The 71,376-nt window shown below is 44.2% G+C and overlaps 2 protein-coding genes across 5 annotated transcripts in view; both read right to left on the reverse strand.

The window, feature by feature from the left end:
* Window positions 1-4,808, reverse strand: part of LOC117044162 (atypical kinase COQ8A, mitochondrial-like) — a 54,103-nt gene extending 49,295 nt beyond the window's left edge. Inside the window, exon 1 of the mRNA XM_033144644.1 lies at window positions 4,710-4,808. The gene's annotated coding sequence lies outside the window, so the exon portion shown is untranslated. The remainder of the gene's footprint in view (window positions 1-4,709) is intronic.
* A 15,146-nt stretch (window positions 4,809-19,954) lies between these two features.
* PSEN2 (presenilin 2) lies at window positions 19,955-44,889 on the reverse strand. Of its 4 annotated transcripts, none has more exons than XM_033144646.1 (11): window positions 44,747-44,889; window positions 39,093-39,268; window positions 37,796-38,028; window positions 37,303-37,444; window positions 34,043-34,110; window positions 32,679-32,899; window positions 30,470-30,568; window positions 29,072-29,149; window positions 27,348-27,458; window positions 23,358-23,476; window positions 19,955-22,450 (listed from the first exon to the last, which is right to left on the reverse strand). In XM_033144646.1, exons 2-11 carry the CDS (start codon window positions 39,234-39,236, stop codon window positions 22,295-22,297), a joined length of 1,371 nt encoding a protein of 456 aa, XP_033000537.1. In that variant the 5' UTR covers window positions 39,237-39,268; window positions 44,747-44,889; the 3' UTR covers window positions 19,955-22,294. The 4 variants fall into 4 exon arrangements, with proteins under 4 accessions (XP_033000537.1, XP_033000538.1, XP_033000539.1 ...); XM_033144647.1 differs by lacking the exon at window positions 44,747-44,889 and adding an exon at window positions 44,617-44,714; XM_033144648.1 differs by lacking the exon at window positions 44,747-44,889 and adding an exon at window positions 44,573-44,650 and having other exon boundaries at window positions 39,093-39,266.
* Between the last annotated feature and the right edge of the window lie 26,487 nt (window positions 44,890-71,376).

The following is a 71,376-nucleotide window of genomic DNA, read 5'->3' on the forward strand; positions in this document are numbered from 1 at the left end:
CTTCCTAAGTACAACAGAAAAGTTGTCCAAATATGAATGATTAACCTATTAAACTGGGGATAAAAAAACTAATATGAAAAGTTGTTATTCTAAAAATCTTCATCTACTTGCATATTAAAGTTATACCAGCAAGAATTAGTCTTTATGTAGAAAACTGTGATTTAAATCAAGCCTTAATGACTAGTGATTTAAATCGTGATTTAAATCAAATCCACCCTGGATGGGAGGTCTACTAAACCAGCATCCCAATTCCTATAGTGGCCAATCAGATGCATCTAAGAAGCTCACGTGCACAACATGAAGGCTATTATACCTCTCCTGTTGTTCCTTCCCAGCACTGCATCCTTTGATAATGGCCACTCCTTTTCATTCTGACAATTTCACAGCATTTTCCAGATTCAAGACATGAATCAGCAACACACATGAATGAAACAGCATCTCACAGGTCAATGAAGTGGAATGCAAACAAGACCAACGTAACAATGAGTGACAGGTCTTCTGACTTGGTAGAACAGATCTGATTGTCACACTAACATGAGGAGGAGGAAGTTTATCCTCTACAAGTCACTCAGGCCTTCTGAAGGCCATCAAGACACATTTATACCAGTGTCCTCAACATTTGCAGTGGCTTTCCAGAGTCTTCCCCAATACGGTACTCTCTGAATGTTGTTGGTTTGTAACTCCCATCATCCCCGACCATTGGCCATGCCAGCTGCGGCTGGTGGGAGTTGGAGTCCAACCTGGTGCCCTCATGTGTAGAAGGGAAAAAACAGTCCTGATGGCTAAGTTCACCTAGAAAGAAACCTACAGTTTCAGACCCAGCAATCATCATGCATGTCTTTGTATGTAAGCAAGGCTATTGTGACACATTCTGTGTGGGATGTTCCTCACTGAGGAAACATCAGCTGGTGTAAAAATGCCATGGTCCTTCTACTTCCTAGGAGGGGGGTGAGGTGCAAGGTCACAGGAAGCCCACTGGGATAACCTTGTAAATAAATCCACAAAGGTTACTAGCCCACAAAAAAATATTTGCTAACCTGTGATTCTATGTTGGCCGCAGAAGAGAAAAGCCCTAATCATCTCTTAGGCTGTTAAAAAAAAAAAAAAAACCACTGGCCACCAAGCAAGGTGGTAGATAATTGTTTCCCAAGCCCCATTTTATCTTAAGTACAGTATGTACTTTCCCCTCAAACAAGCCTGCCAGAGCTTTAAGATCAGCCTCAGAGACCCTGCCAGTGTGTCCAAGAATGTTTTTATGTCAGCAAGCTTCTACTGTTCAACTGTTTGCTGCTGTAAAGTAACTATATAGGATAATGCTATCATTATTGCTGTTGTTTTTGTATTGGAAGAAGGGATTTAAGAGTTGTTGCTTTGTTTCATTTTATTGTTTATAAACATGTCTTTATAGGGCAAGTTACTACTAAGGCTACCAAGTCAATAAAAAACACTCAGTCAGCCAACTAAATTCTCCCAGAGCCAAGTGTAGGTCTGTGACCAAAGTCTTTGAAGTACCTAGCAACACCCTTGCCTCCAGGTGATCATCAGACAGGCAGGGTTTTTCTTCGTTAGTATCTTTTTCCTCTATGCAGTCCATTTATGCCATAAACACATCTGAGAGAAGGTAGTAAGATGTTTGTGCAGTAGTCATTTCTGCACACTTATCTGAAAGGCTGGTCATAGTAGAGCCAAGGTCTGTGCACATGCAGTTAAGGGAAGTTTTCAATTCCTCTGGCAAATAAACTATATTCTGCTTGCAAGCTTCTCATGGGCAATCTGGCTGGCCATTGTGAAAACAGGATGGCTAGACTAGACGTGTCATTGGCCTGATCCAGCAGGACTCTTCCTAAGCTCTGAGTCAAATTAAGTCCCCTCCTTTTTCCCTTTCACTTGCTCAAGTGACAAAATACAGGATTTGCAAGAAGGGGAATACCGAGTATTAAGCAGAACAAGAGAGCATCTACAAGAGAGGTATATCCACAACAAACACAGAAAAATATGAATCACAGCCCTTTAGAAGTTCGCATTTACCCTAATCACTGGAAGGAACACCAATTCATCGGGTCTGGAATACAAGCAGGCACACTGTGTACATCAGGCAACCGGCAAGAGCTACAACCTACACAGCAGGTGCGTTAAACAAACACTGACATCACTCACTTAAATTGTTCAGTCACCATCTCATTGCCGCTAATACACAGCAGGTAAATTGTGCTTTTCTTCACTTCTTCTCAATGCAATGGGGAATTATGCTGTGTTCTCACTACATTTATTAAATATACTCTCAATATACATTTATTCAATACAGTGGTACCTCGCAAGACGAATACTCGCTAGACGAAAGGGTTTTGCGATTTTTAGGTGACTCACAAGATTAATTTTTCTATGGTCGTGCTTCGCAAGACGAAAATTTCAATGCATTCCTATGGGAATTAAATTCCAATGCATTCCTATGCATTCCTATGGTCGTGCTTCGCAAGACGAATTTTTCGCAATACGAAACGACTCACGGAACGAATTAATTTTGTCTTGCGAGGCACCACTGTATACCAAAAGAAACCTTTCATTTCTCTATCTGAGGCTTTTTGCAATGCAGCGTATTTAGGCTTGTGCCACCAAGTCATACAAGCAGTTCTGGGTCAATGGTACAGAGCTGGCTCACCTCAGGAACAAGGCAAGGTTAATCAGGCTGACTGGAAAGAGGATTGCCTTAGTGCATGTTATCTTTAGGCTCAAGATGGACATATTGCACAGAGACAGCTGGCAAATTCAAATCTGTAACACTCAAGTAATGGGGGTGGGGGAACAACCCAAATAAAAGTGTGGGAAGTTGGGGGCGTGGGAGAGTCCAGAAGTGAGTAAGGATGGCACTAGTAGAATGCACCCTGTTCTGGATGTATGTGGCCACACTCCCCTTGAAGAATCACAGAAGCAGGTGTGCAGGTTGGGGGTACTTCTGTATGCAGCACCATCAGTGGAGGCACAAGTGGGTTCAGTGGCACAGAATGCCTTCTAGCAACTTTGACCAATAGCACAGTTGCAACCCTACCTGGACAGGGATAACCTGGTTTCAGTTGTCTACACTCTGATTACGTCCTGGTTAGACTACTGCAATGCACTGTATGTGGGACTGCCTTTGAAGACAGGTCAAGAAGCTACAGCTAGTGCAGGGCTACTTAGCAGAGGTAAACTGTTAACCAAAACAAAGGTGGAAACATGTAACACTGGTTCTGACCCAACTGCATTGGCTGCCAATTTGTTTCCGGGACCAATTGCTGGTTTTGACCTTTAAAGCCTTGTACAATTCGGGACTGCGATATCTAAAAGACCGCCTTTCCCCATATGAACTTGCCAGGACCCAGAGGCTATTATCTGAGGCTCTTCTCTACATGCCACCTCCACGTCTGGAGGGTGACAAGAAAATGGGCCTTCTCTGAAGTAGCCCGATTATGGAAATATGGAAGTAGCCTCTGTTTAAGAAGGCCTTTGACAAATACATTTTTGTTTTCAAGGTCATGTGGACATCATCGGGACATTTGATATTATCATTACTACTATATTGTACAGTTAAATTTATTTACAGTAATGTTTATATAAGTTTACTATAGCATTTTTACTTTACAGTAGTTTCAAATCACTTTGTGGCCTTTTTGGTGGAAAGCAATGCATAAAAAATTAAGAAACCTAACCTAGCAAGGAAAAATGGTTCCATATGTTTATGGGGGGGAATTTAGCTACTTTTTGCATTCAGGATCGCCTGCCATATAGCATGTGGCTTCTGAAAACCAAACTAATAGTTTTCTGGAAGGGGACTTCAAAAGAGAATTTCCTCCTCTCTCCCCGCCCCTACTTACTGGCCTGCACAGCTTGAATCCTCCAGATCTAGCGGTTTTGCCTCCTTTGTTTCTATCGACGCTTTCTAAGCATTTCCTTGGCGGGCCTAAAATGGTTTCAGACCGAGCCGTTCCTTCTGACAAGCAGACAATTTGAAATACGCTACGTATATATTAACAGTGAAAAACGCCGTCCAATAAAAAAATAAAATAAAAGAGCAGGCCTGGGGAGATTTGGGGAAGGGCTGCATTTTGGGATGATGGCAGTTAACAAATACAAGGTATAGGGATGTGGGGGGGGGGGGGTTGCAGCAGCTGCTGCTGCCACCCCACGGACTAGAAAAGCAGGGAAGAGCGCCACGCCTCCCATTTTGGAGCTCCGGCACTGCAAAGACCGTGTCCGGCGCGAGGTGCGGCCCTTCCACTCGCCATTAGCGGCAGCCCGCCCCCCACTGCAGTCGGCACCGACGTGAAGCCCCGGGGTCGTACCGCTCGCTTCGCCCACCCGCAAGCACTTGAGAGGGCGACTCGGAACGCGGCAGCAAAGGGGAGCCGAAAACCTCCCCGCCGTTAACGGAGCGCATCTGGCCCGGTGCCACTTAGAAGTCTCCCCGCCGGGATCTGGCCCGACCTTGCGTGGGGGGGAGGTGTGCGCTCGCTTGGAGCGAGTGGTCGCCCACTGGAAACAGCTTCTCCCCACCCCCCCGCGCGCCCCTTTCGGGGCCTCGTGCATAGGGACGGGCGCCACCGCGTTGAGGAAAAGCTGGGTTTCCACCTTCCCCCGCTGGCGCAAGCGCGCCCTCCACAGCTCCCCCTCTCCCCCACCCGCCATGCAAAATGCAAGGGGGCCGCTCCCCGACGTACCCCTCGCTCGCTTACCTCCCCGGGCAGGAGAGCTTTGCAGCAGCACCAGCAGTGTCGTGCCCTCTTGGCGATTCCGCTCGCCTCCGCCCCGCGGCACCACGAGGTGCGCGAGCTTGTTTACCAACTCGCGTTTCTCTCCCCCCCCCCCTTCCCGCACCGCCCCGTCGACTGGAGACCCCCGCGGCCAGGCTCCGCCCCTGGCGCGCCTATTGGCTCTGCTGAAACCGCCGCCCTCCCCTGCCCGGGGATTAGCGCGAGAGCCGAGGTTGCCAAGCCGCCGGGAGCGTGTTCGGCTCGTGGGGCCCGCGCTCTGGCCAATGGGAAGCCGGGGCGGACGGAGCTTCCGCCAATCCCGAGGCGGCGTGTCCGCTGGTGCGTTTCCCTCCGCCCTCCCTCCCCAGCACAGCCCGTCCTTATTGCGCTGCTCACTCCGACGCGATGGCGGGAGGGCTGGGCATGGACGCGGAGGGGAGGAGGAGGAGGAGGAGGAGGAGGGTCGGTGCATGTGCAGCGGGGCACGTTGCTGTTGCCGCCGTGCGCGTCTTTCCTCCCCCCCCCGGGGTTGTGCTGCGTTGTCTCCGCCCTCGGTCAAAGCTGGGGTTCCCGGACTCCCTGCCTAACAAAGGCCGCCTTCCCAATAGCTCCTGTCTGCCACCCTGAAGTTACGTGTCTCCCTGCACGTATCTGCACAGGGCATTTCAGTGCAATGCTTGTTGGTACACGGAAGGGGGGAGACGCTTGGAAGTTTGCTGTGTTAGTGGGGTTTGGGCCTGTCCTTCGTTGTTGCCCGAAGCGTGACTGTAGGGCGGGTAATTTGGAAGAGAAATGGTGTGGTGCGAAAAGGCAAAGAGAAAAGGTTGCTGGGCTTTTTTTTTTTAAGGATACTCCTTTTGCTACTTGAAAAAGGGTTAAAAATATATGTTGCAACTAATCACTTAAAAGTATACAAAGTGACTTGGCAGTCCCTTCGTTTTCATAGCCTTATATTCATAGCTGTCAACTTTTCCCTTTTCTTGCGAGGAATCCTATTCGGAATAAGGGAATTTCCCTTTAAAAAAGGGAAAAGTTGACAGCTATGCTTATATTTCGCAGAGAAGTGTAAACAAATAGCCACCCAGAAAGGAGCAAACAATTTCCCTGAGTGACATCCCGCGTGCTGGCCACCAAACTATGCAGCCCCCGACCTAGAATTCCCAGTTCTCTGCCACACTTGCCAATTATTTACTCATCGCAGAGCAGACAGCCAATAAAATAAGGCTTACCTGGGAGCAAGACCCACTGAATTCAGTGGGACTTGCTTCTGAGTAAACATTAAGTCAAGATTGCATTGTTCGTTTGGGTCTCTACTATTGGAGCTATCAAATACTGTACCCTGCTTCTGAATTCATGTTTAAAACAGAAAGCATGTTGACAATTCAGATTGCAACAGCTAAATAAAAGTCGACACTTTAATTTTACTTGTTACATTTGTGTATCAGTCCTATTCCCAAAGGGAAGCTCAAAGGGATGTTTTGATCATTGGCCTTCTTCTCTGAAATACTGTAAAACAGTCTTGTGGCACCTTAAATAATTGTATAATAGCATGTGCTTTTGTGGACCAGAATCCACTTCATTAGATGCTTGGAAGTGTAATCCTTAGTTGCATGTACACACGCACACGCGTAGGCAGTGGCATAGCAAGGGAGGGGCGATGGCGGGGCGCCCCAGGATCCAGGGGAGGGAGGGGTGACACTCAGCGGCCCCTCCCGCCACTCCCAAAGCCAAGCCAAGCCCTGCCGCCCGGCACCCCGTCCGTGCTGCTTTACGGATGGCCAGGGCAGCCCCACAAGCCGCCGCTCGCTTGGTCGCCACCGGAGCAGCAGCACCGGCCTGGATGGGCTGCGCATGCGCGGCATTTCCACGCATGCACAGTCCAGCACGATGCACACGTCGGGACGCCTCGCCCCCAGGGGGGTGCCTCCGTGCAGCGTTTGCCGCCCCGGGCAGCCAAGAGGCTTCCTCCGCCCCTGGGCGTAGGCAGGTGGGGGTAGAATTGTAAGCCACCCAGAGTGGCTGGGTTAACCCAGTCAGATGGGCAGTTAGCTAGCTAAATAAATTAGAAAATATAAAATAAAATTAAAAGACTAATCAGCAAAGCCTGTAAGGAACTACTAACTTTCCTCTTGGTTGCTGCCAGGCTTAAAGTGGTGTGATGTTGGTGAGCACTTGAAAGACTCACAGCTGATGCACAGTATAGTCATGTTTGGGCCATTGAATTGCACAGGCATAGGCAAACTTGGCCATCCAGATGTTTTGGGACTACAACTCCCATCATCCCTAGCTAACAGGACCAGTGGTCAGGGGTGATGGGAGTTGTAGTCCCAAAACATCTGGCAGGCCGAGTTTGCCTATGCCTGCATTAGCAGATAAATTGATATGTATTTGTGTATTTGCTCTTTTATTATAGAATATCTGTAGACACAAGTTACAGGTAGGTAGCCGTGTTGGTCTGCCATAGTCAAAACAAAATAAAAAATAAAAAAATTCCTTCCAGTAGCACTTTAGAGACCAACTAAGTTTGTTCTTGGTATGAGCTTTCGTGTGCATGCACAAAAACAAAAAAGCTCATACCAAGAACAAACTTAGTTGGTCTCTAAGGTGCTACTGGAAGGAATTTTTTTTTTGACTGTAGACACAAGGAATTTGCTTATTACCTCAGAGCAGTTGTGTCTTCTGGCTACCGTTATATCAGTTTGTATTACTTTGTGAATGAATATAAATCTATATCCAAGAAGCCATTATATCTCAAACTGTTTGTATTTAATAATATTCAAACATTAACATTTTGGCAGTACAATGTTATACATGTCTACTCGTAAGGAAGCCCCTTTGAACTCAGCAGGGCTTACACCCAAGTAAGTTGGTTTAGGATTGCAGCCTAGAAATAACAACAAACCATAGAGAGTTGTCATGCACATCTGTCAATCTTTCTGTGTATGTGTGATATGCATGTGTTAAGTGGAATATTTGTAGAGTAATAGGTTAGACATACTTCAAAAATAACTTTCATTCAGAAACATCAACTTTAAATACTAAGTTTCCCCATCTGTCTCTGTATCCACAGAGCTGCATGTCAGGGTTTTTGAAGTTAATTTCCAGTACATGTATTTTATATAGCTGAATGGTTTTCTTTCCTCCCAGCTGGAATAAGTATTATTCAGACATCTTGTTTTAACTGGATATCTTAACCTTTTGGTGTGTTGAATTTGGACTTTAGCTTTGTATTGTCTTTGTTCATAAGATCATTTACCCTGACGGCTGAGTTTCAACAGCTGGATCTTCATTTCCACAAATAATAATAATATAATAATATTTATTATTTGTACCCCGCCCATCTGGCTGGATTTCCCCAGCCACTCTGGGCGGCTTCCAACAGAAACCAAATACAACAATATCAAACATTAAAAACTTCCCTAAAAAGGGCTGCCTTCAGGTTTTTTCTGAATGTCAGGTAGTTGTTTATTTCCCTGACCTGTGATGGGAGGGCGTTCCACAGGGCGGGCGCCACTACCGAGAAGGCCCTCTGCCTGGTTCCCTGTAGTTTTGCTTCTCGCAGTGAGGGAACAGACAGAAGGCCCTCGGCGCTGGATCTCAGTGTCCGGGCTGAATGATGGGGGTGGAGACGCTCCTTCAGGTATACAGGACCGAGGCCGTTTAGGGCTTTAAAGGTCAGCACCAACACTTTGAATTGTGCTCGGAAACGTACTGGGAGCCAATGCAGATCTCTCAGGACCGGTGTTATGTGGTCTCGGCGGCCACTCCCAGTCACCAGTCTAGCTGCCGCATTTTGGATTAATTGCAGTTTCCGGGTCACCTTCAAAGGCAGCCCCACATAGAGCGCATTGCAGTAGTCCAAGCGGGAGATAACCAGAGCATGCACCACTTTGGTGAGACAGTCCGCAGGCAGGTAGGGTCTCAGCCTGCGTACCAGGTGGAGCTGGTAGACAGCTGCCCTGGATACAGAATTAACCTGCGCTTCCATGGACAGCTGTGAGTCCAAAATGACTCCCAGGCTGCGCACCTGGTCCTTCAGGGGCACAGTTACCCCATTCAGGACCAGGGAATCCTCCACACCTGCCCTCCTCCTGTCCCCCAAGAACAGTACTTCTGTCTTGTCAGGATTCAACCTCAATCTGTTAGCCGCCATCCATCCTCCAACCGCCTCCAGGCACTCACACAGGACCTTCACAAAGAGTAGTCCCACATATCTTTGGGGAATATACTATCCAATCTTATTTGAGGATTGCAGTGTTTTAATTGGTCCATCTCACATACTAAAGCCTTGGTTCGTTTTTCCATAAAGTTATTGTTTTACATATGTCATACTTGAAAAATCAAGCTTGGTACAAACTTGATACCAGAAATAATTCCCAGCAGGTCCCAAGCAAATCAGGGAAATTGTTTCTGAGATGGAACATTACTTATACAAATTCAAGACTGAAAAACGAAAAAAAAAGCTTTTCTCCCTTTCTCATGACACCAGAACTCATGGACATCCAAGGAAGCTGGAAGCTGGAAGATTCAGGACAGGGGGAAAAACACAATAATTTATTTACACAGTGCATAGTTAAACTACAAAACTTGCTCTCATAGGAGGCAGTGATGGTCACCAATTTGGGTAGCTTTAAATTTAAGATTAGACAATTTCACGGATGAGAAGGCTATCAAAGGGCCCTATCCATACCTTGGCTCTTATTGTGGATAGTGAACCCCTTGTATATATTTTAATTCCCCCTTATCCATAAGGCCCCCCTCCTCCAACTACTGCTGTCCCTAAATCCAACAATTCCCAATTCAATTGATGCAGCTCTCCTATTAGGATATTCATACCATTTGTTTGTTTGTTTGCTTGCTTGCTTGCTTGCTTGCTTGCTTGCCTGCTTTTTTCACAAAGGTGAACTCAAAGTGACTTCAGCCAGCCCCAGGTGCCTGACTTCTTCCAAAGAACCAGCCCAGTGGGTGGCACTGGCTGTGAGCATCTTCTTTGTCTCAGCGTAACCACTTGAAGACCTCAACAGAGAGCCAGCGTGATATAGTGGTTAAGAGCGGTGGACTCATAATCTGGTGAACCGGGTTCACTTTCCCGCTCCTCCTCATGCAGCTGCTGGGTGACCTTGGGCTAGTCACACTTCTCTGAAGTCTCTCAGCCTCACTCACCTCCCAGAGTGTTTGTTGTATGGGAGGACGGGAAAAGGAGATTGTTAGCCGCTTTGAGACTCCTTAAGGGGAGTGAAAGGCAGGGTATCAAGTCCAAACTCTTCTTCTTCTTCTTCCTCTTCAACAACAACAGGAAGGAGGATGGAGATGAAACTAGGATTTATTGGCTTTGCCAGTTATGGGCTTTGGCTCTGCCTACTGTAGGCCTCCTGGTCTTCTGCCCTACCAGTGCCAATAGGCACCAGCCATCACTGATGTGTTGCCTGTGTATGCATTCTCCTTCCAAACTGGGTGCACCCATGTATTTGCAATATTCTTGGCACCTGATGATTTACCCCAAGATAATACAAACTGAATGACACAAGAGAGACCACAAGTGATTCTAGATGAAGTAGGCAACAAGCCACAGCAAGTCTGGGGCAGAAACAGATCTCCTGCTGACAAAGGAAGCAAACAAGGAGGTTCCACATAGCATTTTGCAACAAAGTCTGTTGAAATGTGTACCGTCAACATTTGTTGTCCTATAATGTTACACGCATTGTTGAATTCTGGGGGTTTATATTGGTGGGGTTTTGTTTTGTTTTGTTTTGTTTAAAGGGTGGTTGGAACTAGATTATTTTCTGGAGTGAAAGAAGAGCCTTTTGTAAGTGCTTTATTTAAATCCATAAATAAGAACACAACAGCAAGATGTTGGGGTCAGCCAATATATCTGGATAGCACAGTTGGTTAGAGTGTGGTGCTGATGATGCCAAGGTTGCAGGTTCGGTCCCTGTACGGGGGAAGCTGCATATTCCTGAATTGCAGGGGGTTGGACTAGATGATCCTTGGGGTCCTTTTACAATTCTATGATCCTACTGAAGTACATTCATCATGTGACCAATACATTAAAAAAAAGCCTTAGGGATTTAGGAAGTTGCCTTATATTGTGTCAGGCCTTTGGGTCCAGCAAACTCATAAGTCCTACCCTGACTGACAGATATGTTCCAAACCTCCTGTGGTTGTGGTGGTGGTGGTGGTTGTTAAGCACAGGGAAAGATCCAGGCATTGTACCTCAAGAAATAGCCACTTAAGCTGGTGGGAGGAGGAAGAGTTTCTTTCATCATAGCTCACACATCATGAGATCCAAATTTGAAGACCAGCTGGCGATGGAGAGTAGGGGAAGGCATTCTGATGAAAGAAAAGTGGTAACAAACAGCCAAATTAGCTGTGATCCTATATATGTTTTGCTTGAAGTTACATTTTTAGTTGTTTTTAAAAAATAACTATTAAATATAGGCACTTCTAATGAGGACCCCAATGCAAAGTGAGGGTTTTAAACTGCCCCCCATACATATTTCAGGGGCTGTTATTAGCCCTGAGGGGAAGCTTCATTTGTCAGTAGGATCTACTTCCATGGGGCTAATGACAGTTACTGAGGAGGCAATTTTCATCAGAACTGCAGAGCAAAATGAAATGCTTAAATCCAGGGGCAACCCAACCTGTTTCACCACCTGAGGCAAAACAGAACATCTTCAGGCCTACGTCTTCAGTGGCAGGCACAGCAGCAGAATATGCCACCTTAGGATACCAGTAGGATCCTGCTGCCTGAGGCAGTCTCTTCAGGCTGCCTCGTGGTAAGGCCGGTCCTGCTTAAACCCCCTTCCACATGTCCCACGAACATAAGAAAAGCCCTGCTGGATCAGGCCAAAGGCCCATCTAGTCCAACATTCTGTTGAGGATATATTCTATTAGATTAGATGCCTGTGGGTTTTGCTTTTAAATTTTAGACTGGACAGACCCAGATATAGACAAAGAAAACCTCAATAACGACATAGGTCAGGCATGGCCAAACTTGGCCCTCCAGCTGTTTTGGGACTACAATTCTCATCATCCCTGACCACTGGTCCTGTTAGGGATGATGGGAGTTGTAGTCCCAAAACAGCTGGAGGACCCAAGTTTGGCCACGCCTGACATAAGTCATCCGTGTAGTGTCTTGGTTCCAGTAATATCCTTTTTTGTTTTGCATTCCTGCGTTCTATTTCTCTCTGAACACGTGCAACTCAGAGCAGGCTCCAAAGCCACCTCTGTTTTGTATGTGCACCTAATGTACGCAGTGGCACAGTGGCGCTAAGGAGTTAGCACCAGCATTGCTAAATTCATTAAAAAATCTGCCAAACAGCATTGACAACTTCCTGTCAGGGAGGTAATCAGAGAAGCCTTTAGCAATTGCATGGTGCAGTTTGGGGTTCTTGGAAAGGTAGTCAGACCATATCAATCAACTCTCATCTTGGAGTTGGAATACCATCTAGCTTTCCTAAATAGCTGGGATATACATGGATGCATGGTGCCTCTGCAAAACAGGTGGGGAAAGAAGGGAACCTCTCTTTTTATTCTATTAAGTATTTATTTATTTCCTTATCATGAGTGGTTTCTGGAACATAAAGGAGGGAGGAAGTGCCATATTGTTCTTATGCATGCAAGGAAGAGATGTTGTATTAACGCTTATGAAAGCGCCCACCCTGAGTCCTAAGTCCACCTGCACTTGGAGTGGATGCTAAATCTTGCCCTGTAATTCTAGGCCATGAAACCCATCTCCTATCATAACAAAACAGCTTCCTTCCCTGGTCTATCATCAACATGAATCTAAAGCAGCAATTGTGTGGCTGGTTGTGGGCTGAGAGAAGCAGTAAGCGGATGGGATGAGCTGAATCAGAGGTTTTGCATTACAAAGCTTGTTCTATTGAGAAAGAAAGCCTGTTGGGTTTTATGATGATTTGGCCACAAACTGATTTGATCAAGGTCAAAGGTTCTTAAGTATGCTGGCAGCTGAATAAAAGAGAAAGGGGAACTCTAATTACTGGACTGCATAGTGGTATTTAGACTAGTCCTAAATTTATCTGATGATGAGAAACATTCCACAACTATGGCATTAGGCAGCTAATTAATTAAGAGCAGAAACTTCCAAATGGTTGGAATGTTGGGGTGAATTGCTGGCCGAATGATGGTGAGAAGTAATAACAATGTTGTTATGATTTGGCTCTCTTGAGCATGAATTGGCATGGTTTGATGGGAGACCATTGAGTCATGAGCAGTTCCAAATATCTGAAATAAGTCATACATTCTGCCAAGGAGGTCTGGTCTGGTATAGCAGACAAGGAGTGTGCAAAAAACCTGAATAGGAAAGTGAGTTTGATGTAGGCTTGCAGTGTGTGTGTGTGTGTGTGTGTGTTTAAAGTTTTCTGGCTGCAGCTATTCCACTGTGATTTCATCTGTGCACCTGCGATTTCTGTAGTTTGCATCAAACAAAAGCAACAACAAAGGAGGGAACCTCTCGTTTAAAACTGCAACTGCAGCATAGATTGGCTGCAGAGGTAAAATCAGCACACGCATAAACTTAAAGCACAGTTTAAGACTATGTGGAAGGGAATTTAGTAAATCTGAGCAAAGTGTTCTGTCCTTTGAAGCCACATCTGACAGAATATGACAAAATATGTCATTAATAGGTTCTGGTCACCCCTACGAAGATTTGGGAAGCAGAACTGAAACTGTAGTTGCTTTTGCATGTTGAAGAATATTGTCCACTTCCCTGTTTTTTTCTGTTTTTTTTAAAGCACAAGTCAGTCTTCTTGGAGGGAGAAGACACAAAGCCAACAGCTGCTGCTTCCAGAGATAACCTTTGCAAATCCAATCTAAGTCCTAAATCTTGGCAGGTGTTTCTCCCCTCCCCTTTTACCTTGAACTTTCCCCCCTGAGGGAATCAAAGGTCGAAAAAGAGTTCACAGCTCTAATCTTCTGTCCGGCTACAACTTTTCTGCTGAGCTCTAGATCTGTATGCTCCAAAATAATTCCAGCTTGACCTGGTTGGCTCTGAGGAGGCTTCTAGACAAGGACTTTGTATTGTAAAGGGCCATTCAGAGATCACAGATGGGGTGCTGGTAACAAGTTGTGGTTGTTGTTTTGATTTTATTGGGTACCCCATAAGGAGGAAGGAGCAGGTTTTTTTTCTTGTAACGCTGGATCTCTCCCCCCCCTCCCCCGGGCATTGTAAATCTGGATTTAAAGTGGAGGGAGGGAGGATACAGGCTGGCATTTTAATACCAACAGTGTCATGTAGATGCTGCAAAACAGGTAAATGCATAGAATCATAGAACTGAAGAGTTGAAAGGGACCCTGGGGATCATCTAGTCCAACCTCCTGCAGCTGTCCCATATAGGGATTGAATCTGCAACCTTGGTGTTATCAGCACCATACTCTAACCGAATGAGCTATCCAGCTGTGAAGAGAAACCTGCCCCAAAATAAACTCCTGCCTGAAAACAGCTTTAACAGAAAAGGAATTTTTTCCAGATTCTCCCCACTCCTGCTCATTGCCAGTTGTGTTGTAGTTTTTTGCACCCACAAACTTTGTTTTTAAATACTAATTTGGTTATTAACATGCTAAGTAAATCTTCTCACCACCCCCGGTTTGGACTTGGTATGAACTTTGAACAAAGTGCTGCAGAAGTCTTGTGAAACATTTTATACATGCCTGTGTCCAGAAGCCACACACAGATACAAAACATTCTGCTGTAATTGGTTTTTCGATCCCAAAGATCCACTCATTGTGATCAATTCCTGCATTGCAAAGGGTTGGACTACTAAATGACCCTATGATTGTACGGTTTTTTAAAATATCAAAGAAATCAGAGGAGTTGGTCATTCGGGCATTTAAATCCCTGGCTTGCCACTACTATTTCTGGCAGATTTTGCATTTCAAGCTGGTGTAAGTTACGTTTAGCTTATTGTGACCTGGAAGTTAATAAGACCTTCTTTTTAAATAAAGAAGATATACGGTATATATATTGGGCATAATGGAATCTATGAATCTGCATTGTGTGTGTGACATGAATCAGCAGGGGTGTGAGACAGTTGCCCTTTTGCCTGCAGCTGACTGACACATCATTTATATGAATTAGGATGCTGGGAAGTTCTGAATGTGCAAATCTACTTGCATACATGCTGGGAAAACCTTGCACGTTTCAATACAGTAAACCTTGTTCAACCCGATGACAAACTAAGAACATTCACACCCGAACTTCCAGATCATCAGAAATTCATGTGCGCCACAGTGACTCAAGGCAGCTTTACAGATAAAATAGAAACGGCTAAAAACTGGGTTAGCCTACAGTTTGTGTTACTGCAAGGCTAAGGAACATGTAGCCCTCCAGGCGTTGTTGAACTACATTTCCTATCATTCCTGACTATTGGTTGTGCTGGCTGGGGCTGATGGGACATGTAGTTCAAAAGCATTTAGGCTACACCCACTCGACACACATTTAAAACACCCCACTTTAACAGTACAGTGGTACCTTGAGTTACAAACACCTCAGGTTACAAACACTTCAGGTTACAAACTCCGCTAACTTGGAAGAGTTGCCTCGAGTTGAGAACTTTGCCCCAGGATGAGAACAGAAATTGTGTGCCGGCGGCGCAGCGGCAGCAAGAGGCCCCATTAGAAGAGAAGAGAAGAGTTTGGATTTGATATCCCGCTTTATCACTACCCGAAGGAGTCTCAAAGCGGCTAACGTTCTCCTTTCCCTTCCTCCCCCACTACAAACACTCTGTGAGGTGAGTGGGGCTGAGAGACTTCATAGAAGTGTGACTAGCCCAAGGTCACCCAGCAGCTGCATGTGGAGGAGTGCAGACACGAACCCGGTTCCACAGATTACGAGTCTACCGCTCTCAACCACTACACCAGTGTTTTTCAAGCTTTTTTGGGCAAAGGCACACTTGTTTCATGAAAAAAATTATGAGGCACACCACCATTAGAAAATGTTAAAAAAATTAACTGTGCCTATATTGACTATATATAAAGTAATTTTTCAATTTCTCCCACGGCACACCAGGCAACATCTAGTGTGCCGCGGAACAGTGGTTGAAAAACACTGCACTACACCACACTGGCACGCCTTTAGTTAAGAACAGTTTCAGGTTAAGAACAGACCTCCAGAACGAATTAAGTTCGTAACTAGAGGTACCACTGTAATGGAGATTCCTGGGAACTGTAGCTTGCTAAGGTTGCTAGAAATGATATAATATGTAATATAGGAATTATAGCTATGTGAGGTCAACACCTTTAACAAACTATGGTTCCCAGGATTCTTCGTGACTTAAAGTGGTATGAGAGTGCTGTAAAATCAGAGAATCATAAGATTGGAAGGTACCCTAAGGGTCATCTAGTCCAATCCTCTGCAGTGTAGGAATCACAGCTAATGCATGCTGATGCATGTGACTCAACAATGTCTGCAGAACCACAGGTTTTCCATTCCTTGGGAATGGGTCAGCTCATTTGCCCCAGGCTGACGTGTCCCTTATCCCGAGATGTCCTTCTGTGTTGCCAATCCACCCACACTGACTGCTTCAAGCCTTGCTAAGTCTGAGGAAAGTTCCAGCCCAGTTGTCCCAATACTTTACCTGACTCAGAGAGGCCTGCATATAAATGCCTCCAGCTGCCATCACTTCAGAGGCTGTTTATTTATATCTCTCTTTATATCATACCATAAATAGCGTGGGGCATTGATACCTTCAGAGAGGCAGGCACACTGTGCCCGCATTTGTACAGGCTGTAATTGTTGTTATCTCCCCTGCTGGTATGTGGCAGGAAGATAAACAGCCCCCTGGTACTCAGTTGTCTTCAGTTCCAACCACCTCCTCTCATTCCTTGGAGAGGACGCAGACCTGTACCAGAATAACATTTGAGGGCTTCAGAAAGCCCAAGGGGGAGGGAAGAGATTATGTGTGAGGAGAGGAAGCAGGAATTACTGGTACATTCCCTAGGGGAGGATACTCAATGGATTAAAGCAGATGTAAATTCCTCTTGTATGGAGGTAGGCAAGCAAGCCAAAGAAAAATGTGTGCAGGTGTAGGCTGATGGAGAGAGCCCAACCACCTGCAATGTAGGAATCTTTTGCCCAACATGGGGCTCGAACCCACAACCTTGAGATTCAGAGTCTCATATTCTACCCAAGGAGCTGTTTCTTATGGACTTGCAGTTCTTCAGCATTTGTCCTTTCCTTCTACAATGCTTCCCCTTTTCTAGTCCAGTTGTAAGTGTGCATGTACCATACATACCTTGGCCATCATCTTTGTTACTTTCGTCATGCTATGTGTGGTTATTTAGCTTTAAGGTATCGGCAGTGCAGGGTTCTCTTAGAAACGTTTGTTTCATCAACTCTCCATGCTTTCCACCCATCTCTGTGACACTCTGCATTGGATTGTTACTCATGGTGGGTTGGTTTAACTTGAAACAAACGCGATCACTCTTGCCCCAGCCTTTTCTTGATGTTCATTCCTATCCAAGTGAAATAGGAGTCTAGCACCAATCTGCTTGTCGCAAGATGGGGTCACCAACTTGGTGGTGCCCTTCCAGATGTTGTTGGGCTACAACTCCAATCTGCCCCAACCAGCATCTCCAACCGTTAATAATGATGGGAGATGAAGCCCAACATCTAGAGGGCACCGTGTTGGCTACCCTTAAGGGTTTCATGTGAAATGTTTTCAAGCTCAAAATGTACTACACAAATCTGACATATTACATATCGAGCACCGAGAAGAAACATCCACTATTGTTACAATGCCCTCTGGCGGCCAACTACAAAAATCTCATTCTACTGATCTTGTGGAATGGAGAACAACAACTGTCTTACTTTATTCAAAAGAGGGGGAATTTATTGCTGGCCACAGATTCAGTTTGTTGCTAGAGGCTCAATGAGAGAGAGAAACTTTTGGCAGATGATCAGAGAATTCCTACACCTTCTTCACAACTTTTATTCAGATAACATGAGAGATGTATTTCAGAAAGTAAATCACTTTTTAAAAAAGTAGTGCTTCCTCGTATCATTTTTATTGTATACATTGCATTTGCAGTAATTACACAGGGTTGTTGTTGTTGTTTTCCTAATGTAGCTACAAGCATTTCCTGTATATATGCATTATATTTGTTCCCCTTTCACCAAATACACAGACATCCAGCCACACAAACATCCCATGATGAGAATTAACCTGCCAGAATTACCGGTACATTCAAAGAGATTTCAGGTGGAATTCTTTCCTGTTGGCCCACCCCCTGATCGATCATCCATGCTAAACTGTATTAAAATTTAATGAAGAAAATCAGAACCATTACAAAAGGGAAAGAGATCTGCCACGCAATCGCTATTCATTTCAATTCCAGTTCCAAGAATAATCAGAGAAATCCTATTGAAGTCAATAAATCATTGCAGGATAAATCAGTCCACATTTTGAAAGTTAATAGTTCTGGCTTGTGCATACCATATATGTGATTAAGATTTCTCTAGTCCACAAAATATTTGCTACCTTGCTACAGTGGACAGGTGCATTAATGAGTATTTCAAAAAGCACCTAAAAGTGCAGTACATGCTAGACAGCAAGCTTACAGTCTAGAAAAAGGGAGTAGGGGGTGGGGTGGGGGAGAGATCTAGACCAATTAAGCAAACATCAGCTGAATACCTTTGCACATGGCAAAGCTCAAAAGTAGCCCCGTGAATATACTTTATAATCTTGAAATCAATACACAAAACAACAGTGGAAATATTTTCATGACCAACTTCCTGTTCTTCCTTCATGTTTGCAGCACCAGAGTATTGAGAAGCAGCTCATTTAATAAACAGAAAAAGTAGATCAATTTTTTTAAACATAAACCCCTACAAAGTTCCTTGAAACAGCTTATATATGAATGGAATAGCAAATACCGTATGGATTTGCAAGCGGTCTTAAAAAGGTAACATTCATCAATATATTACTATGTAATTGTCAGGGAACTGTCCCCGATGCAGCGCAAGGTGGGACAGAAGAAGAAGAAGAAGAAGAAGAAGAAGAGGAAGAAGAAGAGTTTGGATTTGATATCCCGCTTTATCACTACCCGAAGGAGTCTCAAAGCGGCTAACATTCTCCTTTCCCTTCCTCCCCCACAACAAACACTCTGTGAGGTGAGTGGGGCTGAGAGACTTCAGAGAAGTGTGACTAGCCCAAGGTCACCCAGCAGCTGCATGTGGAGGAGCGGAGACACGAACCCGGTTCCCCAGATTACGAGTCTACCGCTCTTAACCACTACACCACACTGGCTCCCGGATGCTACAGAGAGCCCCAGTCCCACTTTGCCAGCAGCTCCTCCTCTGGTAGTGAAGGGAGTGGCGAGACGTCCGGCAAGGAGGGGCAGAGTTCACAGGGGAAAGGGAGTAGCGGCTCTGGGGATGCAAGAGAGACCCAGCACTCCCACAGCCCCGAGGGCGATACAGGGGGAACGTAATTTCCGTCGCCCCAAAGACGTCGTGGGGTGAAAAGAAAGGATGGAAGGCGGGGTTTTCGTATACCGAAACTCTTCTGTTGGGGTCAGAACCGGAAGGGGCCATTCCCGGATTCTGACACCGCTTGATACAGACATGAACATTTTGGCTCTTCACTGTATATAGTTTGCACAATAAAATCATTAAAGAAAACAGCGGAGTCCTGGTTGCTTACTCATGAGCAACTAACCGAGAACCTTACAGTAATTAATAGCCTTTTTGAAGGTAAGCAATTTAAAATATGTTTTGGAAATAAATATAGTTGAAACTTAAATCTTGATATAGTTTTTAGAGTGTTCACAGAAGGAGACTTCAGGCACAACCTATAAAGCAATCCTGTTGCTCAAGCCCACTGAAGCTAGGGATGAACAGCCTGTGTCACTTTTACACATATTCATTCCGACGTCTGCTTGGTGTCCCATTTCTGCATTAATGTAGACCTATTCTGCCCAAATGTATGCATTTCATACTAAAATACATTTTTTAAAAAACAAACCACACATTTGGGTAAGCTTTTTGAGCTATGAACTGCATTGCAAAAATCTGAGAATAAAAAAATCACATTCTAAATCCCAAAGGAAGGTTCAGATCAGCTCAATTTGAATTGAATCCACACAAATCAAATTCATCAAGCACCCAGAATCGAAATCAATGGGAGCTGCTGCACTTCCATGTCTCTTACATTGGATCATCCCCCTGACCTGTCTCAGTCCATTTTGCTTCATTAGACTATTTCTTTTGCTTAGGCAGATAAATCACATAATTAGCGTTGTTCTTAGAAGGGGGTATTTGGAAGCAAAGCAGATCAGATTTAAAATAAAAACCAAAACCTTAAAACAACCAATGTCCCTGGCAGGAAGTCCAAGTCAGAAGTAAAGTATTTGCGGGGCAAAAGCCTTGAATATTTTGAGCATCAACTGTTTCTCACTTAGATTAATGTGCACACCAGATTCAAATCTCACCCCTGTGTTTTGATACAAACATTATTCCCCAAATAGTTCACTCTTACATTAAACAGTTTCATAGCATTTCCAAGTTTGTCATTTAACACACACCCCACACAGCCGAAAGAAGTTTGATTGGCCTCAATCAATGGCTTCTCCCCCAAATCATTCCTGAACAGTGCAAAGCAAGAGGCTGCATGTGGGCTGCTTTTTGGCTCGATTGTCAATTCAAGTACGAGGGAGGCAACAGGGCAACTAACCCCCTGTTATTTACAACTTGCCTCCACTTAAAAGTTGGGCCCTCTGCTAGAGGATCTAAAAGTATGGGTTTGGAAGGGCTTTGGTGCCAAAGCTGAAGAAGCCCTGCACTCTTGCTTCATTCCTGTGGCTAAACTACACATTACACTGAATGGAGTCTCTGGCTTTTCTTTAGTGACAGGCGTGCGGGAGTCCCAACAATTATTGTGGTGGTAGCATGAGGAGTGGGGCTATTAGATTTCTCCTTTTCCTCCCCAGCAATGACTTTCACCAGGCCAAGTTGAAGGTTTAACTACTGGTATATGAAGCCCTTAATGGCTTGGGGCCAGTTTACTCATGCAACCACTTCAGTCTATGGACTCTGCACTACTACAGGCATCACAGCTGTAAAAAACTGCTATTTGAGTATCACACAACAACTTTGGAACTCCCTGCCTGTTGACACCAGGCAGGTGCATTTGCTGCACTCTTTTTCATGCTTAAAACTTTTTTGTTTTTGTTTGGGCAAGTCTATCTAGACATGTAGATGTTGATTTGTTTTAATCTATTTTTATGGTTCATTTTAATTATTTCTAAATGCTTTTCACTGATCATCTTAATATTTCTTGTAAACCACTCAGAGGTTTTATTACAATCAAGTGGCACATACATTTTTGCTAACAAATCCATGAAATACCCCTGGCATGGCTGGGAGGGTTAGCATAAAACAGGAGGAGGAAGAGGAGGTCCCATTGGTGCCAATGGGATTCTTTTCTTAACTCTTACAGCCGCATGGAGCCCTCGAATTTTGCCATGATAATGGCTGGGGAGGGAAAGGATAAACCTTCCCTCCCCACCTCCCTCTCTCGCAACTCCAGTTGGGCCTCCAACCCCCACGGCTGCAATTAAAGAAAAAACAAGAGATTTGGAAACCTGCTACATATTAATCATGTGCAGTTTTGCCTCCACCGAACCCCTGCACTTTAGCTGTATGCCTATTTTAAAGGAGCATTTTCACAGACTTAAAAAAGTGTGCTGCACAACTACCACCATTATAATTACTCTTTTTTGCAAGTTACTAGTGTAAACAGGAATCTTAAATTCGCCAACTACTCACCTCCCAGCCGAGGAATTATTTTTCTCACCGTGGGCTAATATAACCAATACCCTTTCAGAAAAAAATATCCTCTCATTTATTCCATTTAGATGCTTTATAGTATTTTTTTAAGCATACTGTACTATTATTATGGGGCTGCAGCTCTGTAGGGGCATGGGGACTTCAGCATATGAAACTGAACTTCCTGTTCCATCCAGACCACCCCCTGCTCACCCTCAAAATCAGCTGTGGAGGGCTAGCGCAGATTTTGGAGATACCTGGTGGGGGGAGAGGAAACAGAAGCCCTGTTACGCCAGTGGAAGCATGCTGGCGCAGCAGTACATCGAAACCATGATTATTCTTCGCTACGATTGCAACATCTCTGGCAAACTGGAATTTCACATTCATCATCTGCTCACCTCCTGGGAGAGGAATTTTGTTTCACCTTGGGCTAATATAACCAATGCATTTTCACATTCATTTACACACTAAACTAAAGCAGGAGGCCAGGCGTCTCAGGGTTATCGGGGCTGCAATGCTATGCAAGCTTACTTGGGAGCAAGCCTAACTGAGATCAGTAGTAAACACAGATAGAATCAGGCTGCGTGTCCTGCTCCCAGTCAAATTGTTCACATCAGAAATCGAAGGGCCTGGCTACTGAGTCTCAGGGGAGACTCGCACACGTGTTATTACTGGGATTCCTGAAAAATATATGGCACTAAGTGTAAAAACCATATCTATTGGAAAATGTCCTGTTGCACAGCAAAGACTCCAGAGAAGATCACCGCTGGTTTGTTTGCTTTTTTCAAATATATAGCTGATGGGCTGCAAGGGTGTCCATGAAAGGCTGCACAAGGTAATCTGTTGAGAAGTAGAAGATCAAGCCAAAGGTGATGGAGATGGGAAGGGCAGGTAACGCTTTCTTGAATACTGCCAGCAGCAAAAGAGTTAAACACAGGCCCTGAGGAGGAGGAGAAAAACGTTACTCGGAAGAAGGCCGGGTTATCCCCCCCCCCCCAAGAGATAAAAAAAATAATAGATAAAATACTGGAAGTGTCTTGCAGCATCTTAAGAGACTTAATAATAAAATATGTGTGTTGGGATTCCGACCTTATTTCATTATTTATTCAATTTGTACACCGCCCTATACCCGGAGGTCTATGCTATGCTTAAGCCTACTAGGCCTAACAGATTTATAACGGCATAAACTTTTGTGGACTGCAGAGTACCTCCTCAAGAGATCAACAGCTCCCCCTCTTACCTTGCTTAATGTGCAAATTTCTAGGTAGAATGTATTTTGATGCATTGAATAGAATGAAAGTTTATGAGTCATGGTGGAGCACATGTACAAATTCAACCGTCTGTTTTGTTGCTATTTTGTTGATGTTGTTAATATTGTTTTATAGGTATGAATGCTGTTGCATTTTGCGAATCCTATAATATGATTTTTGGTGTAACTGTGATGTTTAGCTTTTTCATAGAATCATAGAGTTGGAAGAGAGAGACCACAAGGGCCATCCAGTCCAACCCCCTGCCAAGCAGGAAACACCATCAAATCATTCCTGACTTTTGGCTGTCAAGCCTCCGCTTAAAGGCCTCCTTTTTTAGTTGTTTTGCTAATAGTGTTACATAGATGGGAATTGTTTTAATTTGGATTTGTGATTGTTCCACTGATGATTTGTTAAGTATTTTATACGGACTCCAAACTCCCATCAACCCCAGCCAACATGGCCGAGTTCATGTGGGGCGAGTTCTCACCTTTCAGGGGGTGGGCCCCGTGTGGGCAGGCATCTTCTGCAGCTGAAATCGATTCAGCTAGCCTGGCTTTATGACATAACATCAAGACATAACTTATCGATTTCACTTACTATGAGGATGGCTACAAAACAAGCCAGAGTTGTATTCCAGTCACCGCTAGCAGTGGCGGCTGCTTTGCCCACAAGTACACTGTAGAATATGAAGTCCCCAAGGCCCAATTTGACGCCTCCTGTTTAGAAGGGAGGGAAAGAAAGGATTCCGTCAGCTCTACGGAATTGCTATTCTGACAAGAAACGCAGTGCCGCTATCACCAACCATTCTCAGCTGTTATTGGGGCCAAAATCATCACGGCATTTGCAGTTCTCTAGTGGGTGGCGCTGTGAGTTAAACCACTAAGCCTGGGCTTGCCGATCAGAAGGTCGGCGGTTCGAAATCCCCCAAGATGGGATGAGCTCCTGTTGCTCGGTCCCTGCTCCTGCCAACCTAGCAGTTCGAAGGCATGTCAAAGTGCAAGTAGATAAATAGGTACCGCTTCGGCGGGAAGGTAAACGGCGTTTCCGTGCACTGCTCTGGTTCGCCAGAAGCGGCTTATTCATGCTGGCCACATGACCCGGAAGCTGTCTGCCGGCTCCCTCGGCCAGTAAAGCGAGATGAGCGCCGCAACCCCAGAGTCATCCGCGACTGGACCTAACGGTCAGGAGTCCCTTTACATTTACCTTTTAGTGGGTAGGGAAAGAGAACACTGATCTAGAGAAACTGGATCAAGTCTCCTATACTTTACATCCATTTCATTATCAAGGGTAATTTTTTTTAAAAGAGGGGTGCATTTTTCTGCTTGTCGGTAGGACATTGCTCTTTAGCTTTTGCCAGCAGGAAACTGGATGCCACGAGGGAGAGTTCATAGCAAGCAATGCAAGATTGTTTAACAGAACTTCAATCCTAAAAAAATTTACACTGGAGTAAGTCTTGCTAAACTCAGTAGGGCTTCCTTCTGAGAAGACATACAAAGAAATGCAGTTACTGGCCATGCAAGAGAGATACATCTCAAGAGAAAGGGTATTTTCCTACAAGATAATCTGGCTAAAACATCCGAGATGCGGAGAACTCCTTCTGCTTTAAAGGTGTTTCTGGAGACAGAAAGCCCTTACTCTGAGATGCACTCAACTTTTTTGCGGTGTGTGTGTGTGGGAAGTGTGGATTTTAATTCTCCAAAGTTTTGAATCTGTATCTGATCCAGTTCATGGTCAGGCATACATAATGTCCACACAAATCATTAGGGGAAGCCTTGGGGTCATAGCCTCGTGTGAGTCCTAACTGAACATCACCATCTGTACTGACAAAGCAAATGATCTGTAACCGTAGCATTTCCAGGACACAGCACTATTGTGGAAAAAGCATTGGAATGCACTGGAATGCAGATGCATTCCAAGACTCCTCCCAGGAATAATTTTTAATTTAATTTCCTAGACACTTTTCACAAACTCTCAAAGTCATTTCTAAAAGTGCACAATACAAAAATCCTTTAAAGCACACACACACACACACACACAGTGGCAGAGGAAGCCTTTTGGCTGCCCGGGACGGTAGCACAGAGGCACCCCCCTGGGGGCGGGGGTGTCGTGACGTCATGACGTCAGACGGAAATGCCGCGCATGCCCAGTCCATCCGGGCTGGTGCTGCTGCTCCTGCAGTGACCGAACAAGTCGCCGAGCGAGCGGTGGGTCATGGGGCTGCCCCGTCCGTCTGTATTTTTTTTTTAACAAAATTTTATTAGCATTTTCATAATATAACACAAACCCAACCCCACACCTACAAATACAAAAACAAATACAAATACACATAAAGTCAGGATTCTTCTTCTTGTTTATATACCTTACACAAAAAAAAAAATCTAGTTCTGAATCTTGACGTTTGACTTCCCCCGCCTTTTCACCTTCGGTTTTAATTCAATATACTATTTCCTTAACAACTTTTCTCTATAAAAATTTTTAACTTTACTTAAAAAAAACCATACTTATCTCCGTCTTTGCATTATAACCTAAATCATAACCAAATATTCTTATAGCTAAACTTATTTCTTCTGTCCTTTATCATGCTGCTTTTAACTTAAAATTCAATATCTCCTTGCTTATTTAAAATAATCCTGTAATTAACAGACTTCACACTCGGATTTCGGATACCATGGCAGACCATTTAGATTATACATTTAATACTTCAACCCACTCCCCCTCTATCCATTGTCTTTTCCTGTCTTTCTCCACAGCCAAATCTCCCATTGTCTTCCTCTGAGTGTCCACAGATCCAGGCAGCGTCCACAACAAACCCAGCATCGAGCCTCAGGGCGTTCCTCATCTCCATTCTGGGCTCCTCCGATTCTTTTGCTCCTTCTTCTTGTAAAAATCTTAATTCCATGTCCCTTGCCCCCGAGCTGCCACCTCGGGGTCTGGATATTGTAAATTTTCCCATTTCAAGTTCCTTTTCCCGGGTTCGCCCAGCCATTTCCGACCATCCTCCAAGCGCCCCTCCCAGCTCTTTGCCAAGGCTTGATTCCATTGTGTAGAACTTTTGAAAAGCCTCCTCTGTGGAAAGTACATCCTTTTTATGAATAATTCCACTCAAGACCTGTAATTTCCGATTAAGCAATTCCATCTGCAAGATAGTGAGCATTTCCTCATCCCTTAAATCAGAGTTCGATGCCAGTGCGATCACAAAGTCCAGCATTTTGAGAGAGAGGGTGAGTATCAGATTTCAGTTCCTGTCTCTTCCTTCCTTTGTCTCCATTTTTCCCACGACATACCAAGTCGCCGCCATTTCTCCGAAGCCGGAGTATAAAGACCAAAACTTCAAACGGAGATATTTTTTCCCCAGTTAACCCCCGAAGGGAGATCTCAACAGACTCAGTTTTCAAATTCCAAGTACTTTCTATGATTGTTGTAGCAGCAGTCACTTAAAGGGTTAATCTCTTTCACCACTCGAAGGGAGGGAGGCGGGCTGCCTTTCTTCTTTCCCCCAGAGCGTTCCAGGAATACAAAGAGTCAATCAATTACTCACAGCCTCTGGGTTCTTATCAGCTCCTTAATGACAGGTAGAACTTAGACGCTCATCACAGGCTTTGCCGCCGCATTTCCATCCCGGTTGGGGCATGTCCCCTATAGCCCGGCTCCGTAGTCCCTTCACCTCCACTCCCCCTTTACAGGGGGCGCGGGGGAAGGGTTCGGAGCCACAACGGGCACAGCCGGGGAGCCCAGGGCACGGGACGCTCTTCCCGCACCCCAACCGGAGCCCCGCTATGCGGCTGCAGGGCTCCTAACCCCCGGGATGAGCTGGGTGCTTCGCAGCCGAAGCAACCCACGACCACCCATAATGGCGTCAGCCGCCGGAAGCCTCCCCGTCCGTCTGTAAAGTGGTACAGACAGGTGCTGGGCGGCAGGGCTCAGTTTGGGGAGGGGCCGCCGAGTGTCACCCCCCCTCCCCTGGAACCCAGGGCATCCCGCCCCCCTACGTCCTGCCCTTCCTACGCCACTGCGCGCACACACACTTGTTATAAAAGCAAACCCCTCCATCCCCCAGATATAAGCTTCACCACCAAAATGATCCCCTCCCCAAAATACTATCAGCTGCTGGAGAAACTGACACTCAAAAATGCCAGGGGGTGTTAAGAACTCTGCCATAGCCCCAAACCTTTCCATTCCAATTCATGGCATGTAGTTTGGCATAAATTAGTACAAAAAGACCAAAGAGAGCAGAGCTGCTTTGGGTACAAGATTCTCATGTTCAGTAGCTGGTATCTCCATTTGAAAAGCTTTCACATAATATAAGCTAGTAAAGACCTCTAACCTGAAGCCTTTGGAAGCTGCTTCTAGCCAGAGGGTGGCATTTGGCTATAGGGACCAATGGACTCAATCTGAAAGGAGCTTCCTGCATTTTAAAGATACTAGAGCAGGCTTCACCAACCTTGTGCCCTCCAGATGTTTCTAACTACAACTCCCATCAGCGCCAGCCAGACACATGTGGAAGACACCAAGCTGGTGAACAGAATGTCCAAATTTGTATTTTGTATAAATACCAGCAAAGTGGCCATAAAAAGGATCTCAACTTACTTTCCTCCTCCTCTAAGGGAGGATCGATTGGATGGTCTGTCCTTGAATTTCTCATGTCAGGAACGGCTGGCTCAGCGTAACAACCATCATCATGGTTCTGTGCTCCCTCTGCTGAGAAGACCAAAAGCCACCCGCAACAATTTAGTACATACAATTATTGGATATATGCGCACACAAGCACATATAAGCTGCAGTGTTCTACAGACTTGCCTACAAGTCAGTTGTAAGAAAGAGTCAGTATATGTCAAAACATCTCACTGTTTTCCAAGCAAGAATTTCCATACAATATTTATATAACACTTTTTTCATCTTAATTTGATGAAGCAGTTCACAGCTGTCAGGAGTTCTCTTCCCTTTGATGTTGCTCATGAGAAAAGACCAGCTCCAGCGGTGAGCTATAAAGCTATTTATTGTTCATTAAGAGTTACAGAGTCTTGAAACATGACTGCTTAATAGTTTCAGTTTCCCGGACTGCTATGCTCCCGCGCGCGCCAACAGAGCCAATTTCTCGGCCCTCTGATATGACGTGGTCGCCTCCTCCTCCCCCTCTGCTCACTCACTTGTCTGCTACTGACAATGTTTGAAATCTCTCCCTCCTCCGGAGACATTTCCTGATGGGGGTTGGCAGAGGAAGATGAATCTGTTGAGATTATAGGCAACTGCTCTCGGTATCCCAGCAACCCCCCTTTACTGGATGAATCGCTATCTTTTCTCTCCGCTGCAGCTTGCCCCTTTCTCTCCCCCTGCTCCTCCTGAGCAATCCCTCTTTCCCTGACAACAGCACAAAGTGAAACCCAGAATAAGTAAAGTATCATAAACACACACACCAGAACTATATCGATGAAAGCAAATCGATGAAGGCTGAAAGAAGCAGCAGCCTTAATACCATATTGTCCTGAATACAAGCCGCACCCAAATATAAGCCGCAGCTTTAAAATTGGGGGGGGGGAAGAAAAATTTAAAAATACCCAAATATAAGCCGCTCCGTTCCTCACTGCACCTGGCTGCATACTTGGGGGGGGGCTGTGCTACGTTGCCAATGGCCTTTCCCTTTCCTTGCTCTCTCTCTTCCTGGCCTTGGGGGAGAGGACGGGGAACTACGCGTCGGACGGGCGCAGCTTCACCACGTTCCTGGCGCTGTTTGCCCCACGCTCCTGGCTGCATACCGTAAGGGCATGAATATAAGCTGTACTTTAACTTGTCACAGTCAGAATTTGGGGGGAAAGTGCGGCTTATATTCAGGCCAGTACAGTACATCAACTCCACAAAGACTTGATGAAATAGCATTTGAAAAGAAAAAGGGACTACAGTTAAAAAAAAAAAAAGAAAACAAGCAAACAACAACAGCAAACCTTGCTCCTAGTGGAAAGCATCCTAGCATCCAGAACATTTGGAATAGAATCAGGGATTCATCCGCAGATCTCAGTACTTGAGCCCACTGCCAAATAGATGTGGGTCCGAGAAAAATCTTGGGAGATTCTCATTCACACACAAGGTGCCAGAATTGGCCCTCCTTTCATGGCCAATGTTAACTATTTCACTGAAGTTTAGAACGTCTAATTTCAAAAGTAGCCCCGCTGTGTGTCGTTGGGAGTCTCAGTCAGCAAAGTACACCCACCGTTTTTGCCAACTAACAAGATGTTTCAGAATGAATTCACATGCTATTTATAAGCAAAGGAAGACTTAAAAACAAAACAAAACAAAACAGAGAATGCATAGGTCACCTTGATCCCTTGTCTCTTCAGAAGACCTCCTTCGTGCATTGTCTTGTTTTGCCATTCCCACAGTCCACATCATAGTAGCTACAGAGTGGAAAGGAAAATAATACATGACGAAGCTCCATATTCCATATTATATAATGCATTGCAGGTAGTTACACTTACCCATCTGTACAGTGGTACCTTGGTTCTTGAACTTAATCAGTTCCAGGAGTCCATTTGACTCCCGAAACCATTCGTAAACCAAGGCATGGCTTCTGATTGGCTGCAGGAGCTTCCTGCATTCAAGCGGAAGCCACATCAGACGTTTGGCTTCCAAAAACGTTTGCAAACCAGAACACTTACTTCCAGGTTTGCAGTGTTTGGGAGCCGTTCAGGAACCAAAGTGCCACTGTACATAGACTGGGTGCAGTGGGAACTATTTTGCCCAATCCATCAGTTTGCTATTTAAAAAATTCTCCAAACTGAAGAAAAACTCTGATTCCAAAGTTTTGTTAAGCCAAAACAGATTTTTCATTTTGAAGTAGAACTTCTGCTGGCTGTGTTTGGACAACTATCCAGAGATTCAAAAGTTGAGAAATTCCATTTATGAAGCTTTTTAGCAAAACAAACCATGGTTTATAAAGCTATGGGTGACAACCAGGACCATTTTGGAACAGCTGAAGCCCAAAGACCACAGTAGTTCAGTAATATCTGGAGGATCAAAGGTTTCCTGTAGTAGTAGGAGTAGTTGTTTGAATTTATACAGGGTGGTTCACAGAAAAGATCAACATAAAAACCACAATATATATACAGTGGACACTCGGGTTGCGAACATGATCCATGCGGGAGGCACATTCGCAACCCGCAGTGCCGCTTCTGCGCACGCGCGGATCGTGATCCGGTGCTTCTGCGCATGCACCGAAACCCGGAAGTAACCCGTTCCGGTACTTCAGGGTTCGGCGCGTCCGTAACCCAAAAAAGCGCAACCCACATCAAGCGCAACCCGAGGTATGACTGTAATCAAAATAAAAACAACAACCCAGTAACACCTCTCCCCCCCCCCAAGAGCCACATTTTAAAAGGGCATAGGATGTCAAACAGGTTAACCAAAGGCCTGGTTAAAAAAGAACGTTTTTGCCTGACGCCGAAAGGTGTATAATGAAGGCGCCAGGCAAACTTCCCTGGGGAGAGCATTCCATAGATGGGGAGCCAATGCAGAGAAGGCCCGTTCTTGTGTTGCCACTCTCTGGACCTCTCAAGGAGGCGGCACATGAAGAAGGGCCTCAGAAGTTGATCTCAGGGTCCGGGTAGGCTCATATGGAAAGAGGCAGTCCTTGAGGTATTGCGGTCCTGAGTCAATGTTGCCACACTGCAGGGTATATTCTGCAATGGACGCCCCTACACCCCCTCTGTTTTACTCACATGAATAAATAAGTGCCGGAAATATGGGTTCATTTCTCTCTTGCGCTGTTTCCACTAACATCCTGAGCGGCCCCTTTGGACATAAGACAGCCACCAAGTCTGGAGAGAGAGAGAGAAATCCATTGGATCCCAAATCACTTTGTAAGTATTTCATTTTCCTGCCATTTAGCAGCAGGTCATTTTTTCCTACTTTCATTAAAAAAAAAAAGTATGCATGGCAGACGTATTTCAGTCACTGCAGTGTAAGGGGTTATTCTATTTATAGATATGCCCTCTTGGCAGCTTACAAGATAAAGTAATCAAAAATCAAATCATGAGCAGCAAATTAAAAACACACAGCTACCAAGTCAAAAAGACCACTTTGAAAAATTGAAAGCAGAGGAACGCAGCTCCATGGCATTGAATCAGAACAGAGAAATAAAAATTATCAGAGCTACCGCAGTGCTACTCCACCAAATCAACTGTAAGTCCTGGGAAAACAAAAGAGGTCTTTACCTAGTGCCAAACAGACACTTAAGGTAGATATGAAGCGGGCCTCTCTAGGAAGACCATTGCAGACACAGGGCCAATGCTGAAGGGGTGCTTACATACAAGGCCACTGTCCAAACCTCATTGGGTGGGAGAATTTGAAAAAGGGACCTTGGGCAGCAACCTCAAGGCATGGGAAGAAGCCAGGGGGTGAGGAGCTAGCATTTGGTTGAGATGAATCTGAAACTGGGTCAGTTCAGAGAGTCAACCCTTGTTCAGGGAGAAGTGGGTCTTCTCCAAAACAGCCTAAAGCAACTTGAATCCTTCTCAAACCTTTGGGACCGATTCAGAGAGACACAGACTATGTGTAGATGAAAAACAGGGAGGGGAGAGGGAGAGAAGGGGAAGTAGTTTTGTCACTGACAAACCTACACTTAAAAAGTAGGTGCAGGGTGGCCACATGAACCATGGTTGTTGGGTTCAGATGTAACTCTAAACCAGAGGTCAGCAACCTAAGGCGCATGGGCCAGTTCCGCCCCATGAGCCTCCCAGAACCGGCCCATGGCCGTTTCCGTGGATTGGCGTGGGGATTCCACCATGGGTTTTTTTCCCACAGTGCAGGCACCTTCCCCCCCCCTCACCACAGAGGAACCTCCTCCCTCCCTCCTCCTGGTGCAGCAAATTGCCAGCCAATCGCCTGCTAAGGTTTGAGGCCCTGGCTAATGGACAAATGGCGGCTGCACGTGGCCGAGAGGAGGAAGGGGGCTGGGCTGAGCTGGCCGAGCGCATTTCCAACAGCCCCTCGTCAGAGCAAGCTGTTTGCAGCTGCCGCTCGTGCTGCTGCAGCCATTCAGCCAAGCGTGGCTCCTGTGCCTGCCCTTGCGAGCGGTAGAGGCTGCCGTTGCCGTCGTCGAACGAGCAGCCCGAAAGCAGCCCTTTTGGGTTGCTCGTTCCTCCGCTGCTGCCAGCCTCTGCCTCTCAGCAGCACCCTAGGTAGGCAGGGGGAGGGGAGGGGCTGAGGGAGAGAGAAGCCCCCTTTGCCGTGCACGCACACACACACACTCGCACTCTGGCCCACCAGGAGGTTTGTGGTGCAGTGAACTGGCAACCCCCCAAAAAGCTTGCCGACCCCTGCTCTAAACTATACTTGGTTCAAACCACGGTTCACAAGACAACTCTTTACGTCCATTCACAGAACATTACAGGGAAGGAATGTATCAGTTGACAGTTCATTTCAAAAACACAAACAGAGCTTCTCAACTTGTTCCATTCATCATGATTCCCTAATCCCTGCACCAATCTTTCTGATATTTTTTCCAGCTTTCTTTCTAGGAAGCCTTCTACAATGCTTGCAGAGGAAGCTGATGTGTCAAGGAGGAGATCTCGGGCCCATTAAAAGGGCAAAAACAAATTGTCAATTATTTTATTGTCATCCAGGTGCAAATTCGCTGTGCATGCAAAAGCAAACGTCCCCTGTTGAACCCTGGAAAGCCACTGCTAATCAGTGTGGACAGGACTATGCCACTCGATACAAGGCAGGTTCCCGAGGGTTCCTCTCTCAGCCATCCCCCTGAAAAACACTGTAATGGAAAACTGGCCATTAGCTGACTATGAAATATTGCTGGTACAAACACCAATATAGGCTAGCTCCTGTGAGTTTCCCTTTTCCTAGCTAAAGAATGTGATGAAGAATAGAAAACGGAAAAAGATCACCCTGAAATCTCTTCCATTACAGACGTACCATAAACTGATATGCCTCCCAGAATGACCCAGGCTGACCACTCAGGCAGGTACTTAATGAAGACTAAAGCCATCAAGGCACTGATCATTATGAGATAGGCTTGCTGGAGGTGCAAGGGCCCCTTCCAGTGGATGCAAATCATCCCAACAGCTCCAAAATTCCAAATGAAGAAGAACAGGGTAGGATAATCCATGGCCACATTGTAGGTTTTTAGCACTTCACTGCAGAACAAAACAAAAAAGAAGTTTAGTCAAGGAAACAAATAATAATAAGAAGAAGAAGTGTGCATGCACACGAAAGCTCATACCAAGAACAAACTTAGCTGGTCTCTAAGGTGCTACTGGAAAGAATTTTTTATTTTGTTTTGACTATGGCAGACCAACACAGCTACCCACCTGTAACAAGAAGAATGATGTTGTTATTTGTACCCTGCCCATCTGACTGGGTTACCCCAGCCACTCTGGGTGGCTCGCAAAGTACCATATTTTTCGCTCCATAAGATGCACTTTTTCCCTCCTGAAAAGTAAGTGGAAATACCTGTGCGTCTTATGGAGCAAATGGTGGTCCCTGGAGCTGAATTGCCCAGGGGCCAAAAGCAGATTGTGCTTTTTATTTTACAAAGAGAAAAGGGAGCGTTGAAAGGACCCCGCTCAGCAGCTGATCAGCAAGAGATCGGGAGAGAGATAAGAGTCACGGCTCCCTTTCAGCCCTGCCCTCCTTTGTTGAATGTGCTGCAGAGGGAGGTTGTTTGCTTCCCCAGGACATGTGACTGGCTGATTAGATTATCTGTATGGAAACTGTAGAAATGGCTCCCTTTACTTAAGATTTTTCAGAAATGTGAGTTAAACCCCATAAAAATGGGGCTTTCCCCCTTGGCTTTTCCCCCTTTGCAAAAGGAGCTTTGCATTTCCCCCTATGCAAAAAAAGCTGCAAAACCTTTAGCTGATCCTCAGAAAAGACCAAAAAAACAACAACAACAACAACAACAACCCAGGGCTTTTCCCTTTGCAAAAAAGCTGCAAAACCTTTAGCTGATCCTCAAAAAAAAAAAAAGGCTTTTAGAGGAGGAAAACCAGAAAAATATTTTTTTTCTTGTTTCCTCCTCTAAAAATGAGGCGCGCCCTATGGTCCGGTGCGTCCTATGGCGCGAAAAATGCGGTAACCACTAGAAGACAACATTACAAACAATGTAATAAGGATTTTGCCCTGATGTAAAACAGATCAGGGATTCTAATCTTTTTGTTATTATCAAACACTCGGAAGTCAGAAACTCATGCTAATCTACTAACAGTCATTCACTGGTCTCTACCTTCTGTCTAGCCCTGCTAAGTTGCTAAGGATCAACAGCACTTACTCACACTTACCCAAGGTAGATGTAGGTGAAGAGGAACAGCAGCATCAGAGATGAGAGAATGAGCCAGCCATGAATGAACTGTTAAAACAGAAGACAGTGGTACACGTGGTTGCTTTGCACAGATGTATCAAAGAAGTGCTCCTCTCCTCAACCAGTTTCTTAACCATACTGCTTGTTTTTCAGGCTATGGTTTGGTTTGCATATAACATGAAGCCATGGTTTGTTTTGGCAAAGTGTGGTTTGTCTGGATTTCTGAATCCAACCCAAAACGTTTTGTTTTTTAGCATCAAACTATGATGCAAAGCCATTGCTTTTTTTGGTGTCCATTGAACCATGGCTTGAGCGAAGTATAGCCTGAACCCAACAACCATGGTTCATTTGGCCACCCTAACCCAAACACTTGCCACACCACAGAAACACCAAGCCAAGAGCAGCTGGAAAACAAAACAGGCTTTGGACAAACCATGGTTAAAGCACACCTATGTGCCAGACTTTGAACATGCGGCTTCCCTCTTGAGGCGTTTTGTTCCTTCTCTTTCCAGGGCTTCCTTGACATCAGATTTCAAATGCTGCTACGGTTAACAACAAGAGCAATGAAACAGATGCACCTACCATCCATCAGGCTTTAAGGCACATTTGTTTTATGGAAACATTTCTGATGCAGCAATCGGGAAGTGCAAGAAACAGAAAGATGAAACAAGAAATCCCTGGATTGTGTGGGAATAGTAACCTTTTGGGTCAGAGTCAGAGCTGTCAACCTTCCTTTTTTTGCATTGGGAAACGGCGCTGGAATAAGGGAATTTCCTGCAAAAAAAGGGAAAGTTGACAGCTATGGTCAGAGTGACTGAGCAAAAACGTGAAAGGTCAGTGTATATCCGTGAGTTTTTTCAGTGTCTTGCTCAGGGATAGGGAACCTGTGGCTCTCCAAGTGTTGTTCAACTGTAAGTCCCATCATGCCTGAGCACTGGCCGGGGCTGATGGGAGCTGGAGTCCAACAACATCTGGAAGGACCACAGGGACAAAAGGTTCCCCACCTTTCTGCTCCAAAGCATAGCTGTCAACGTTCCCTTTTTTTTGCGGGAAATTCCTCCAGCGCTGTTTCCCATTGCAAAAAAAGGGAAAGCTGACAGCTATGGCTGTTTCCCAAATGCAAAAAAAAGAAGGAAGGTTCACAGCTCTGCTCCAAAGTACTTGTCAGAGACCTCCTTATTACAGGTCCCAAGAATCTTTGGCACACCACATTCTCTTCAGCTCAGAGGCACCCTGGTGTGCTCCTTGCTTGGGTGCCAGTGTCATCATTTTATACTTTGGTGCACTTTCCTCCCACACACTCCACTGGTTTCTTCTCTCCACTGGAGTTAACGGTCCCAAACCCTTCCCTGTCTTCTTCCTTGCCTTCTCAGCGTGTGGCCCAAAATTGACATGCGCTATTTGGTTTATCGGTTCAGGGGACACAGAACAAACAAACCTGATAAACAGAAACTAGGTGGCAACCTCTCTTGGTGATCTGATCCCTTCTCTTTCGAAATTTGCCAATTTGGATGGCCGCAGGTTCCCCATGCCTGTACTGGCCTATGTCAACCTCCTATTATATGAATTTACTGCATAGCCCCTTAGGAAGCCTGCAGGGATCACCCAGATACTGTTCAAACACAGCTCTTTGCAAAGGGATGCATTTGCTATGTATTACCTAACAAGGCCTTTGTGCTTTCTCCAAGTGTTTCTTCTTGATCTTTCATTAAATCCTTACAACATTCAATTACCATTTCTTTAATAAAGTGCCTAAGCTTTATTAAGTTCTCGGGAGGTCATCCAAAATAACTAATAAACCAGATGAGCAACTGGTCACAGTCTCCTTTTAGAGAGAGAGAAAAAGCTGTTGCGTAAGTACTCTTTGGTGTCTTCTGAAGGTCTGTACAATTTCTGACCTCCCCGCTGGACAGAGCCCACCAGATATGTACTGTAGCTTGCCAAGCTCTGTTTTCGTAATCCCAGGCAGACAGCAAGGACAGGCAGTTTAATCAAGTCCCTTGCGGACCACCATATATGGCAGGTGGGCCGCTCTTTGCTCGGTGTGTTACAAAATGTGCAGGCCTGTTTTAAAAATACCAATTTCACGCTTCAACACAATCAAGTTTCTTGACCTATTTTGGAATGAAGTGATCTTTCATTTTGTCTTTAAAAAAAATTGATTCCTGTGGCATGAAGAAACTCTTTCGAAGCTCCATGTCAGTCTAATCCCATGGAAATGGCTTGTTTACCCAAACCCATTTGAAATATTGTGGGCAGGCACAAAATGATGTCTCCTGCAACCTTCTTAATATCTGTAGGGTTGCCAACAAAAACCACACTATTACCAGTTATTAGATGGCCATACATTCCATGTTGCTGAATATAAAATCCGGATTCCCTTCCTGCCTATGCCCAAGTTATCAGTCCTTTCATTTAAGGAATGAAAAGCCCCAAATTTTTGGAAGGGGAGTTTTGGGAGCTGCATGATCACCATTGTACCATGCCAGGTGCAGTATCAGTCCAACCCTCCTCATTCAGAACTATGGCCAAACAGGGAAATAAAAAGATATATTTATAGAAGTAAGTCTGGTTCAGAAAAGGCAATTAGCATATTAATTCTGAGCCTAAGCACAGAACGTGCCCAGCAATATCTTAGCAAAATTTTGGAAATAGCACAATGCATCTTTGGCTCTTAAAATAACATTATAAAAGCTAAGGTTGAAGTCTGAAAGGGCTCTCACCAAAGAGAGAGCCTGAAGTGAGTGCCTAAATCAAATTATTCTGCAGGTTTTCAATGTTCTTCTGTTTGTAGTGAAGAGAAGCTGGTTGTGGAAGGCATCTATTGGCTAGTGCTTATTATACCAAATAGCCCATGTGGTGTTGGTGACATGCTATTGGACTACAACTCCCATCATCCTCAATCACCGTCCATCCTGGCTGGAGCTAATGCAAGTTGAAATCCTACATCTATTAGGCACCAGGTTGGTACACTTCCCTCCCTGGAAAAGTTTTGAAATAGTTTGTAAGTTGTTCATGGATGATACCTCTAGAAATATATCTAAACTGCTTTTAAAAATATATCTGAGCCTATTTAAAAAAAATAAAAATGTGAGCAATGCACTTGAATGGAGGAACAAAAACACATGACCGGTTTCTGACTTACAGGTATACAAGGCAAACTGAGAAGATCCATTGTGAGGACTGCTAAAATGGTTATGTCTGTTTTCATCGCTTGCAAATCTTAGGCCATCGCCTTACCTTGTAACAACGGTACTTGTATAACAGAACCAAGAAGATCGTCATTACTACTATGACACTGATCATGATTATGGTATTCAGCACAGAGTTCAAGAGACGCTGGCCAACATTGGGCGTGTCTTCCGTAAATGGGGTATAAATCCTGCAAGAAAAGCATAGCATGTCTTTTTTTTTTTTTAAGTGGTTTTGCCCTGGCACAAATCAATCATCGACACAAACTCAGCCCTCCAAGTTGTGTTGTGGATCAGCAACATACTTAAGCCAATGCAAATCCCCAACTCTAATTGACAAAAAGGTGGCAGAAACAAGGCGCATCAACTAGACTCAGAGCTGACCCTTCCAGTAAGTAGGGACTGAGATTCGTACTGGAATAGCAAAGGGTCAATTGCAGAGAAAGGAGGACAGCAAAAGATCAAATGAAAATAAAGGAGGCTTGTTTTGATGTAGCCTTCAAGGCAATCGCATTACCCAGGGTCAGACAAGGACTACTTACAGCTGTCCGTTCTTCTCGGTGTAAAACCGCACCGACTTTATGGTTGCAACGACCACAACCATGCACAACGTGACAGGCACAAACAGCATGATCACATGTTTTGCTCCGTATTTCAAGGTCAGCTCTTCCTCCTCGCTATCCACGGCAGCGAGCACTCTGGCTATTCTTTCCGTGTCGGCCGCGTTTCCATCAGCAGTTTTGTTGGCGCTCCCGCTGCTGCCAGGGCGTCCTTTCTACAAGGAAGAGCATGCAACACGGGGTTAGCAGCTGGCAGGTCCTGCCCTCCCGAGAGGGTCTTATACCTGGATCACCAGTTGTCCGCCCAAGTTACCCTGCCTCCATCCCACTCTGCTCATCTGCTCAATTGCCAACCTACCCAAGTTCATTTAACCCGCAAAAATGCAAAATAAAATAAAATAAAATAAGCATGTTCTACAGCAGGCATAGGCAACTCCGGCCCTCCAGATGTTTGGGACTATAATTCCCACCATCCCTGACCACTGGTCCTGTTAGCTAGGAACGATGGGAATTGTAGTCCCAAACATCTGGAGGGCTGGAGTTTGCCTATGCCTGTTCTACAGGGTACAACTTGGAAAACGGAAGGAGCAGGCAGTGCTCCTTGCCCTCAGCAATCCCTCCATTCAATAACCCACCCAAATGATTGGAGGTTGATGAGAATTTGGTGTGCACAGGGCTTGCCTATGTTCTGCCACAGGGATGAGGAACCTTCTTTCAGACAAAGGTCCATATTCCCTAGTGGGCTATCTTTTGAGGAGGATGTGTGTGTCACATGACAGCGGTGGGCCGAAGCATAGGCAAAACACAGATGGGACTTTTACCTTTGGACTGTAAGCTACATTCCAGCCATACAACGGCCAGAGGTTCTCTCTCTCTCTCGCGCGCACACACACACACACACACACATTTTGATGCTCCAGGTAAGCAAGATGCTTTTGCTCAGTTTAATTACACATTCGGAATGTGACATTCCAGCCAGAAAAAAAGCACCTGAGGAAGGTGCAGTGCTAGTGAAGGCTGTGGCCTGGGGAGAGTCCAGAAGGCGACATTTGGTCACCAGACCATCTCTGTTCTAGAGAATTTGAGCATCACCAGTTCCTCTTAACAGGAATATCGTCTCCACCTTAAGTCACTCATTCTAAGGCTTAAAAACAAACAAAAAAACCCCATACAGATAAGTGACTCAGGAAGGCATATGAAGGAAGAACCCACAGAGAGGACAAGATTAGTGTTTTACAAAGTGTTCCTTCTTCCCAGAAGTGGAATATACACCTACCCCCCTGTGCGTGAGTGTTTCTCCAGCTTCTGGTGTTTGTGTGTCATCTTGGTAAGAAGGCAGAAGGGGGCTCTCAGCCGACATCAAGGACGTTCTCTCGTTGCAGGGTTCCTCCTCACTGTCTGAGTTGTTCATGAAGGTGATCATGCTTCCTCCTTCACAGAGAACCTTGCAGTGCTATATTAGAGACCCACAAAAGGTTGAGCCGTGGGAGAATGGCAAGAAAAAGTCAAGATCATGACACCTACGAACTTATTTTGAGCACAGCCCACATAAGGCTACTTACACATAACCAAAGCACAATACAATTTAAAATGAAGAAAAACTAGGCAATTTATCGGCACAAAACTTCAGGGGAATCCCCACTTACACAGGGGTTCCATTCCAGATGTGTACAAGTGGGGGTTCCCCTGTTCCGCCCGCCCCCCTGCACAGTTTTCAGTGCACATGTCAGCGAAGTTGGAGGGCGCCTGTGTAAGTTTCAGCAGAGTAAAACATATTAAAACACCCTATGGGTGATATTCAATGTTAGTCCTACTCAAAGTAGACCCATTGAAGTTCATGAATGCGATTAACTTAGACCCACCAAAATTAATGAACCTGTTCTTAGGACTTAGTTGAATACAAAAACATTCTAAATTTAAGCTCATCAATTACAAGTCTAAAATAGGAGGTCAGCCTAAATAAAAAGGATTTTAAAACTCTTTTAGATATAGTGAGAACTAGCAATGCCAAATTGCATTTTCCATTGTCAGAGACACCGTGACAGGGAAGCATCCACGTATCTTGTGAATCTTATGCTAAACTAATCCACACTCTGGAACTGTATTTTGTGCCACTTAAAAATTCATATATGCATATACTGTAAATATAAGACACACAGAGAGAAGTGTCCATTTTTTGGCAGAAGTAGTGGAACACAATTTGGAAAAGCCTTGAGGCAAAGGAATATAGGAATTCTGAGTTCCACAGTTCCAAAGATAGACCGACTGGTTTGGAAAAGGATTAATGGCACTTCTGCACTGAAAGAAGCACAATACTGCACCAATGTATTTAGATCCAGCTTCTGAGTGGCCTATGAGCCTAAGGTAGGGTGGAAGCAAGTGGGTAAACAACATACATGCTCCCCACCCCATTGCTGGGTTCAGCTGCCACCAAGTTTGAGTCCCAAAATGATTTGTGGTTATATCTTCTGAAAACACTTTGGAACATAATAATCGCCACACACAGAGGGAAGGGAAAATCACCTGTGCTGGAACTGGTTCTGAATCTCTGGATGCCATCCTTCAATACGGATTTTGTTCAGCCTAATTGTAACATTGAGCAGGGCCTCCCAAGGTTGAAATCCAGGCCTCAGAGGTTGAAATCTACTGAGAATCAGGAAACCTAGATTCTATTCTAAGTTCTACCTGTTATCTTGCTTCATGTTGTAATCTAGACCGAGCAAAATGAAATATTTACACTTGTTCCCTGTTATCTGATAAGCCCAACTCACACTCAGCTTCCTCTAAGGAAGAGATGGGGAGACACTGGGGTGATTTGCAGTTGATCGGCAAGAGTTTCCAACTTTGAATACTTCAATAGCAGCAAATAAAAATAAACAAATCTCTTCCATGACTGGCCTTGTGCTAGTTGCTTCTCTTTCAGCCTGAAGAGTTCCTCTGCTGTAGAAGAGTATGTACTGGCTGCTCTTGACTACTGGCCAGTATTAGAATTTGATATATACAAATTCGATCTGTATTAAACCCTATGCAAATTTGTACTTTTATGTGTATGAAAATGTATGGCTTAGGGCAGTCTTTGCCAATGAGTGCCCTCAAGATGTTTTGGACTACAACTCCCATCAGCCATAGCCAGCACATGTTGGGTTATATATGGGATATGTAGTCCAAAACCATGGGAAGGCACCCAGCTGGCAAAGTCTGGTTTCTGGGTTGTGAAGCTTGACATTTAATTCACAAATGGAGTCAGTTTTGCCTTCCCAGGTCCAGACGCATTTGCTTTTGTTCCACTGTTGGCTCCAGTTGGACTGTGGAAAGTTGGACAAGGGCACCCCTCTAGTTCAAAATATCTTACGATCAACAAGGCTCTGGAAATGGTTGTGGGAGTTCAGCCTGGATAAGAGGAGAATGAGAGGAGATATGATGGCGATCGTCAAATATTTAAATGGGCTGTCACATGGAAGATGGAGCAAACTTATTTTCTCCTGCTCCGGTGGGTAGGAACCAAACTAATGGCTTCAAGTTACAAGAAAGGAGATTCTGACTAAACCTCAAGAATAATTTTCTGACAGCAAGGGCTCTTCGACAGTGGAACGGACTCCCTCAGAAGGTGCCAGACTCTCCTTTCATGGAGATTTCTAAGTAGAGGTTGAATGGCCATCTGCCATGGATGCTTTAGTTGAGATTCCTGCATTACAGGGGGTGGACTTGATGAGCCTTGGGGTCCCTTCCAACTCTACCATTCTGTAATTCTATCACTGTGTCTTCTTCAGCTTTGGAAAACAAAAATGAGAACATATGCTTAGAGAGCTCAAGTGTGTTGTGTCGCACTGCTGATGATGCGCGTTTGTTTGGACTAGCAGCAATTGGCAAGGGGACTAACAGGCTCCCATGTGGCTTGTGATTATCAGGCGCACTGGAGTCAGGTTGACTGAAACAAACATGACAAGATTTGATGCACTAGCACAGAAGTGGAGCAAGAAAAGGGCTCATCTACAGAGTGGTTATTTTAGAAGTAGACACAATCTGCTCCTGTTGTGCACTTACACGGTCCTTTAAATTCACAGGCTATGGGGCTTTCTTCCAGCACTTGTGCTTCTCTAATCACATGGCAAACAGGTCTAACTGTGAGACAAGCATGGAATGTACAGTTAGGCACTCTACTTCCAACTTTCTTTATAGGCCTTTTTGAGGGCCAGTCCTCACATTTCTTACCGGTACAGTCGTACCTCGGGTTACGTACGCTCCGTACTTTTCGGATTATGAACTCCACTAACCCAGAAGCGCAACCCGACATGCACATGCGATTTGCACATGCGCAGAGCGTTTTTCACTGTTTCTTCGGTCTGCGCATGCGCAGAACGAATTGTTCGGGTTACGTCCTTTTCGGGTTATGTACTGTAACCCAGAATGGGGTACCACTGTACTTTTAACAGAAAAATTTCTATTGTAGTTCTCCCCACTGCTCCTTTAATATTACCCTCTCTCATCTTTGACTATGCATCCTTAAAAAAGCAAAAACGCGTAACACTAAACGAGTACCTCTGAGCATGAATGGAGTGCCTTTCCTCCCCACTGAGCTCCAGCAATCTGATCCCACACAATTAAGGAACAGGGCTTCCTCCTAGGGCAGGTGACAAGGCTCCCAGGAAAGCCTCAACAGTAGCACCTTTCAACAGAATCCCAACGACAGAATCTGTTCTGGGTAACCTTTGCATAACTTGCAATTTCTGCTGTTCTCGCACACCATTGCTAAACTTTTATATCTACATACTTTTAGCCCTACTTCGTGCTATGTCCCCAGCTGGGATTGTGAGCTCCTAATTTACCCACAACACCGGCTGGCATATCATTACAAAACCAAAAAAAGGCATCTTGTTTACAATGTGCCAGGTTAGAACAATGCAATCTTTAGAGAGTCGGGAGCAAGGTTACTGTTCTAAAAGGTACTTTGCTTTCCCTGAAATGGTTAGGATTGACACCCAAACAAACATTCTCAAGGTTAGGTGGAAAATGAGAGCATGAAGGTCAAGCAAGCAAAACCATTGGTTGATCCAGCTCATCACTGTCAACACTAGGGCTGGGTGATATATTGATATATCGCCGGAAACCAGTTTGAAGTCCATAATGTGATATTGGTTTGAGAAGTTTTGACCTGCCAATATACAGTTGTACCTTGGATCCCAAACACCTTGGTACTCGGGACGTTTTGGCTCCCGAACACCGCAAACCCAGAAGTGAGTGTTCTGGTTTGCTAACGTTCTTTGGAACCTGAACGTCCGACAGGGCTTCCATGGCTTCCAATTGGCTGCACTGACTACCAAGTTTAAAGAGTATGCATTGCAGGGCATGAAAAAGGCACATAGGTTTATGCTCAGGACTCTCTTTTGTACACCATTTTATTTGTCTTTCATGTTATTCCTATTAACATAACTTTGATCATGCAGATTCTCAATTGGTAATCCCATTTGCTCAAGCTTGCCCAATAAGAGTTTCTGTCATAAAGGCATTTGTAGTTTCCTTTAGTGGAAAAAAATCCCAAGAAATGTTCTCTTATGATAACTTCAGGCTCAGGCATCTTATTATCTGGCTACATCCACGTAACATGCTGTCATGATCATTTGTTCAAAATGATTAACAGTCCAGAATAATTTAGTAGTATTTGGTTGTGTTTGCAGGTGCTAAGGTTCCCTCCTGCTTTATAGCACCTACTTGAATATGGCTAAGCTCATTTTGTATATCTTTTCCTAGGTGGTGAACCGTATTACATAATCTCCAGTCAACTCTACCGTCTATTTCATATTTACATTTTTTTAAAATCGAATGTATGAATTACTTCAAAGATGATAAAATTCTTCAAAATGTAAATGGAAAATCTTATCAGAAGTTTATAACAAAAACTAATTTGTAGAAAATTGTGCCCCTCAAAAGTCAGTACTGTGCTCTTCTGAAATCTGCACCCTAGGCAGCCACCTAGTTGGCCTAATAATAGCACCCATCCTGGTCACAGGCTAGCAACAGCTAAGATCACATTTTCAATGTTGTTGTTGCTATTAATTAATTAAATTCATATGCCACCCTGGAGACAACACTTTCTATAGCGTACCATAACTGTGATCAGATAAGTGCTTCTAAGACACTTAGATGTTTTGGGGCTACAACTCCCACCATCCCTCGCTAACAGGACCAGTGGTCAGGGATGATGGGAACTGTAGTCCCAAAACATCTGGAGGGCCAAGTTTGGGGATGCCTGCTCTAAGATGCCAGCAACACACTTTTCACTTTCCTTGGATAGGAAAACAAAAACATAAAACGATGAATTTGGGAGTGCTCACTTAAAAGGGCAATGCGAAAACACCCAAAATATTACTGATGGCAAAAATCGGGCATAGGCAAACTCGGCCCCCTAGATGTTTTGGGGACTACAACTCCCATCATCCCTAGTTAACAGGACCAGTGGTCAGAGATGATGGGACTTGTAGTCCCAAAACATCTGGAGGGCCCGAGTTTGCCTATGCCTGGCAGAAATAATAACACCCACACTGAAGATCCTGCACTAAGAGCTTGCTGTGCATCTTTCACGAACTACAGTATATTCAAGGCAGGGAGGCATTTTAAATGTTTTACCACTCCCTGGTAAAGAGGAAGTCTGCAGGGCACAGTTCCCTCCGGCGTTCCCCACTCCTCCATGGAAGGCCCATAGCAGGGATCCACTCTCAGAGAGAGAGAGAGTCCTGGGAGATTCCCCTTTCCCCCTCTTACCTAAGGCGACCTCTTCTTCCCACCCACTCGCATCGCGGTCTTACTTTGCTGCCCGCAGCCCTTTGCACCGGATTCAGTCCAAGGCTGTAATCCTTAAAAGCCAGAAAGACGCCCGGAAGTCGGGAGTTGCCAGACAGAAAGCGCCTCGCTGCACCGCGCCTCCGAGACCCTCACCTGGCTGGGTCGCGCCCCCCGGCCGGCCGGATTCTGCCGCGACCCGAAGCCACGAGTTCCAGGACTTCTTCACCTGGCCGCCCGGCTCCTTAACCCCTTCGACGGCTCTTCCGCTCCTGATTGGCTCCGGCGCGTTCTCTTTCTCGAAAGGCTCGCTTTCGGAATGCCGCGTCTCCTCATTGACGCAGGCGGCTGCCGCTCAGGGAATGCCCACCCTCCCTCCCGCCTTCTGCCCAATGAGGAAGATGGGCAGGGCGGCAACCTACCAATGGGAAGCAAGCCTCGTCAGTATTTCCTCTGTTGGGTGTGTGTGTTTTTAAAGGTCTGTGCTGCAAATAAACAGCAGCGCGTTAGGAGCCCGGAAGGGAAATGAGGCCGAATGTGTGGCTCGCGGCTACGGATGCATGAGAAAGGAATGCAGTAGTTCTGTCACCTTCTGCAATTCCCGTCTATAAATATGCACTGCTGGTTGACTGCTTTTCCTCCTCCAAGGGGCTCAAGGTGGAAAACCTGGTTCTGCCCCTCCCCCCCCCACCTCGTGTCCTCACAGCAGCCCTGTTAGGTAGGGTAGGCGGAAAGGCAGCGACTGATTTGAACCCTGATCTCCCAGGGCCTGGTCCAATACTCTGACCACTGCACCACGCTATTAATAACATATGCATGTGGCTGAGAGAGATGTATTTGTTGAGGTAGCTGTGTAGCATCTAATCACAAAGTTACTGAACGTATGGTCCTACGGATATGCAATAAGCTAATTGTGAGGATATCAGTTTTGTGAGTGATGTAGGGCAATTCTCAACCATGTTTACTCAAAAGCAAGCCGCATGTTTACTGTACCTTCTATTTTGTATTTTAAGGACAAGTTTAAACTGCCCAGAGGACTGAATTAAAAGGGTGGTATGTTATCGCTTTCAGGTAATAATGCTTAGGACAGCAAGCTAAGTTTGCATTTGAATCTAGAGGCCAAAACACTGCTCCTTAAAAACTGGGTAGGCACTTATTTCCCCAGATGAACAGCTCAACCCTAAACATGCATATTCAGAAGCAGTGGTGTACGGAGCTGCTTTGCCGCCCAGAGCGGCAAACGCGGTGGCACCCCTGGGGGTGGGGTGCCGCTCCATAGCACAGTCCGTCCGGGCTGCTAAGCGCAAGCAGCCGCCGCCCAGACGGGCGGCAGCAGCCCATCCGTGCGGCGACTGCTCGCACAGCAACTCGCAAGGCTGCCAGGCGCAAGCAGCCGCACGGACAGGCTGCCTCAGCCCGTCTGACCGGCAGCTGCTTGCGCCCGGCATCCGGGATGGACTGTGCAAGTGTGCACATGTGCAGTCCGTCCCAGATGCCGGGCGTGAGCGGCACCCCGTCCGTGCAGCAGCTGCTCACGCAGCAACTCATGAGGCTGCAGCGCACGAGCAGAGAGTTGCCGCGCAAGCAGCCACCGCATGGAAGTGGTGCCAGGAGGCGGCTTGGGAGTCACGGGGGGTGGGGGTTGGTGCCGAATGTCACCCCCCCCTCCAGGCTGGAACAGGGGGCGAGCCGCTCTCAATGCCCCAACCTTGCTACACCACTGTTCAGAAGTAGATTACAGAGAGTTACAATGAGTTTTCCCTGCAAATTTGTTGAAGATTTCACTCACAAACTAATCTTCCCACACCCCCTTACAGCTACACAGTCGCATGGCTTCTGTTTTATCTATCTGTCTTAATTTTTTTTTAAAAATCAACTTATAGTGTAGTGCCAGCCCAGAACCTGGATAACCAGGGTTCAAATCTCCACCTAGCCATGAAGCGCACTTGGTGAATTTGGGCCAGTCACTGCCTCTCAGCCTGATCCACCTCACAGGGTTGTTGGGGGTTAAACAAGGAAAGGAAGAACCAGTGCCAGAACTCACCATGAACGCCTCCCTTGTTCTCTTATAATGGCAATGGTGCCCACCTGAGAGGTGCCAGAACTGATTTCTGGCGAGTTCTGGCAGAACCCCCCCCCCCGGGGGGTACGCCACCTTGAGCTTGCAGAAAAAATATGGAATATAAATGCAATAAATAAATGTAACCAGCCAAGGAACAAACTTATTAAGAACTTTTTTGAACAGTTTCCTGTGCCTGCTCATACTGTGAGAAGGGATACATATTTTCAGGATTTTGTTTCTAACCGCAGCTATTAAGAACCCCCGCAGGCGGAATCTCCCTTCACATTCTACTTTTCTAAATAGATCACATGCCAAGCAGCTGACCCTGGAGGAAACTTAATTATTGTTTCTAGTCATTCTTTGATTCATAATTGTCAAGCTTCCTGAGGAAATAATTATAAGTGTAGTGTTGTGGTTAGACTGTTAGATTAAACCTGAGGGGACTCTTGTTCCAATCTCTACCCAAACACAAAGCTAAGATATTTTGTTGCCTGAAGTAACACCACCCTGCTAGAGCCAACACTTTTAAAAGTCTTGCTAGACTATTTGGACACCAGTTCCTGCCTCCATCTACATGCTGCCTCCTCCCACCCCCTGGTTCCATATGAACATATTTATTATAGGAGTTTTTCTAAGTCTTCAACTCATTAAAAGTATTATGTCAATGTATAATATAATGAGTGGCTCTAGGATCTAGTTTAAAAAAACTACTACTTTGAAGTGAAATTGTATTCCTGGGAAGCCCATTGAATTCAACCCCCTATCCTCATACAGAATAGACCACACAACAAAGCTGTATAAAAAAAACAAATGCATTTTTATTACATAGGCTTTTGGCCCACTTGGAAATGTGTTATAATTGGGTTTGTTTTTTTTACTGATGTTTTACCTGCCTTTGTCTTATCACTGTCAATTTCATTGCTGTTTTATTGTATTATGTATTATGCTGTCTTTGTAATGTTGCTGTTAGCCACCTTCAGTACCATTCAGTGGAAAAGTAGATTACAAATTTAACAAATAAATAACTCCCTTTTGTTGACTTTTATTGGGAAAAGGGGAGTGGGAGGCCAACCCTATTGATTTTCCTTGACCTCACAGCATTTGATGTCATTGACTATAGTGTCCTTCTAGTCTTCATTGCGGGATGCGGGTGGCGCTGTGGTCTAAACCATTGAGCGGCAGTTTGAATCCCCACGACAGGGTGTGCTCCCGTTGCTCGGTCCCAGCTCCTGCCCACCTAGCAGTTCAAAAGGACGTCCAAGTGCAAGTAAATAAATAGGTACCACTCCGACTTCCGGCGGCGACGCCATTGCAGGTGGTCGTGGGCTGCTTCGGCTGCGAAGCGCCCAGTCCATCCCGGGGGTTTGGAGCCCCGCTACCGCAAAGCGGGGCTCCGGTGGGGTGCGGGAAGAGCGTCCCGCACCCTGGGCTCCCCGGCTGTGCCCGTTGTGGCTCCGAACCCTTCCCTCGCTCCCCCTGTAAAGGGGGAGTGGGGGTGAAGGGACGACGGAGCCGGGCTATAGGGGACATGCCCCAACCGGGATGTAAATGCGGCGGCAAAGCCTGTGATGAGCGTCTAAGTTCTACCTGTCTTTAGTGAATTGAAAGAACCCGGTGGTTGTGAGTATTTGATTGACTTTGATTGACTTTTATATCTTTGGAACGATCCAGGGGGAAGAGGAAAAGGAGCCTGCCTCCCTCCCTTCGGGAGAGAAAGAAAATAACCAGTTTGAGTGACTGCTGCTACAATAATGGATACAAAGTGTTTGGAATTTGAAAACTGAGACTGCTGAGATTTCCCTTTGGGGATTAAGTGGGCAGAAAATATCTCCTTTTAAAGTTTTGATCTTTACACTCTGGCTTCAGAAAAAATGGCGATGGGAAATTTGGACTGACGTGGGAAACAATTGAAACAAAGGAAGGAAGAGACAGGAACTGAAATTTGACACTCACCCTCTCCTCCAAAATGCTGGACTTCGTGTTTGAACTTGTTTTGAACTCTGGTCTAAAGGAGGAAGAAATGTTTGCTGTCTTGAGGCTGGAACTGCTTAATCGGAAATTGCAAGTCTTGAGTGGGATTATAAATAAAAAGAACTTACTTCCCACAGAGGAGGCTTTTCAAAAGTTTTACACAATGGAAGAAAACCTTGGCAGAGAGTTAGGAGGGGTACTTGAAGGATGGTCTGAAATGGCTGGGCGACTCCGGGAAAAGGAACCGTTTTCTGGGGGTGGCAGCCCCGGAACGGGAAAATTTACAATATCCAGACCCCGAGGTGGGAGCTCGGGGGCATGGGACATGGAATTAAGATATCTACAAGAAGAAGAAGTATGGTACAAAGAAACGGAGGAGCCTAGAAATGGTGTGATGTGTACCCTGAAACTTGATGCAAGGTCTGTTGTGAATACTGCCTGGATCTGTGGACATTTGGTAAAATAAGACATCTCGAGGATTGGTTCCGGCGAAAGACAGAGAAAGACAATGGACAGAGGGGGGGGTGGGATGAAGTACTAAATGTAAAATTCAAATGGTCTGTTATGGTATCTGAAATCGGAGAGTGAAGCTTGTTAATTATAAGTTTATTTTGAATAAGTAAGGGGATATTGGATTTTAAGTTAAAGCAGCATGATAATGGACAGAAGAAATAAGTTTAGTTTTTATAAGAATATTTTGTTAAGATTTACGATATAATAGGATGAGGAAGATAATTATGTTATCTTTAATCTAAGTTAAATTCTTTTTTATAGAGAAAAGGTGTTAAGAAAATAAAATATGGATTTAAAACCGAAGGTGAAAAGGCAGGGGAAGTCAAACGTCAAGATTCGGAAATAGAAATATTTTTTTTTTGCTAGGTATATAAACAAGAAGAAGAATCCTGGCATTATGTGTATTTGTAATTGTTTTGTATTTGTAGGTATGGGTCTGGGTTTGTGTTGTATTATGAAAATGCTAATAAATTCTTCTAAAATAAATAAATAAATAAATAGGTACCACTCCGGCTGGAAGGTAAACGGAATTTCCATGCACTGCTCTGGTTCACCAGAAGTGGCTTAACCATGCTGGCCATATGACCTGGAAGCTGTATGCCAGCTCCCTTGGCCAGTAAAACAAAATGAGCACCGCAACCCCAGAGTCGTCCGCAACTGGACCTAATGGTCAGGGGTCCCTTTACCTTTACTAGTCTTCATTGCAAGCTTCCTTTCTTATCTGCAGGACCAATACCAGAGAGTTGCATAGGGAGGCTCCTTGCTCATGTCCTTGTTGGTCACCCCCATGGTATTTCATGTCTCTAATGTTCTTTAATACCTACCGCCACCGGTATATGAAATTGTTGGGAGCTGGGGATTTGGTGTCCAGTATCACCCATATGAACGTGACGCCCAACTGCATCTTTCATATGTACGGTCGGGCCAATAAACGGAGACTGTAACCTGACAAAACAGAGGTTCTGTTGCGAAATGGTTCCTAGGTCTGCTTAGAATCTCACCATAAGGGGATAACAATTGCAGAGAGGATTCTGTGTGTGTTCTCAGCAATTGGTACTGAACCTTAGGAAGGTCTGAAGTAGAGCCAGTGCATATGGAGACATTGGGAGCATGTTTTGCAAAAGCACCTCTCACCTCTGCTTCAAGCCCTCGTAAGCTCACCCTGGCTGCCTCATGAGGTCTAGAGACTTGTAGAAATCCACAGAATTGTGTAAAATAACTTACATGCTCTTCCTTTTTGCTCAGGTTCTGTAAATGAAGGCACGCAAATGCTGTGTTCTGAAACAGAATACTGTAATTCTATTGCTTTTAATGGGATTACCAGTACTTCTGTACTAAAAATCATCCACAAATAAACTTACCGGTACATGTTTTGGTGCATCATAGCTGGAGTGCTCCACATTTCAGCAGGTTTACATTGATTTATGTAGAAAGCATACAGCCCTTTATTAAAATTCTTTATGCCAGTCAGGAAAACACACAAACACAATGTATTGTTGGCAAGTCTGCTGGAGCACTGTATCTAAAAATAGATGTTTATAACAGAAAAAGCAAATCACCAGCATTCAAAATAAATTATACAAAGCGCAACTTTGTATACAGTATATTGTTTTAGTTTTGACAGGGTCTAATGCTTGCCATGTTTATGTCTTCATATAATTCAGAGGATTTCAGAGAGGCTAGGGTGCTAAGAGGCAGGATACAAAGGAAACAGGGAGCCAAGGACATTAAAACATTATTGGTGTTCTTGTGTTTTATTGGTATTTATGGTCTGACTTTATTACCTTTCGTATGTTGTCAGCCAACCAGATATACTTTATGAAAGTGTGGATTATAAATATTTAAATTAACGAAAAGCTGGGGGAAAGGGCACAGAAAGGCTCTCAGTGGTGGATGGTCCTCAGAGTTAATGGCAGGCAGAACCAATGCATTCTGGTTTTGTCCCTGCTAAGTTCCCAAATAGCAACACTTGAGTCTAAAGAGGAGGAAGCTGTGCCCCTCTCTGGATTGCTTGCAAGTAGGAAGGCTAGCTGAGAGCTGGCTGAGGTTGGTGGGGCAATGCCCTATTTTCCCCAATAGACTAGTCTCCACAGAGTCTCTGAAAGGCATATAAGACTGAAATATAGATCGAGGTTCTCCCCTTTTACTTTCTCTACCATTTGAAGGTTTTGCACACACTATGCCTTCTAGCAAGACTTGAAAACCCAAATGAGTTTGTTACAGGGGATTTCTTGGCAAATGTGCCTTCTGCATCTGTTTCTGATTTGAGTGTTGCAGTCATTTCCCCTTATAGGACCGAGAAGTATTGCGCTGAGCGAAAGCTCCGTCTCCTTTGGCCCCCATGTTATCTACTTCCATTACATTTGCAACCTGCTGTCCCTTTTAGTGCCTGTGAGCTAAAAGTCAAAGCAATTCATGAGATGACAAGCATTTGGATTTGCTTAGCTAACCTTTCTAAGGTGTGTAGAAAAACTCATCTTGCTCTATTTTAAAACGGAAACACGGATCAAATGTCCTTTTGTTGATTTTCTATGTTAAACTGTGCCAGGTTTGGGGGGCCGGATGAAGACCTTTCTAGGCCTCTTAATAAAATAGGCACCAGCCACTAATGGTTTCATGAACCCACGGTCTGGAAACTCGTTCTAGAGCATGTTAAGTTTCATAGTAGCTAAACTTTGGTGGAAAGTCCCTGGTCCACACAATGCCTTCCTTGTTGAGGCTTGTTAACAGCCCTCTTCAGTGATGGGCAATAAAGGGCAGTGTACAAGGCCAGCCCCCAGTGTCTTCATCCCCACAGGACAGCTTAATTGAACACCAAGACCTGAAGGGGGCTTCTAACCCTGTTCAGCTAGATACAGATTGAAGCACCCAAGAGTTCAGGGCTCCCAGTCACATGGAGGCAAAGTGTGCTCATCTGAATGCACTGAATGGACCCTTTCAGACCTTCCTGCCTAATGTGGGAAAGTCAGGGCATTGCTCTTAGACAGGAATGTGTTGCCTGAATGCCCAAACAGGGCCTTAATCTCCTACATTGAAGTCAAGTGTGCTGTACCGTGGAAACATTCATACACATGCACTGATCTTTGAATAATCCTGGATCTCGAGCTTTGTTAATTTGCTGGTGATGTACAATCCTGGATCCATGAACTTGATTCACTGATGGCCTTCTTTCATTTCCGTGTGTGTTACTGTAACTTTGCAAACCTCTAAATCTGGGATGGGGAACCTCTGAGGCTCCAGTTGTTGCTGGACTACAAATTCCACAATCCCTGATAATTGGACACGCTGGATGAAGCTGAAGGGAGTTGCAGTCCAACAAAATCCAGAGGGCCACAGGTTCCCACACTGCTGTACTAAATGAATGAGATTTCCTCTCAAAAGGAAGGCAATCCTAAATGGGAGAGAATTCAAAGAGACTTTCACACATGCATGCACACACACATTTAGTTTAAATCTCTTATGCATCAGAAAAAAAGGTCCCTGGAACTTTTCATGTGAACCTCTAATACTTCCTTAGGCTTTCTGGGATTGCCTTTCCATCCCTGAAGATGCAGGGAGCCTGTTTTGTTTGCAGAGGGAGAATGATGAATCTTCTCCTTTGAATGTAGGGAAATATCTTTGCTGTTGATAGTTGCAGCTGCCATTGTGCCACTAAGGCAATGCGTAATGAGGGCAGAGGCCCTGAGACTTGGCATTTTGCAGTCCTACTTCTGTGAGCAATTACAACAGCCCTGTATTATTATTCAGACTGTACCTACTAAGTATCTTTAATCAATCTTGCAGATGCAGCAGTTGCTTTTACAAGGAAACTGTTCACTGTATACAGCTATACAACTTCAGATTGGGGTGGGGGATGCCTAACCTGTGGAAACTAATTTGAATTAAAGCCATCTATTTACTGGCATGTATGTAAATCCTCTGTCTGACTTTTTGAGCAGCACAGCTAAAAAGAAAAACGCACTGGGAGACGTGTTTGCAGCACTGCTGGCTGCTGTGTTTTGCTTTTCATTAGCTCTGGATTTTACTAGGAGTTGCCTAACAGAAACAAATTATGATGGAAGAGCTGCCACATTTCATAGATAAGAGATATTGCAAGTAAAATATCCAATCAAAGGAGATGGATCTGGGTTTCCATTACAGGGGAACTCATGAGAATGAAGAATCAGAAGAGCATGACATTGAATAGAGATTTGAACCCTGATCTTCCAAGTCCTAATCTGACACTCTAACCACTACACCACACTGGCTTCCTAGAGTCCTTCTGATATGGGGCAGCTCTATAAATTAAGTAGGTAAATCAATATGGTGTGTGTGAAATTGTAACTTACAGATGGATCTGAAATATTTTTCTTGATGCTTGAATTTGTTTCATTATGGATTGTGTCATTTGATGTTTTAATATGTTGTAAACAACTTTGAATTTTTTTCCTTTAAAATATAAAGTGGAATAAAAATGCAATGAGTAAGGATGGTGATAATAGAACCCCTCCCAGTTTGCATATTGTATACAATGAGAGGTGAACAGAATCATTTCTGTGTCTCTTATGGCTGGATAAAAAGTCCTCTATATTAGTGTTCATTTTCTACTGTTTCTCCTCTTCCTCCTCCTCCTCCTCCTCCCCCCCTCCCCTAATGATATCTGTGTAATCTGCCTTGTGAGACATATGTAAAAGGCAACAAATTAATCAATTAATTAATCGGCATTATACCCCACTTTTAAAAAACCACACCTGGCTCTCAAAACAGCTTGCAAAATAATATATAAGTTAAAACCATCTGAAAACATATCACCCGTATATGACTCTCCTCCCTCAACTGTTCAGGATGCTACCAGGAGGATGAAAGTGGATGGTCAGAGCTCCCACAATTCATACCATTTATAGTCAGTACAATACATTACTCATTGCTGGCTGCACAAGTTGCTTCTCAGAAAGAGAGAGAAGAGAGAGCAACCTGTACAATTACAGTCTGTCTGAACAGGAGGAATAGCATCTGCCTCTGCTTCTCTCTTTGGATATGAGGCAAGCAAAGGGTGAGTGGGTGGGGTAGAGTGGGGTGGGTCAGGATGATTGTTGTGCCCAGCAGAGTGGTAACCAAAGCAACTGCCTCAAGTACTCGGCAGCAATCCCAGTATTGTCAAGAAAAAGAAGACCTATCTCTGCCTTTTGAAAGGAAATTACAAATTCTTTTAATAATAATCATAATAACAATCTCGTATTATTTTCTTTCCTATTGGTAAGAATGCTTTGTTCCACTATAATAAGGGCAATATAAGAACAGCAAGCAATAACATTGGCCTCGTCTTATTCTCAGAAACTGTTGATGCAAACTTGTACGTATATTTTCTAAGGGATGCGGGTGGCACTGTGGTCTAAACCACTGAGTCTCTTGGGCTTGCCAGTTGGAAGGTCGGCAGTTCAAATCCCGTTGCACCAGAAGCGGTTTAGTCATGCTGGCCACATGACCCAGAAAGCTGTCTGTGGACAAACACTGGCTCCCTCGGCCTGAAAGCAAGAGGAGCGCCACAACCCCATAGTCGCCTTTGACTGGACTTAGCTATCCAGGGGTCCTTTACATCTTACCTTTACCATACATATATTTTCTCAGCCATTTACCCACGTTTCCACTTACAGACCTTCAAAGTGTCCCTATTTTCCAGGGACAATCCCAGATTTACATAAGCCCACTCAGTTTCTGATTTGATCCTGGAATGTCCTGCTTTTCCTTAGGATGTTTCACATTTTCATTGGAAAAATGTCGGAGGGTATGGAGTGATGCAGCCCACCCTCTGAGCCAAAGAGCAGAATACATCTGCATAGGGAAGTTTTTTTAAAAAAATGTTTAATACTTTTTTGTGTTTTTATTCATGTTGGAAATCGCTCAGAGTGGCTGTGGCAATTGGGATATAAATAATAAAAGTGTTGTTGTTGTCTCCACCATCATTATGGAATAAGAACTCATATTTTCATCAGAGAAATGTTGGAGGGTATGCCTTTGTAGCAGTGGCCCAAGGGGGCCACAATGAATGTGATAATGTGAACCCCTATAAATCCTTGAATATGCTTCTATAGAAATGTCATGGTAACCTATTGCTTTAAGAAACAGATGATTTGGCATGAGGCCTTCCCTACAGGGAAACAAATACAGTGAAGAAGAAGAAGAAGAAGAAGAAGAAGAAGAAGAAGAAGAAGAAGAGGAGGAGGAGGAGTAGTAGTAGTAGTTTGGATTTGATATCCCGCTTTTCACTACCCGAAGGAGTCTCAAAGCGGCTAACATTCTCCTTTCCCTTCCTCCCCCACAACAAACACTCTGTGAGGTGAGTGGGGCTGAGAGACTTCAGAGAAGTGTGACTAGCCCAAGGTCACCCAGCAGCTGCATGTGGAGGAGTGGAGACGCGAACCCGGTTCCCCAGATTACGAGTCTACCACTCTTAACCACTACACCACACTGTCAATGCCGTTCATAAGCTAGAACGTAAGTTGATACATGCACAAAGAGCTAACTCAAGTTCCCATGCATTGCATACTAACAGAATGTAACAGATTATTAAGATCAAGGTTTACTTAGTAATGCTTATTGCGCATGCGCATTAAATTAGGTAATGTACATGCGTACTAAACTAATATGAGGTAATGAAGAACTTGATTGGTTAATTTGAAATCCTTTGTTTGAAATTTTATAAATACCCCTGCCTGGACCTTTGGGCTGGGTTACAGGTTTGCGAAAAGATTTGACTGTAACCTTTATTGCTTTGCAATAAATAATAATGGACTCCTAGCTCCTCTAGTCTCTGAGTTTTATTGGCGTAACTCAGAAGATAGGCCATTTCTGGCTTGACAGCACCTTTACCCTAAATAAATAAATAAATAAATAATTTTAAAAAGCCAAACAAATCCATAATTATAAATGTCTGACAATCAAATTCTCCTTTTGAAGGTGGGATTTTCTTGTTGATGAAGTAAAAAAATGAAACCACCAGAGGGAGCTAAGTTTTAAAAAGGCTCATTTTCTGCTTTAGGCCTAACTGAGCCTTGCCACTGCATTTTCAAACACAGGATCAAAACCCAAACTTGGGGGAGGGGGAAATGTAGGAGGAGAGCAGCATGATAGACTGACCCATATCAGTGTGTGTGTTTTTCAAGGTTGTTGTGTTTTTTTTAAATGGAGGGGAAGAACCTGCTTTGCTTCACCCCATATGTTGTTATAATTGGTTCTGCTCAATTTAATTTTATTATGTTGTGTTTTGCCTACCGATTTCCTTTTCAAAACTTCCAGAGTAGATAATCATTTTATGGTAACCATGCGATGGTCAGGAAGCAAATTCTATTCGTTACTGTCATTCTTTGTTAATCCTAAGGATCACTACAAATAGGAAGTGGAGGTGGGGGGACTTCTTTCATAGCTACAGCTGCCATCTTTGATGGAACATACAGAACCTGAACTCATTCATGCACCCTTCTGAACACTGAAAAGTCATATACTTTGGTTAGTCCTGGGCAAATTCTGTATGCTAACATGGGCTTCAAAAGTCAATTGAAATCATCACAAACAAATGTACCTGTACTTATTTTACAGATAAGGGTTTTGTTTTCTCTTTCCTGATTTTATTGCTTGGTTGTGACCATTTTTCTTGCATTATACCTATTGAAAGCTGAAAGAAAAATATTTGCACACACACACACACACACACACACACACACACACACACACACACAAATATGGTCAAGTGAAACTTGACAGCTGCTGCAAGACATGCACTGAACCAAATTTGGATTGCCAGTTTTTGCATCTGTTTGTAACTCTGGATTTATTAAGAAGCTGTAGGGGCATGCAGTTTTTTCTGGGGAAATGTCAGATTCCTAAAACAGAAGGAAGTAAAGCTACGGGAGGAGAAATGATCCAGGTTTTTCAGGAGCAGCCCTCTGTTCTTATTTATTTCATTTCATTTCATTTCTGAATGACTTCCTGAAGCTATTTAACAGTAAAACCACTGATTTAAAACATATATTAAAACCAATTTCAAACCCGATACAGGCTGCTTTCTTGTTAACAGCAGCATCTGCAAGACATTCAGTACATTCTGCCTACCTTCCATGGCATTTCTAACGATGGCACCTCTCTAGCAAAAAAACAAAAACAAAAAAAAAAAACCCCTTTCCATTAAAGGTTTGGAAAGAGAAGGGTACACATTGTTCTCCCTCCCCAGTGGGTCTGTCCAGGATCACACTGCCCTTCTGAGATGCTTCGTTCCCTGTGCGTGATTCCCTCCCTTGCTTGCTCTTGATCAGCAGATCCAGCTCAGCTTTGGATCCTAGTAGATGTGGGAGGATCTTGTTCATTAAGAATAATGAAAAGGAGAAAATGTCATGCAATTGGCAGGATCTGTATAATTCCGCGCACCCCTCCCAGATGAAACTCCCATAAAGTCAAACCTCTAAAACAACTCCAACTTTCCTTCTCCTTGTCCAGTTATTCATCTTTAGGCAGCATTTTGTAGCCATCCTTTAAAGGACTGGTTTGAACAGTGAGTCCTGTTCTCTGGTTATGGGTATAAGTCCTGGAACCTACTCTATAGCTGTACTTTGTAGATCTGGTTGGCAGCACAATGAAGACATTTGGAGGTGTTAGTAGTGCTGCCTACAAAAATGTGGAGAAATTCACTGGAAATGTGTCCTTTGGGGATGTCCTTCCTCTTAAAATTATTATATTATTATATTATAGCATAATATAGTATATTATATTATGTATTCTACTTTTCTAGAATGCTATTTTTCTAGAAAAAAAAAGAGGTGCTGGAACTCACCATGAATACCTCCTTTGTTCTCTTATAATGGCCATGGTGCCCACCTGAGGGGTCTGGCAAGTTCTGGGTGAAAAAATGCCCTAGGTGTAAGCCCCATTGATAAGTTCCCCACATCTCCTTCAAGTACAAACATAAAAGTTATAATTTCTTTCTAGGAAGCTCTTCCTTAGGATCTTATAGGATCTTATTTCCCTCCATCGCAAAGCACTCTTCATATGAGCTTCTTGACTGTTACTCAGAAACCCTTACAGTGATCCCGAGAGAGGCCTCAAAATTAAATGGGATCCTGATGTATGGAAGTGAGAGCTGGACCATAAAGAAGGCTGAATGCTGAAGAATTGATGCTTTTGAATTATGGTGCTGGAGGAGACTCTTGAGAGTCCCATGGACTGCAAAAAGATCAAACCTATCCATTCTTAAGGAAATCAGCCCTGAGTGCTCACTAGAAGGACAGATCCTGAAGCTGAGGCTCCAATACTTTGGCCACCTCATGAGAAGAGAAGACTCCCTGGAAAAGACCCTGATGTTGGGAAAGATGGAGGGCACAAGGAGAAGGGGACAGAGGACGAGATGGTTGGACAGTGTTCTCGACGCTACCAACATGAGTCTGCGGGAGGCAGCGGAAGACAGGAGTGCCTGGTGTGCTCTGGTCCATGGGGTCATGAAGAGTCGGACACAACTAAACGACTAAACAACAATTGAAATGTAAAAAAGGATGGTAATGACTTGTCTATGGATATTTTAACAAACCATAGAAGGAGAAATCATCTTTATACTTGGTGGTTCCTTTCCAATAGAATCAAGGGGAATTCCACTGGTGAATGGAATTTGTTTATTGCAGAACATACTACTGGAAAATGCAATGTGGATGTGTGTGTTTGGTATCCCATGAGAACTATATACAAAAGCAAATGTAGATGGTGAGTTTAAAGGGGCAAGCATCTTATTTTCTTGGCATTTTACTACCTACACAGCCCAAATTATGTGTGTGGTTTGTTGTTGTTTCTTTACTGATGAGAAGTCCACAAAGTTGACTGTCCTGGCATTCCAGGTGGCTGACTATTAAAAATGCTAAAACTAAACATTAAGGCTGGAAAAAGCAATGTTATGAAATGACACACCAATCACAGGCCATTTGTGGTCTTCAGAAATTGATGGCATGAGCTGTCATGTTCTAGTTTGCTGGTTCATTACCATGGATGGTCAGATCAATGTTAAATTAGGTTCGAGTCACTGGTTCGAATCATATGACAATTGTAGCGCTGGAATAATGTCACTTTGCTTCCCCCTTTCCAAGTAATGCAAGTTCTATTGACTAAATGGGATTCAGAAGTGAGGACTGAGTTATAAACAGAAGTATTTTGAAAAGAAAATAATAATTAGAATAGAAAATATTTTCTGAAGGATAGAAGCAAACCTGTATGTAATGTGAAAAAGTTGTGTTTAGCAAAATGTTGTTGTTGAAATTAAAGTATTCCCCCGCCCTTGCTTGCTTTGAGCCAAATTCCCTAGCCATGACAGTCCCTGGATAACGTGGATTCTGAGTATGGGATATCAGTTGTGTGGTGACTTGGAGAGGAGATCATCAAATATACATGAACTTTTAACAGTGGTCAGTCATCCTTCATTTGTCTCAATCCAATTTCTTTGAAGTATTTTCTAAATCTCCCTGCTCAACTTCTAATCCTGGGTAGGAAATTAAATTGAGTGTTTGCCTGACATCAACATATTGAGATTTAGCTCCTGAAGTAATTAATTTGCTGCCCATATCACTTTGAGGATCAAATCAGCATTGACTCAGGAAACCACATGGTTCGGGAGTCACCTGTTTCTCCTCATATCACCTCTAAATCCTAACTACTACTAGACAGTCTACTAAGGCTGCAACCCTATGCAAACCTGAGACACTTACCTATACACACTTACTTCTCAGTAGATGTATATAGGACTGCACTGAAAAATGTTGGGCCAGCTAGCCCTGAAGAGTAAAAACTCTGGCCTACCTGTGGGTGATTTCCAAGGGAAGACTCTATTTATGAGGAAGCCACTGTTGGCAGTGAGTTGCTGCTCTCAAGTTGGCCCCAAAAGGAGTAAAGTACCACCAAAATGCAGTCAATCCTTTGGGTTTTTCCTTCTGGGTGTAATGAAGGAGAGAGCTCTCTACCTTATGTGACTGGCTGTAAATGGGCTTGATCCTAGGTGAGAGATTGTGGCAGCAGGGTTGTGAGTTAAACTTGTGTCCAACTAGGAGGTAGATCTGCCGTCTGTGGTGAAAGCATGAAGCTCATTAACACAATTGGGTATTTTGTAATGTTGCTGTTTTATATCGTATTGATTGATTTGTTGCATACAGTATACTTTTATTGTATCTTTCTGCTATATTAATATGCTGTTCACTGTTTAGGGAGCTTTTGAGCCCAAAAGATCCCTTGGGGGGTTGTTATTACACCAAAACAGCAAACAAGAAAAAGTTCTATTACTACTAAACATACTTCAGCATCCTAATCAAAGACTGTTGTTATTGCTGCAACAGACTGAAAGTTATATAACACTATACACTTGTCTCAACCAGGTCTAATTTTAAAGCCCATATTGCACTCATTTTACACTTCCTTTTTTTCCAGATCCAAATTTGCAGCTCTGTTTAACCTAAAATCTTGAATTAACAATATACTGTACTGTTCTTCAAAGGCCCTACATATAGGGCAAAACAGGCACTCCTTGCTAATTCCACACCCCACAGGCTGCCTTCACGATGGTCTAATAGCTCTTTGTTATTTTTGTTGTTCAGTCGTTCAGTCATGTCCGACTCTTTGTGACCCCATGGACCAGAGCACGCCAGGCACACCTATCTTTCACTGCCTCTCGCAGTTTGGCCAAACTCATGCTAGTCTCTTCAATAACACTGTCCAACCATCTCATCCTCCGTCGTCCCCTTCTCCTTGTGCCCTCCATCTTTCCCAACATCAGGGGTTTTTTCTAGGGAGTCTTCTCTTCTCATGAGGTGGCCAAAGTACTGGAGCCTCAACTTCAGGATCTGTCCTTCCAGTGAGCAATCGGGGCTGATTTCTTTAAGGGTGGATATGTTTGATCTTTTTGCAGTCCGTGTGACTCTCAAGAGTCTCCTCCAGCACCATAATTCAAAAGCATCAATTCTTCGGCGATCAGTCTTCTTTATGGTCCAGCTCTCACTTCCATACATTACTACTGTTATTAGATGATCCCTAAAAAATCTCAAGACCATCTATTTAAAAATGATGTTACCATACATGCCAGGATGCTTAACATCCCTGCAACTGACAACTTCTTGTACAAATACTGGTAACTTTAATCCAGGTCTAGGCTGCCCAGCATTTGGAATGATGGTGGAGGCTGCAGACAGATTCATGTGATTCATGCTGAGCAGTTTCTTCTGATAAACCAAACAAGATGATCAAAGTTCCACCTTCTTTTCCACAGCCAAAAATGTTGGGTGTGAGCGGCCTTGCATGCCTCCAGTCAGCAGAGGGCAGAATTGAGACTAACACATTGGGAAAATTGACTTTGTGGTTTCCCACTAAACACCTGCCTTCTGCTCTCTTTTTCCTCTCTTCAGGGCTGGCGTGTCCATTTAGGCCAGGCATAGGGAACCTTCGGCTCTCCAGATGTTTTGGCCTACAACTCCCATGATCCCTAGCTAACAGGACCAGTGGTCAGGGATGATGGGAATTGTAGTCCAAAACATCTGGAGAGCCGAAGGTTCCCTATGCCTGATTTAGGCGAACTAGGTAGTTGCCTAGGGCGCCAAAATGGAGGGGGCGCTGGCCAGCCTGCCCCCCGCCCTCCCCCCGCCGCCCGGTGCCACTCCGCCAGTGGCAGAGTGGCGGGGAGGGGGGAGCAGCCAAAAATCGGGCTTCTCCGCAGGGCCGGTGCTAGGGATTGGCGGGGGGGGGGCAGAAGGTGATCTCGCCTAGGGCGCAAAAAACCCTAGCACCGGCCCTGCCTCTCTTGACCCTCCTTCTGAATGCGGCAGCCATGACACTGCCTGTCGCAATGTAGAATGTTTTTTTCTTCAGCAATGGGACTCCAGTGTATTTTGTTTTACCTTTATAGCAGTGCTAGCAATGTGTGAACAAGGTAGCCGATGGGTAGTAGGTTAGCTCCAGCTTCCAATCTGTTTTTTACTCTCCTAATCTTTTTTTTTAATTAAAAAAAACTATAAGCCAACCGATTTTATTTTTAAAACGGTCAAAAAGCACCCCTCCCTGATTCAAATTACAGCAGCAGCACTGGATGGCAGGGGGAGTGCCAGTATGTTTTGCTCAGCTTGGCAAACAGCAGCTTTGGGAGGGGATTTTTATCAGGAAAAAAGACAGGAGGGGGGGACTCTGAAGTCTTTCTCACCTTGCACAGTGACACCAGTCCAAACCGGAACCCTTGTAGCCGCTGCAATGAAAACCTATGGGAAATCCAGTCACAGACCTCCAATTGTCTTGTCCCATTTGGGGCTCTAAACATCAATGGGAGCATATTAGTTGTAAACTAGTCACAGAGGAAGCTGCCGTATACAGAGTCAGATCATGGGCCTCATGTATCTCAGTATCGTGGGTCTCATCTAACTTGCAGCTTCTCTGCAGAGTTTGAGGCAGGATTCCCTCCCACCTCTACCTGGAGATGCTGGGGACTGAACCTGGGAACCTTTTCCACAGGGCTGCAATGCACCTGGAATTTCCTGGACATAGCCAGGATTCGTCCGTCAAGAATAGCCTCCGGTGGAATTTTCGAAAAGTGGTTAAGATGTCCAGGAAAACCTGGTCGTATGGCAGCCCATATCGGAGGTGTTGATTTTTGGGCAATAGGCAATATGGCTACCGTACTTTTGTGTGCAAAGCAGATTCTCTGTTGCCAATATTTTTTTTTCCTAGTACAGGAGGTGAGGGGCCTGTGGCCCTCCATATATAGTTGGATTACAACCCCTAGCATCCTTGAACATTGGTCATTCTGGCTGGGGTTGGTGGGAGTTGGTTCATAGAGAGGCACTGAGCTTTCTCTAAAGACATAATCACTCAGAACCATCGCTTGACATTTAAGGGCTGGTGCCTTGCCATGAAAACTGCAATGCACACAGTAATAATTTCAGAAGAGAGACCCGCTGGCTTTTGTAATATGTTGCATGGCAATAAGAAGCACTGTACTGTATACAGATCATAAATAAACTGTTGTCCAGCAACCTCATTTAAGGCTCTTTTCATAACTCTGTTGCTTTAGTTTTCAAGATTAATGATAACTCCAACCTATCAATTTATTAACATCTGCTGCACATTTTCAAAGCTGTCCTTTCAACAAATTAGAAGCTTGAGATAAAGTTCTTTCACGTTCTAAGCATTCTATTAAATCTTTAGTGCACATGCCCTGAGGTTTGGGTTCTGAGGCGTATGACATTTCCACCTTCCCCTTTTCAGTTCTAAAATTATAAAGTGGTTCCTCCCAAAGCCCAGAATACCTCCCTATTTTTCTAAAGTTTAAGCCACTCAGCATGGAGTGGAAACTTTTACAGCATTTACTGTAACTTCCTGCTCATCTCATCCCTATAAAGGTGCTGTGGATTATCTCAACAATGTCACAAAATGCACATCTATTATGGGTTACGAAAACAGAGACAAAGAAAAAAATAGTGCCAAGAATACAGGGAGAAAAAGAAAATTACATTCTATGCCACATTTCAGAAAACAAAAGAACTTTTACTGCTGTAATAAAAATGATTTAAAGCAAACGCAAAGCTGTCCAATTATGGTTATGTAATTACAGTCTAATGGAATAAGTGTGCCAGGTTAACAAGGGGAATCTTTCCAGCCATTCTTAATAGTGAATTTGAAGACTTGTTGCCTCTTCCTCTTCCTAAAATCAGTTGGGTAATAGTGTAGTATGTCCCAATGCTAATCTTAAGTCACCACTGATTTCACTTGTGCCTTTGAGAAACACTGCACTCTCCCATTCAGAGAGTGCTTCCAGGTGGGAGTTTCCTGTGGAATCAGTGCAGATTGTGCATGCAAGTTTGGGGCTGGGTACACAGAACATTATTGTCATCAAAATGCCAGCCTATACTTTTTCAACATTTAATCTGAATTTCTCCTTCCTGTGGAAAATCTGATTAGTTAAAACAACATATCTGCACCATTACTGGTGTGGACGTTTGTTAATGCACTTTCCTGGTACAGTGGTACCTTGGTTGTTGAACTTAATCCATTCTGGGAATCTGTTTGACTCCTGGAACCGTTCAAAAATCAAGGCGTGGCTTCCAATGGCTGCAGGAGCTTCCTGCACTCAATCGGCACCTGTGGAAGCCGCGTCGGAAGTTTGGCTTCCAAAGAATGCTCGAAAACCACAACACTTACTTCCTAGTTTTCAACATTCGGAAGCCAAAACGTACGAGTACCAAGCAGTTCGAGAACCAAGGTAAGACTATCCACTATTTGTCATGTGGAACTCTCCCCACAGAGTCCAGCACCTTCATTATACAGCTTCATTATACAGCCTCTTTACCTTGGCTTTTGAGATGAGCCTCATATTTTAAGGACCCACTTGATTTCTGTGATTTAAACTGTTATTAATATTGTGTTTTAATGTTGTAACCCACCCTGTGTTGGCATCCATCTGTCTTGGGAGACAATGAAGGAGTGTGCCTTTGGGGGGTGAGGTCAAGCTGTTGGACAGTTGCAGCAGCTGCTGTGGCCGTAGAGACCGATGCAGGAGAGACATGTTTTGTTGCAGCTGGGGCAGAGGAAGGCGTCCAGTTGTGCTGCTCCAGATGCACCATGGCATTTCTTCTCTCTGCTCTCCTTGCAGCAGTCATTCATCCTCTGGTCACTGCTGTGGATACACAACATGACTGCGTGCTTCAGGCATTGTGGTCACCTACAAGGGATTCCCACACAGCGGGGTTGATGTTGCCAGGCTTCATGTCATGTTTGCAGACATCTTTGTAACACAGACTTGATCTGCCAATTGGCCTGGTGCCAGTAGGCAACCAGCTTCCATTATGTGGGCATGACCAAGCCAGCATAGATGTCCCTGAGACAGGAGTGTGAACATGCTGGACCTTAGAATAAAGGATGGGTAAATAATATATTTAAGATTATGATTATTGCATGTGAAGGTGTTTTGGTGGGTGATTTCTATTGCCACGCCCCTACTTCTGTTTGCTCCCCACCTGAGCAGAAACTTGCCCATTTGTTTCCAGTGCCCCCACACTAAATTAAAGACTATTTCCACCAATTGTAACATGCTGAAGGCACATCAAATTTTCAGTAACCAAGTATGAGGCAGCTATTCTCTCAAAATCTCCACACACTAAATGTAGGGGATAATCTCAGAGATAGTAATCACAATACATGCATCAAACTTTAAAAAAATAATAATACGGAGGTATTGCACAATACCTCTATTCATAATTTTGGAATTTTGTTGCTGCTGCATTTGGGGTGGAGGTTGTGGTCGTATTGTTCATGGCTATGGGGACCTGTTGTTGTTGTTCAGTCGTTCAGTCGTGTCCGACTCTTCGTGACCCCATGGACCAGAGCACGCCAGGCACGCCTATCCTTCACTGCCTCTCGCAGTTTGGCTAAACTCATGTTAGTAGCTTCGAGAACACTGTCCAACCATCTCATCCTCTGTCGTCCCCTTCTCCTTGTGCCCTCCATCTTTCCTAACATCAGGGTCTTTTCTAGGGAGTCTTCTCTTCTCATGAGGTGGCCAAAGTACTGGAGCCTCAGCTTCAGGATCTGTCCTTCTAGTGAGCACTCAGGGCTGATTTGTTTAAGAATGGATAGGTTTGATCTTCTTGCAGTCCATGGGACTCTCAAGAGTCTCCTCCAGCACCACCTACCACTAAATAAAAGAGCCAATTGATATGGCTAAATGTGATGCTTTTGCAAGAGCTCATAATTCATTTATTAAAAAACCCAATAGAAACTGATTATTATTCCCTCCCACATCAAATGTACAAACCTTCATTTTGCCCATTGTAAAGCATAGTAACTGAGATCTGGTCACATTTGCTCTGGTGACATTTTTCTTAAAAGATGCATGCACACACAGGTACAGAAATATCTGTACACGCTGCATGTTGGTGTGGACTGCAAGTGATGGAATAGCAATAAATATTCATGCCAGGGGACGGGCCAAGAATGTGTGAAGGCTAACTTGCCGATCATGTGCACAGAATTACTCCTTTGTGATATGAAGATCCCATATGGAAGCTTCAATACTGTTATTTCATTCTTTCTATTCCTTGTAAAGAAGGGAAGCCAGGGCATAGCTTTACACTAGTCATATTCATAAATGCACAATCCAGTCAAAGTCAAGCACTTTTTAAGTCCCACCTATTTCAATGCAACTTAACAGTCCTGTTTAAATCACAGCTTAAAAAGCAGGTACTGTTAAGAGCAACTGGACATATTAATGAGTGTGTGATCACAGCCATTAGCAAGATGAATAAAAAATACTGATTCATTACATGCAATCCACATGTTGAAATAGGCTTGTCTTCCTTCCGTCATGGGGATTCCCACATGGCAGCCTCTGCACTTGTTTGCACACCAGGCAGTCTGAACTGTGGGTGTGGCAAAATGTGCACAGTTTTTCACTTTGTTCGCTACTGCTCCCTTGTTTTATCGATTGGCGCAGATAGTCTTTCTCACCATCTGATTAAACTGTTGCCAAACAACAGAAAGTTCAAGCTAAGGGACAGATTAGATACCCTGGCAGCAAACCTGCATGTTCAAACGTGGAACAATTCCAGTCATGTAGAAAGAAGCACTGGTGTGTCAGTTTGAGCAGCAGAGGCATGTACAAGCAGTGACAGGTTCTTTTAGACACATGTAGAAAACCACAGATGAAATAGCAATGTGATAAATTAAGGTGTATTGTTATTCAGCCCTGGATTCTGTCATAACATCTTTGGCTGCAATCCTACGTATACTTTCGTGGGAGCAGGCCCCACAGAAAACAGTGGAGCTTCTGAGTGATTGTGCTCAGAAATGTGCTGTTAAACCAGTGAATGTGTGCTTTTATGTAATATTAGGACTACTTGAAGTTGAAAGATAGTCCTGGGACACATAAGACTAACACCCTCCTGAAACTATGTATGTCTGGGTTTGAGCAGTCAGTGCTTGGATTCCATGTGAGCCAGATGTTCTCTGCCTTCGGTTCCATGATGAAAGAAAGGTGGGATTTAAATGCAGGAAAACAATTTGTTCTATTTACAATCATTGGTAGCTCACCTTTCCTATATAGTTCAGGCAGGGTAGGTAACAGCTATAATACAAGAATGTGATGGGTAGCTCAAAGCGCGCCAAGGAACATCTGCTTGGCAGTTGTCTGTGCTCTGCTTGGTTGCTCTGACGCACTGCAATAGGGGTGCACAACATCTTTACAAAGGAATGGCAGGTTGGGATGGAGGATGAATCTCTTTTTGTCTGCATTTTAACGAGAAACACCCTAATTTGCACTTATGAACCAGAGGGCAGAGCGGAACACAACTATCTTTTGAAATGTACCCTGTTCTGAATTTTTGCAAAGCAGTTCTTCAGCTAGACAATATGCATAGATAAGGCATTTATTAGTGTGAAATTTGCACAAAACACACACACACATATCTTAGTGAAAACAACACAAAAAACCTTCCTTGGAATTTGTATTTTTAAAATGCCAATTGCTGCAGAAATTGGAGAGCTGAATGTAAGATTGGAAGAATGAGAAAACAAAATTGACACATTCTTCCATCCCTAATGGCAGTGACCATTTCTTTCACTGCAGCCTCATATCACTAGGACAATGTCAGCCATGTCAAGGAGCAAAACATTACTGTGGGTTTGAACTTGGAGCCTGTTGTTGGCAATGCAGAGATCAGATGTGCTGTGTTAATGTGACTGGTCCCTTAAGTGCTGACATTTAGGTAAAACATACCACTTTCCCTGAGATCTTAGTAATTTAGCCAAGTACCCTTGCCAGCCAGCCAATAACCTTTAAAATAGACAAAGCAGTAATTAAAGTAGAAAAATGCTACGTACTTGACCCCAGCCAAGCCTAAACAAGAAGCTCTCACAGTTAGTTATTCTTCAAAATGCTTGAGCGCAAACTTTGTTCCATGGGTGTGGGACGACAGCTTTGGATGTTACAAAAAAGGCAGTGACAGAGCAAGTGTGAGTGATTTGCACTTCCTGTTTTCGTGTTTCCAGTATAATGTGCTGTCTTTAGGTTATGCACTGTTAAGGCTCCGCAGATCAAAGGGCACACGAAAAAGGAGAGGAACCAAAAATGGGAACAAAGCAACAGGATGCAATTAAGAAACCTATATGTTTATTTATATATTTTTAACACAGCCTTCCTCCAATGAGTTTAAAGCATACAAGGTTCTCCCCTGCCTCTGCTATCTTTACAGCTGTTTTGTGAGGTAAATTATAGATTAAGGGATGGGGACTGGAATGAGGACAACTCTGTGGCTGAATTGAGGACATGAGCCAGCTTCTACCATGTCTTAACTGGACACTGTAATTTCAGTTACAGGTGGGTAGCCGTGTTGGTCTGCCATAGTCAAAACAAAATCGAAAATTCTTTCTAGTAGCACCTTAGAGACCAACTGAGTTTGTTCCTGGTATGAGCTTTCGTGTGCATGCACACTTCTTCAGATACACTGAAACAGAAGTCACCAGATCCTTAAATATAGTGGGGGAGTGGGGAGGGGTATTACTCAGAAGGGTGGTGGGAATGGGTGATAGGCTGATAAGTGTGGAAAACCTGTTGACGACTCTAAACGGCTGCAATTAGTCTTGCAGGGAAAGGCAAGGGGTGAGATGGCTAAAGATAGCTTTGTTATTGCAGCCGTTTAGAGTCGTCAACAGGTTTTCCACACTTATCAGCCTATCACCCATTCCCACCACCCTTCTGAGTAATACCCCTCCCCACTCCCCCACTATATTTAAGGATCTGGTGACTTCTGTTTCAGTGTATCTGAAGAAGTGTGCATGCACACTTTTCCACACCTATCAGCTGATCACGAAAGCTCATACCAGGAACAAACTCAGTTGGTCTCTAAGGTGCTACTAGAAAGAATTTTCGATTTTGTTTTGACTGTAATTTCAGAAATAGACTGGAAAGAGAAGTGGCTGAATTGCAACTAATCACCAAACTTAAAACCATGGAGAAACCTGGTCTGAACAAAGACATTGGATTCTTATCTCATTATACATAACAAAGCTATCTTTAGCCATCTCACCCCTTGCCTTTCCCTGCAAGACTAATTGCAGCCGTTAAGAGTCGTCAACAGGTTTTCCACACCTATCAGCTGATCACCCATTCCCACCACCCTTCTGAGTAATTACCCCTCCCCACTCCCTCACTATATTTAAGGATCTGGTGACTTCTGTTTCAGTGTATCTGAAGAAGTGTGCATGCACACAAAAGCTCATACCAAGAACAAACTCAATTGGTCTCTAAGGTGCTACTGGAAAGAATTTTCTATTTTGTTTCGACTATGGCAGACCAACACGGCTACCCACCTGTAACTGGACACTGTACCTAATTCTTCTAGTATAAAAATAAAATGAGTAAGAAACCTCATCCCCACTTTATTGCTTTCTTGTCCTAATGCTTATTCTCCTTGTACCCTCTTTTTCACCCAGTCTCCTCCATTACTTTCCCCCCTCTATGCAGTACCTACATCTGCCCAACGGAAGCAAAAGAAACCTAATTTGCTATAATTTCAGCCATCCATCATGGAGTCACTGACTGCACTGAAGACAAGATTAAGAGGAATTGGGAGGATGTTGATTACTTTGAGCTTTGTGTTTCTCTACAACATATTTCTTTTTTCATGCTGTCATTTCTAAATTCTGGTTTGTTTGTTTTTAAAGTCTGTTGTGATTGTGACTGCTGTGATTCTTGAGCGCTGTCTTTTACTGCTGCAAGCTGTTTTACTGCATTTTATGACCTATTGTAAATGTAAATTACGCTGGAAACTTTGAGTTGAAGGGCATTATTTAAGTGTTTCCGTTAAATTATATTATAAACCACCCTGTGATCCTCAGATAAAGGGTGGTGTAGAAATTCAATAAATAAAAATAAAACCACAATGTACTATGGGCTCAGAGCAATTCGGAAATTGCTGGTCCCCAAACAGTGGCTTGGTATCAGTAGTGCATCATATTTCAGAAGAAAAGTCATGTTAGATAGTCATAGCAGCAACAATGAGTCATGTGGCAATGCATATTTTGTGGCATTAGCTTTCATAGGCTGCAGCCCTCTTTATCAAATGCATGACCCTGAGACCCCAGACTGCTTATAGTCTTCCAGATTGTGCTTCCAGATTGTGGGCAACAAATGAGTTGATCCTGAATGGAGACAACATTTCAGCAGAAATTTTACCAAACAACAGCAGAATCTTGTGCGTATCCAGTGGGACTTGCTTCCGGGTAAGTGTGTTTAGGATTGCAGACTAAAAATATATTTTGGTATCCAGTGCAGACAATAGAAATGGAGTCTCCATAATGAATTGTATTCATCTAGTTGTCAATCATTGGTGTAGCCAGGATTATTGGGGGGGGGCAGGACTTTGTTGGGGAGCAGACTTTTGTTGGGGGGGGGCAGAACTGATGTGATTGGTTGGTTAGTTAAGTATTTCTATTATTTTACTGGATTGGGGGGGGGGAAGCTGCCTCCATGCCCCCCTTGGCTATGCCCATGTTGTCAATAGCATAATTTGATATGCTTCCTATTTGCATCCTTTTAAAAAAGGATAACATTAAAATGAACAGACAGGAATAATGCAGAAGAGTCAAATGTCTGTAGGGCCGCAAAATACAACCGAATAAGTTTGTATTGATAACTAAAGCATGTTATTTGGCATCCTTCAGCGGTGCTCAAAAGCAATTGCAAGTCAACTTCCATACTCTTATTCATTTATGAAGAGACAGTCATTTTTGTACAAAAATTTAAAAATTACACTGACCTAAGACTTACAATCTAAAAGACACAATACAGAAGGGAAAAGGTACAAGGAGGGAAGAGGAAAACAAGCAAACACAGGTACCCAAACTTAGAGGACACAGTTCTAGGAGAAGAGGAGCTAAATGGTGGCTGGTGTGACTCATATTTCTCCTGTAGCAGCAAAGTACTGTAGAGGCATTACTCAAAGGCAGTTATAGCACCAGAAAAAGCAATGTAGGGAGGCAAGGGCAACATATCTTACATATTAGATTTCTGAATGAGAACATACATTGATGTTCCCATCCTAAAAATATTTCCTTAGAAGTACTGTACAGTACATCCTATTGGTTGTGACCAGTGCTATTATTTCTAGAAAAAGAGATGCTGGAACTCACCATGAACGCCTCCCTCATTCTCTTAGAATGGCAATGGCGCCTACCTAAGGGGTGCCGAAACCCACCTGAGTGGTGCTGG

Source organism: Lacerta agilis, chromosome 3, assembly GCF_009819535.1.
Source record: "Lacerta agilis isolate rLacAgi1 chromosome 3, rLacAgi1.pri, whole genome shotgun sequence".
NCBI lineage: Eukaryota > Metazoa > Chordata > Lepidosauria > Squamata > Lacertidae > Lacerta > Lacerta agilis.

What these genes read in the sequence shown, in the direction of transcription:
- PSEN2 (XM_033144646.1), bottom strand. Translation starts at nt 39,236, where the DNA reads ATGATCACCTTCATGAACAACTCAGACAGTGAGGAGGAACCCTGCAAC. An exon ending in ACAAGTACCGTTGTTACAAG is followed by an intron (nt 34,111 to 37,302) that starts GTAAGGCGATGG and finishes CTGTTTTAACAG; the next exon opens with TTCATTCATGGCTGGCTCAT. An exon ending in GTTTTGTAGCCATCCTCATA is followed by an intron (nt 22,451 to 23,357) that starts GTAAGTGAAATC and finishes CCTCCTCCTCAG; the next exon opens with GGCCTGTGTTTAACTCTTTT.